The following is a 71,732-nucleotide window of genomic DNA, read 5'->3' as shown; positions in this document are numbered from 1 at the left end:
CTTTTTACAAGTCTGTATTCTGCAGAGTCACAGCATACTTTTCTAATTCAGGGTCTTTTTAGTTTGAAAAGAAAAATCACTTGAAGAATTGACCCTTCTTTGGGATGGAAAATAACCTTGAACATTTGCAGACGTTAAGCAAGAGTATTTTCTCTGATTATACAGAAGTGAAGTAGGTTTCCTTTTAAGTGTTGTACCTTTATTCTTGATTTCTTTTCTCCTCCCTTGAGTCGTTATTTCCTGCATAATGTTTTCTTTGATAATATTTCATGGAACATTGAGTAAGGACAAAGTGGCAATTAGTTAGGATTAGTTAGGAAGGTAATCAAATTAAGGAGAACTGTCCCATAAGAATAATTTTTTTATTTTTTTTTTTTTCAAGGTACTGCATCTTATTTGATCAAACTTGATGTGGTGCTGTTTGGAAAGATCAAATCCTCACAATGTCCTTTTTTTTTTTTATTTTACTTATGATATATAACTATCTTGGTTACCTGCTTTTTTTACTTTACAGTGATGCAAAACAAACTTTTGACTTCAATTTTTTGCTTGTGTTACTTTGTCTTTTAAAATAATCTTTAATAGTAGCCCCCCTCAAAGCACAAGAATTACAATTCTAACATGAATAATTTCATACTAGTGACCATAATTCATACCTGAGACCACATAAGGAAATGGAATTTTGAGATTACCTGTCACTTTGGTCTTCAGTATTTCACAAAGTTCAAAAGGATAAAAATAGTCAAAAACTCACTGAGCAGGGGGTATTTTTTTTTTAAAAGTAGTAAAACTCTTGCTATTTGATTTTTCATATTTTAATTTTCCACTGAAGTTGGAAAGGAATCTTTCCCACAACTTAGGTTGAAGAAGATCAAAATGAAGGTTTAGTAGGTGATTTTAGCAGGGGGAGGGAAAGCAGAATCAAAAAGTAGGGTGCCTCAGTACAATAATATGCATGTTCTTTTTTTTTTTTTTTTTTCTGTTTAAATCCTAAAAATACCCCCTGGAGCCTAGAGACATTACTTGAAGGAGTCAGGTGTCCATATGTTGGCCTGAGAAATGTGATAACTATTAGGAATGTTGCTGTCTCTTTCTAGCTCAGTTGAGATGCTCACTGGACAGTGTCTTCCCTCTTCTCAGCCCTTGAGTCCTTTTGAAGGGAATAAACAGCCAAGTCTTGCCCCTTCTTGCACCAAAGAACGAAGTGCTGGTAGGGCCACAGCATCACCTCTTCCTGAGCTGGTGGTTAGGGGATTCTGCCCCATGGCAAGGAAGTGGGTATGCTTCCCTCACCAGTTTTCCAGCTCCTCTATTCATCTCCTGGGCCTGTGCCTCTTGTGTAGATTCCAGCACCCAAAGCACTCGAACACTGTGACATGTGTGAGTACTTATATTTCTTCATCAAAGCATCAGCTTTTAAATTCCTTCATTCCTTCCTTTGATTGTGAACCTAACTGTGACTCTGCAAGCCATGCAGAAATGTGTGTTTTGATTGCAGTGGACTGTGGGAGCCTCTGCTGGGTGAGGTGCTTCAGGGAACACCTGGCTGTTCCAGATGCAGAAGCAATTAAGAGCCTTCTGCCTTGTGGTAAAAGAAAACCTGTGATTCTGACAGGACTTCTGCACTCTAAAACTTCTCATTGGCAAAATAGGTCTCTTCAATAAGGATAAAATGGGTGAAATTGGACAGCAGTCACACACTCAAGTTTATTACAAAGAGTGACTATTTTTTAATACAGAAGGAAAAATAATTCTGCAGAGACAATCCAATCACAGTGGCTTAGTAGAGGCTGATTTTGGCAGTCAGGTTGTTCAGGAGTGACATGTTACACTTCGAGGGTTAGCTGAAGGACTGCTGAACAGATCTGATTCCAAAGCAAAGAAGGGCCAGTGTGCAGCTCAAGTAGCAACTGGAAAGGGATAACTCCTGTCTGGCACGCGTGGTTAAATCATAGACCAGTTCATGACTGCCTTAATTTTATTTATTTTCCCCCTCCTGCTAATGAAATTAGGAAATCAGTTTCCATTCATCGGGGTATGGGCATAAACAGGCACTCACTTGTCTGTGTTGTTTTATGTCTTTAACTTGGGAGAGAATCCTTCTGAAACTTATATGCAGAACAACTAAGGCTTTATACTGGTGTCACTTTGGGTTTCTTTGTTTCAGCTGAGTTAGTATTTGTGAGATAATGATGTTGCTTACTGGAGAATGACCACACTGAGACTGCACTGGTGCTGTTCAGAGGGATTTGATCAGTAACTGGTGAGTTACTGTAACTTGTACCTAGGCCTTCTTGAGCTAATGGATAGGATGATTTGCATCACTTAGCTTCATCTTTCTGCACATCCCAATGTGCTGGCTAGTCTGAGTTTAAAATGTGTGTTAGTGTTAAAAATAGGTTTGTTTTAGCTGGAGAGTTGTACGTGCTGTGAGGAACAGGGCTAACAATGTGGCTTAGTAATTGTCTAAGCTTGTGTGGCACTGAAGATAAGCCCTGTCAAAACCAGTAAGGGTATCTGTCAGCACCCTCCTGTGTTGACCAGAGCAGTAAGGGGATGAGGGATGGTTTTTTCACAAAAGTATCCTATGAAGACAGCAGTAAAGTAAATCATTAACTAATAACTTTCTTTTTAACTTTCAGCTATTTGGGCAGGAGATACAGTCTACTGGAGAAGATAGAAAAGAGGAACAGAAACTGGAGTCATTCACACTGGTAAAATACCTTTTACATTTCTCTTGGTTAATCATTGTGACTGTCATGTGGCTGGGTAAATTCAGAAACTTGTCACACTTTCAACCTATACTTTACAGCTCAGATTATCAAGTTTCTTGAGCTGTCCTTCTAAAGCTGATCACAGTGCCATGTGCCACGGTGATCACAGGGGGAAAAAAAAACACAAACTGAGGCAACAATTAGTAAAATGATGCTTTCTGAATTCCTTACTATGTAGCTTTGACTTCTTACAAAGACACAGATTCATGGGGCTGTGATGGGTAACAGGTAGGAAGGTACTTTATAGGTGTATCAGTGTAGGGGCAGGGAAGCAGGAGCTCTGGGGGCTTTTTTTGCCAGGGCAGTGCAGCCTATCTGAACATTTAAGAAGCTGCTTTGGTTCCTATTTTGTCTGCAGAGTCTGTCTTTCAGTACTCAAAATTTTTTTTCCTTATTTCTCTGTGTCATTAAGTTGATCAGCTCATACTATATTGTCCTACTACTTCTCATTCTTTTTTTAATTGCTTGGACTGCTGTAAAGTTGCCTTGTGGTTTGCAACTGAAAGTTCTGCTGAGCTGGTATTGTGAAATCATCTAGTGCTAACTATAGACCAAGCTGATGTTCAGAAAATGGTGGGTAAGGGCAGCTTCATAGTAACTGCAAAATGAATTAGATAAACCTATAGACTGTAAACCTAAGAATTAAGATCTCTGCAATTCTCAGTTCAGAGGTGGTCTGAACCCAATATTATTGTCATTTGTTTTGAAGAAAATAGTTTTTTAAACATATTGAGTCATTCCCTTTGCTGTTGTCTGAAAGTAGGCAGCTTCTGTCTGTCCAGCATGTTACAAAAGTGTAAGCTCAGTCTGGTCCAAGCCTGAGTCTGACAAATGGGCCAATGACCTCATCATTCTGAGTCATTCTAATGGGGTGACCATTCTTTTCAAGTGTCTTTAAGATTGTCCAGTTTACTTGCAGCTTAAGACATCTGGATTGTGTTCCCTCTGAATAGCTTCCTGAGAACCCTTATGTGAATCACTTAATGCTTCAATTTCAAATCTGGAGAGTGAGATAACAATACTCCTGCATGTAAGCATGGGTGTCAGGGTGATAAATAAATAGATCATGTGTTGAGTTTTGTGAAATGCTCAGATACTATAAATAAGCAGAAGCAGGACTCATTTGTATGTTATTTACTGAGTGCACCCTTTTTTTCTTTGTGGAGGGCAGTTACACTGTTTCTTAAGGATTTCCTTTTTGCTTGGAACATTTTTTTTACACTGAGTTGCTACATGGCAAAATTCCAAAGCTTTTGGTGGTGGAAAGCTTACAAGGAGGGGGTGAAAAAAATCAATGTGTTAGTTAATAGTGTAGTGCATTAAGGTCAGTGGTGGTGAGCTGTGCAACTTCCTCAAAGGCAACAGGGAAAAAAAATATATGGATGCCTAAAGTGGTTCTTAGACATCTGCTGATCCCAAGTATGGCCAAGTACATGATGAAAGATGACTTGTCTGCTGTGAGCTCTGTTTACTACAACTAAGTGAATCATTGAGTCAGTTCCTGACCAGACCTTTAGCTGTCAGAAACAGATGTCCTGCCTAGAGAGCAAAAGATGCCTTGGAAGCATCTCACCCTTGTCAGTGATGTTACACAGCACAGGGATTCCTCAGAGGGGCAGTGCTGGTGTCTAGTGTTCCAGTGAAAAGGTGGTTGTTTTTCAGCTGTATGTGGTCTTCTACATCAGAATGTTGTCTTGTGGCTCTGAAAATAAGGAAATTGTTTCTGGTTTGTTAGTGGAAGTTCAGACTTGAGAACAAGATTGTGTACTTGGAGGGGCAGTAGTAGGGAGGTCAGAAAAGTGCTCAGACTTATACAGGGCTGGTTTGTGAGCTCTGAGAAAATTTCAGGTTGTTATTAGAAGGTAACTGGTGTATGTAAATATTCTTGCTGGAATTGAGCCCAGTATTTTTAATCCACTCTGAAAATCTTTTCATATAATATCTCTCTACCTATCAGCAAAATAATAATAAAAGCTTCTCCAAACTGTACAGTTGTGCTGAGGATTATACTCTGCTCAGATACTTGGATGTAAAGTGCCATACAAATAACCACAGAAGTAGTAGGATATTGTAGAGACTGGATGTTGGGCCAGGTTCTACACTGGACTCAGAGTGGTGCACCAGTCTGGAGTGGGTTTTCTGTATGACTTGCTGTGGTGGGTTTGACCTGGCCAGCAGCCAAGCACCTACACAGCTGCCTGCTCATTACCCTCACCACGGTAGGACATGGGAAGAAGGAAAATGGAAAGAACAAAATCAAGAAAACTCTTGAGTAAAAAAAAAAAAAAAAGTTAATATGTGAAGAAAAGGCAGGAGAAGAAACCAAGCAAAGCAGAGGTGATCACACACCAGCTCCCACTGGCAGACCGATGCCCAGCCAGACTCTAAACGGCCACCTTGGAAACAAAAATCCATCTTTTTCTTCCTCTGTCCTGCTTTCTATTTCTTCTGAGCCTGAGGGTACATGGTATGGAATCTCCCCTTGGCCAGTCTGTCCCAGCTGTGTCCCCTCCCAGCTCTCACCCCCCCTCGGCCTCCTGGCTGTGGGGGTGTAGTGGGAAGGGGCAAAGGCCTTGGCACTGTGCAGGCACAGCCCGGCCACAGCCAAAACACTGCTGGGTTATCAGCACTGTAGCAGCCACAGCTCCAAAACACAGCACCAGATGGGCTGCTGTGAAGAAAGCTGCCTCCATCCTAATCAGACACAGTACACTCACTTCTTCATGTATCACTAAGAAAAGAATTCTCAGAAGAACAAAATCCTATTGTAAGCTCTCAAGAACAGTTTTCTTGATTTAAAACTGTGGTCTTGAAAAGGCCACATCTGCACATGCATTAGTGTCATGGGCACTTTTGAAACACTTCTGAGAGACACTAAGCATGTGCTGAAGTTCAGTTTTCCCTGAAAAAGGTCTCAAACCACTTGCTTAAGTTTATTGGAATTCAGTAGCACTTAAGTGCTTTTTCTGAATATGGGCTGACTCTGTCCTGCTGTCCTGCAAAAGCAATTCTGAAGAGAGGGCTGATGTTCACATTGGGCAACTCATCTCAGAAATCAGTACTTCTGTAATTGCCTATAGATGTGTCTTGTTCCTGTCTGTATAGATACGTAATTTAGTGCCTGAGAATAATCAAGTCTACAAGTCTTCTGAGGTGGAATTGTCTTCATTTATCAGGAGGTTGAAAAGATAAAATGCTTTTAAAATTAAACCATTAAGAATTAGAATGATTATCCTAGGAAATTGAAAAATCTTTTTTAAAAAAAAAGATCTGCAGTAGAAATTGAATCTTAGTTCACTTTTTAAAAAAGTAGTGAATTACTTTGCTGTCAGTGTGCCTGTTCTTCCCTGCAACACTATTTTTGATCATGTATGCTGCTGTCAGTGAAAAATGACTGGCAGCTGTGTGACGCAAAGAGCTGAAGAAATAATTCAGATTAGATTTCACTGATCACTTTGATCAATATCAAAGTCTGAAACTGAAAGGTTGATCTTTCACAGATTTTTGAGGACATCATCGAGTTTAATTTAATTTCTTGTGACTCTTTGAGTTCTTGAAGAGCTTTTTATTTAAAAAAAAAAGGATGTTTGAGCTGCTTTGTTGTTACTGCTGACCCTTCTTTACTCCACTTCAGTTAATATTAGGACAGATGACATTTGTTCCTTGTTCCTTGTGGTGAAAAGCATCACAAAGGTTTTGGTGAATGTGTAGCAGTGTGACTGGTCCGAATGCAGGAGTTGAGGTGGCCATCTTCATATGTCTTACTGGATTTGTCAGTCAGTGATATCCAGTTCCTGGAGAGGTATGACATGAGATTTGTTTGGTCACATGGTAAGCATAATGAAACTGAAACTTCAGTATCTTCATAAACGGTGTTACACAATTTCTTGTGGCTTTCCAATACTGAAGCAGTGATTTGAATGAAGATTTCCTTGAATGATGGAGAAGGGTGAACATATTCATAAAAAAACCCAGCCTACAGTGAAGGCAGGACACAATTGCCCCCTTCTGTTTTCTTAAATGGTTCACGATCAAAGCAAGTAGTTTTTCTTTAGCTTGCAGTTTTGCTTTCTCTGTGGAGCACACACTCAGAGTAGGCTGGAAGAATTTGGGATATCTTTATCCTCAGCAGCAGCAGAACAAACACGGTCTCTCAGGGCAGTAGGATGGAGTGTGTGTTCTGCTAGAATGCAGGACCAAGGCAGTAATTTGTGCCAATTAGCACAGATCTCTCCAAGGGCAAGGTGTATGTGGGGATAAAGTGGTAAAAGAGTTCTTGTATTTTTCATCCAGCTGCACAGTTCAGGCAGTTTTAAAAGCAAAAAGCCAAGTGTTCCCTGCTTGCTGTGCTCTGTGAGCAGGTGGCTAGACTGTCTGGTCTCAGTTAATGAGCAGAACCCTGGAAAAATAATGATGAATGAAGTTCAGCTCTTGGAACAACTGTACATACCTGTGTCAATATTATTGGGCACTCTGCATGCTTAAGGAAGTCGGCTAGTGGAGCTGAATCTCATCCTGTGTAAACTGCTTCTCATACATGGGTCTTTTTTTGTTTTTCCTCGTTGTTGGAGAGGAGAGTCCAAACGTTGAGCAACCACAGAGCTCTCTCTGCAGCCAAACCCCTTGGTTCTGTGGATGCCAGGGACAGAGCTCCGTTAACCACAGAACCTTGTCACAGCTCCCATCTGCTGCATGCAGAGCTGGCCCTCTGTTTTGGTATGAGGCTAAGCTGGAGACCTGCATTTGTGGCAGTTCTGACTGTGGTTTTGTCTACAGTAAGAACTCTGTACGAGTGACTGCCAGAGCAACGCTCTGTGAATGAAGATGACAACTTTGTGCATGGCTTCCTGAAAATATAAAACCTTGCTCATCCCAAGTTCTGCTGTGATTTGGGATCTCTGGGGAAGGATAGCTTGCTTGTCAGAAATTTGATTCATTTTTTGGAGAAGCCTTGTTCAGCAGATGTTTGAGAAATGTCTCAGTTATGATAAGTTAACTCCAGCCATCCCAACAGAACCCCTGTTTGATTGGGGAGTTCCTGGCCAGCCCAGTTCACTGTCTGCCACTTCTTACTGCATACAGGATGGCCAGAGCAAGCTGAGACACTGAGAATTCAGCTCACTTAGTGCAGCAGCTCTGTTAACTGGCACCACTTCTTTGATAATGCCTTCATTCAGGATGTAGCAGCTTGTAAGTGCTCTTGTAATGTTGCTGATTAACAGTAGTGGAAAGAGATTTTTTGGCAGTCAGGGCAATTTTGAAGTTCCCATATAAAAACCGTGCTTTTCTGTGCATTTATCTGAAACATGCTGATATCCATGTTTGCCCAAGAAAAGTGGGTATAGCACCCTTTACACACTGGCATTGCAACAGGTAGGGTGTTGTAAATAACTGCAAATGAGAGCTTAATTTGGTGCTTTTGAATGCTAGATTCCATGGAGCAAATAGTGTGTTACTTTATTCTACAAAGCTGTGTTAAATATTCCTTTGCAGAAGTTCTGGACAGTTGCAAAGTAAAGGTCTGTCTAATGTGCCTTAGGTTTTATGAATTCCTGGATTGTTGTATGCCAAAGATTACCTCCAGTGAATGGGCAAACATAGATGAGCTGAGAAATGCTTTAGGGTATGTGTCTGTGCTGCACAGTGTAACTTATCTTACCTGTCTTATATACATATATTTTCCTTAAAGTTCCTCAACAGATGAACAAAATACATTCTTTTTATTCTGTTGATAACTTACTCCACTTGCTGTCCACATGCTGTGTTTTTGTCTGTAGCTAATTGAACAACTTTATCAAGATTGTCCTTGCCAGTTGAAGAAATTCTTTTTAAAAAAAAAAAAATAGCCCCTTACATGCTTGACTGAAGAAGGGCCTCAGTTCATGGACATCAGGCAACACTTCGTGTGCTACTGACCTTCAGAAGCAGAAAAGTTTTTTGTTGTTGTCTCCTGACTATTGGGGTGGATGTGGACTGCTTAAGGTGCCTTTGCATGTTTTGTGGTACACAGTCTGTATTGATTGACTGTACTTTTACAATTAATTTTGATGTAGTATGTGTTTCAACTGAAAAGAATAATGGGGGTTTCGTTTGGTTTTTTTCTCTAAGAAAGTGCAGTTCAAAGTCCAGTAGATACTGTAATAGCCACTTACTGTTGATACAGCCCTTCAATCTAATTGCTATTGCACATTAAGTAATTATAGGTCACCTTATTTATATGCTGCTGTTGTTGTTTCCAGGAATACACTGTTAACATAGAAAATTGACATTTTCCTGGGGGGTAGGAAGGCGGGGGAGAAAAGGAAGACAAGCATTTATTGTAAATCTGGGAATACCAAAATGTCAGTGGTTGCTTCCAGTGTGGGGGGTGTGTCTGTGGGTACTGTTAACATGGGAATACTGCTGGGCCTGTGTCTGTTCATCGTGGGGATATATCAGGTCATTTTAACAGAGGAATTTGGAAGCATTTTTTAGAGGTTTTTGTATACATACATTTTTTTGTATGTGTACAAATATATATATAAAAAAAGAATTTAAAATACTGTTCAAGGAAGAACTTGCATCTTCTTCAGAAGATCTGTATGGGGTGACTTGGTCTTAGAAAACAGAAGGCTGCATTTAATTGCAGTGTTCAGTTTTGGCAGGTTCAGACTGCTCTCAACATTTAAATCAAGTACTTACTTTCAAGCATATGTAAAACCTCACTGACTCAAAGTATGCTTACATATACTTTGAACATAGACTAATCACCTGAGGCCTAGCTGCACTAAGGCTTCTTTATGTCTGTCTTGCCTCCAGTTGAGTATCTGGTTTTATCAGTTTTCATTAAAAGCACTTTACTTCAGGGAGCTCTTTCAGAGCTCTGATGAAGTTGTTCCCTGCCCCAAGCTCAGCATGAAGTTGCCAGAACTCGTCATTGTGAGCGTGGCACTTCCCTGTGCACTCAGCCAGGGCAGCCCTGGTGACCACGTCCAGCATGGAACTGCCCACGGGCTCCTTCTCGAGGTCTGCAGCTGGGCAGCTCTGCTGGAGGGCTCTGCTGTCCTGTCCTGTGTGACCAGGATTCAGGTCCACATAGCTCCTGAAATCCAGAGGGTCTGCTCCAACTTGTAAGTGCTGAGAATCAGCCCTGCTCATCTGGGGAGGGTAGACTGGCTCTTCAGAGGTGCCTGAGCAAGAAGGAAAGGCATCCTTGCGGAGTTAGAACTCTTAGTAGAAGGTTGACATGCAAATAGCTGCAGGACTTTGAACTTGAGATTTATTCTAAGATTATGATAATTTATTGTAATGATTACACTGTACCAGTCTGGTAGAAGTCTGATTCCTTGTTAAGAAATAAAATTATCACATCTAAACCAGCGTGGATTTGCACACTTGCTGATACTTCTGCCCCTCTGCTGTTGCTGTTCAGAGGAAGCACCATGGCTGAGGCAGGGTGTACTACTACAGCAGACTCTGCTGTTAGCATTCCCATGCCATGCTCTTTGAGCAGTCCACATTTGGGCAACTGCAGCAGCAAATTAGCTGACACTGTCTCCTGGCATGCAGCTCTGAGCTGAAATAGGAGCCAATGTTAATGACTTTCAATGACTCAAGCCCCTGGCAAGAATGACTTGGAAAACAATACCTAGCTTATGAAAACTGAAAGTTAACTTGTTTGTTTGTTTTGCAGAGGGTTCATGCAAATGTAGAATTTGAGTATATTGTGTCTTACTCTTTCACTTCCCTCCATCAGTAGGCTTGGCAAGGTTCTTTCAGGCACTTCAGAGAGCAAAATGTTAATGTTTATTTTGGCAAGCATTGCTATGGAAAGTGAATTTTCTCAGTCTGAAATTTTCTTTGCAGATCTCCCACCCCTTGCCTCTGCGTATCAGACAGGACCATTTTCCTGGCCGTGTTGCTGAATCCAGCTGTTCTGAACGGGGCTCAGCTCTGCTAGTGAGATATATGTAGTAAATTGGGATTTTGGACATCTTCAGTTTATGCTGAGTCAGTGTGATGCTCTTCAGATACTCCTCCAGGATGCCAGCCAGCAGAACAGAGGCATTAGGCTCTTGGCAGTGATGCTGTTGCAGAGTGGGGAGGGTATGGAGCTCCTGGGTGCAGTTCCCAAAGTGGAGAGCATCTCAGCCAAGCAAGCTATTTCACCCTGAGCCATCCCTGGCAGCTGTGATATTGATGTCGTTCTTGCCTTGGGAACTCTGGAGCTGGGGAAGAGCTGTTGCTGGCACTTAACCAGTTCTATGAAATTAACAGTTGCCTTTCAGGGAAAGATGAAAAATACGTAGAGAAATTCCCCTTCTCTTAGGAACAGCCTAGGGGTTAAAGCACACTTCTAGTGTGGGAGGAGGCTAGTTTGGAACAGGCACTACATTTTCAGTATCTGTAGGTTGGTGGCATTCCCCTGTCATTGGGCTGAGTCTTTTTTTCTGAGCTATTTAATTTTGTTTAAATAAACATTTATTGGATGCATTTTTAGGACAGGACTCTTCTTTTAGAAGTTCTGATTTTAATGAATTGATAACTGTCTGATGTGAAATGAAAAATTATTGAGAGACTTCCTAGCTTGTCATATTTCAGCATTTTAGTGTTTTCTGTAGTTCAGTATAGCTTCTTAATGTGGAGTAGAGTTTCAGTGCCATTGATGAGTGTTTCCCTCTTGGGTAAAAGGATGGTATAAATTGTACAGATCAAAAAGAAGGGCAGTGGGAAGCACTGACACCTCAGTTTTGAGCTAGATGTGCATTCGACCACTCGCAGCCTTTCAGCAATACGCTTGGTAGTAGTTGGGTTGAATCAGGTCACCTACCTCAGCAGGGGCACAAACCCAAATGGGTGGGGAGGTGGAACACATACATACACCAGTCAAGGAGGGGAAGGTTTTGGCTTCACATTGCTGGCACTCTGCTTCAGATGGCAACAGTCATGCAGCTTTCGAGAGGGTCTGGCTTCAAAAGTGTTTGGCTATTGATCAGTATGATAGACTGGGAGGAATTTTCAGAGGTTGTGCATAAGTGACTTGGCTGTTTGCTAGGAAATTATCCTTATATCCTGTAAATACCTTCTATGGAAAGGCCTGGTACTGTGCAACAAGATGTCCTTCCACAAATTTGACATTTTAAAAAATCTGAATTCCTAGATTTCTTTTCTTTTTTTTTTTTTTTTTTTTTTTTTAAGGAACATACTGTTACTTGTATTTTGGGGATTTTGTTTTCAGTGTTTATGGTGCACTTTACTTTTAAAAATAATTGTACTTACTTTAAATTTACTTTACTTATAGTATGATTATTTCATAAAGAATTCTATTATGTTCATAGTTTTCACCCACTGAACTATTGTTGAACTGAGCAAAACGTGTTCTGAGAACACTCCAAGCTAACTAAACTTCTGGTGTTCAGTATTTAGCAAAGACTTGAATAGCTGTTCTGTAGTAGGACATTTCATGACTTCATAAAGTTTGAACACTTCTTCATCCTTACTGTCTCTTCTGAACAAAATTGCAGGGTGGAAGATTGATCTGCCTTGTAGCTTACTCTCATTTTGCCAACTGTGTGACATAATCTTTTGTTTTTAAGTCATATCATCATATAGGTGTCTCATATAGCAGAGTTCTTAGTTGTTTCATTACACATGTAGTAAGAGCAAGGGCCACATTTTACAATGGGAAAATGCAAGGAGGTGGCTTGAGAATTCAGCCTGAAGCATTAGTAAAAAGAAAAGTAATTTCTAATGTTTGGTGTTCTTGAGTGTAGTAGACTAAAATTCCTGAAGGAATTGCTCAGAAGTGCAAGAAAAAAATGAGGAAAATGTTACCACTTCTTACCTTTTTTTATCATTGTTGCAAATGTAGGCATATATTTTGCAACTGTCTGGGTTTGGCTGTTCTGAATTTTCTGCCCTTGTGAGCCAGAGGCTATGAGAATCACTCATTTATTTCACTGCAGTGTATTGCCTCTTATGCTGTATTTAAGCTTGAACAGTATTTGCTGTGTAAAAGCTGATTCTCAAGGTACCAAAATTTGTACTTTCCTCGGGTTATTTTTTTTTTTCCAAATTGATCTGTATTGATCAGATGCAGGTTGTGTTAATGATCTAAATATAAGCAACTGCTTTGTATCCTTCTCAACCCAAGGTATATATTCTACAGAGTTGGCAGATTTTGTGTACTTGGAGGTGTTTGGGATGGTAACTCTGTGGTAATGGTCACGTGGTGCCACTCACTGGGCATGAATGAACAGCAGCTAGTACAGTGATATAAGTGATCTTTTGGGGAAGCCACAATGGAACTTGAGTTAACAAAGAGTGTAGTTTGGATAGGACAGACCCAGCGTTCAAAGTCCATGGAGCAAGGCGGTTTGCAAGCTGCTTTTGCTGTACTAACAAGGGTGTATTGTTGTCTGTGGACCAGGGATAGGAAATACAGCCAGAATCTTTTGTGATGTCTATATTAAAAGATACAGTCATATCACTGAATGCTTGTAACTGTTTGGATGAAATATCAATGGATTTTGTGGCAGATGCCAGTCAAGTAGCTTTCTTCCGACCCTCTTCTCAAACTGACCTGTATAAGGGCTGGGACATTCCTCTGGAGAACTCTTATAGTGGGGGCTGCAGCACCAGGTGATGGGGAACCAGATGATCCACATGGTGTTCATTCCAGCATGAAAGCCCAGCAGGTGCCTGTGGAGCCCACGGGGAGTGGCCTGGCTTTGGTGCACGGGGACTGGGAGAGGGGAGTGAGCTGGCTGAGAGGAGTGGAGAGGCACAGACAGAAGCATCATCTCTGCTAAGGAAGAGGAGAGCACAGCAAGAGCAAGGAGCAATAGGATATATCAGAATAAGGTACAGGGGCTACTGGTGCCTAACTGGTTTGTTGTGTTTCCTCTCATATCCCACTCTCACCTCTGTCTGTTTTCTCTTTAGAGTAGATAGGTCCATGGTCTCTCAAGTCTGGATTTATTTTAGTGGTAAGTAATGTGAGTTCCTGATACACCACTGCCTGTTTTCCAGACTTTTATGCCTTACTGTCTGTTTTCAAGCAAGCAGTCTGCAAGGCTGTAGATCTCCAAGGCATCTGCTCCTTTCTCAGAGTGTCATGTCAGTCATTTCAGAAACCTTCAGGGAGGAGGTGATGAACAGTGGGGGATCATAAGCTTCTTTTCTATAGGAATCCAGACCTACATGTGGAATCAGTGAGACGTTTTATTTCCTGCATCCTGTTTCTGGCTCTGTAGCCAGTAGGTTTTGGGCAGAATGTGGTGACCATCAGGGAACTGGGCTGTGTTACTGAGCAGAGGCAACAGCCGTGTCCTGTGCTTGAGACAAGTGTGGCTGGGGGGACGGCAGTGGGGCTGGGCTCTGCAAACAGGGGAGTACTCTGGAATGTGTGTGCACTCAGGTGGATAGGATTACGTATGCATTTTAAAAAAAAAAAGGGGTACTGAAGGCCTCAGATACCATCAGACTTACCCAGAGGCACTTAACTAGGCTGAAGTGGCTGATCTAAAACTTCTGAAAACGAGGAAATACAAAATCAGGGTGTGTAACATTTCTGGATACAATCTTTAGAAAGGTATAAAACTGTACTGCAAAAACAGCAGTTCTGTGTCAATTGCTCTTTTTGTCATTTTTACTAAGTGTGTTCACTTATAATGACACAGAAGGCTAAAAGGGCAGCTGGGAGGACAATCATTAATATATCCTAGGTGCCTTTGACACTGGTTATATTTATGCTTTTGTTTTTTAATTACTATGTTTATCTTTAGATACTAGACTACAGCAAACAGAACATCATACCTGTTGCTAATCTCAAGATAGTGAAGAAAACTGTCTGAATCTCATGCTGTCTCTTTGCAACCACAGTGGCAGGGCTTTGTGGACAACTAAGCACGCTCAGTTTTGTAACTAATAATCATATGCACACTAATGTTTGCCTTTTGACCTAGTGAGGAAATTTTTTTTCTTCTGCTGTTTAAATACAATCTGAATGAAGACCAAAGAATTCCTTTCTTAAATATTTGAATCTCACTCCTGCAGTTCTGACAGTCTTTCTGATGCAATGGTAACTTCAAACTGTCAGGGAAGTTGTGTGCATCCCAGCCTTCATCTGCAGCTCTCTGGTAGCATCTCTTCATAATGAAAGTCAGGCAAATGTGGAATGGAGGCCATGTGTCTCTGATTCTCCTGGTTTTGTCTTTACCTAGAGCATGTGGGAGTCTGCAGGCAAGAGAGTGTAATATAATACATATGGATAGATAGGAATCCCACTTAAAGATGAGGTGTAATTCTGTAGAGGAAGTAGGAGTGCAGGAGATGAAAGCATAGCTTAGACTACTACAGTCTCATTAGATTATTAGCATTTACATCTTGTTTTTTTGAAACTGACTCTAAAATTGTGATTGCTCTGTTTTGCCTGTACCTTGCATGCTAACTTTTTGGAGCTGGGGGTTTTGACTGAACTATTTGCAAATTAATAAGTGGACCTTAATTAAAACTAAAAAATAAGAAAATCCACATGCTAGCATTGTTGTACTGTATGAACGTAGCTGAGTGACAAAGCTGTAACCAGTTGCTCTGCTAACAGTAGAAGCTTGCTTGGTGACAGTGTACATAGTCCTGCTCAGTGGGGCTGAGAGCAGATTTGTCAGTGGCCATAGATCTGTCTCCTGCCTTGTGCTGCTCTGCTGTCACCCAGAGTGTCTGGAGTCATGGGGTTGCCTGATCTGTAACAGGGAAGAGGAGAGCAGTGGAGAAGAACCTAGTAGGGGCGTTTTGGGGGTGCCATGTGAAACTTTGGGAAGGTTAGTCATGGGGCATGGGAAAGAAATGAGCACAGTGAAAGGAAGAGCTGGGTTAGCACAAAGTGCTGCAGGTGACTGCAGGAGCAGGTGGGGATCAGAGAAGCATTGGTGAGGATCAGGTCAGAGCTGGGATTCCTGTTTTGCTGGGGTGGGGAGGAGCATTATAAAAGGAAAGAGTTGCAGTGGGGACATGAGGAAATACATAATTTGAGGAATGTAGGAGACTATTAATCCATAAACCTACAGAGGGGAGGCCCTTCCAACACTGGATTATTCGATGCTGTTTAGTGGGGAATTTTGTATTCCTTTTCTCCAAAGCGAAGTTGTGTCTTCAGATGTCAGAAATGGCAGAAGAGGTGTCACAGACAATCTTCTCCACTCTGACAGAGCTCACTGCCGGGGGATTTTCACAAACCCTGTCTTTCTGGCAATGTTTACACTTTCATAAACTCTTTTTACCCCTCTGTGTATTTGCGAGGAGATTATTTTGTTGGAGGGCAGCATGTTTCTTCTTTCTGACATTGTTTCTATGTCTGAAATGTAAATGTGGCAGGTGGTGTTTGCCAGGTTTTGCAGTAGAGGCAGGACACAGGCTTGGTCTCATGATTGTGATGCTTGAGATACAGGCAATCCTACTCATGTTGTGTAAAAGGGTTTGTCAGCTTCTCCCAAAGGCCTGTCTAGCTGGAAGGTGTCTGTGGGCCAGATGCCTCCAAAGGTGGCGCTGGTGGAAAGGTGGCAGGTGTTCTTTGGAAGCTGAACACAGCTGCAGTGGTATTTCAGAGCTGCTGGAGGATGGAAAGGAAACTTCCATAAAGGCTGGGCAAAAAGCCACATACTTAGGGCTGCGACAGGTGTCTACATATACACAAGAGCTCTGGCACATTTTGCTGCAGTGGTTAAAGGTTGTTCCTGTCTGCCCTGCTGGATATTGCTGCCATCACCTTGGCTGCCCTGGTTCAGTTTCATGTTAGCTTAAACCTCTGTAGAGTAATATGAATTCCTTCTGTTGGGGGGGAGGGGGAGAAGTAAGGCCCTGGCAAATTTAAGCCAGTCTGCTCTGCAGCATTCCCTTGAATGTTGTTGAAATGCTTCATTTTACAAGGCAAGTGAAATGTCTCTCTTGGATGTGCATAACAGGTATAACAATAACACCCTTCAGTCAGCATTTGAGGTCAGAATGTAACAAGCAACTGAGACTGGTCTCCTGGTCCAGGTGCTGCATTTGGAAATTGGTATCAGAAATGAATAACCAGTTTTTATAAGGGGTTCTGTAGTTTGGGGGTTTTCCCCTTCCTTTTTTGTGGAAATCCTGTTGGTAGAACATGCAGAGACATTTCAGGAACACAAAACCAAGCAAGAGATGTGGAGAGAGACAAACAAAGCACGTCAGGTGACATTCAAGCCAAGACCCTCTCATATAGAGTATGCTTTGTGCATTATGAATTTAGTGCTTGTGTTAACTTTATCTTTGCCACTGCAGAAAATCTTCTGCAGAAGATGTTTCACCAAACACTTTGTGTGTGTATGCTGTTAGTGCCATGCAAAGCACTGTTCTCCCCTGGCTTTAGGGGGCATTAGGGCTCAAGTTGAGGGCCATGTTCTGGTATTCCACAGCTCAGGCAGAAAGAAGCTTCTCTGAAGATGTCAAGATGATAATGTACTAGCTCAAATTTAGATCCAAGCCTGGAGCTAAAGCTTCTAAACATCATTGGGACCATTTAGTTTATAAAATTATTCATGTGCTATTATCTTTTGTCACAGGATAAGAAATGAAGTAGTTGTTCAATACAAGATTAAAATACCATCAGAGGAAAGCTACCAGTTAATTCAATAAATCAGTTTGTGCTACAGTGAGAAAATTGAATTGATTAGCTCTTAAGTATAGTCATGAAGTGTATTTTTAAAAATTAGTGCTGCACTGACACTTTCTTTTTAATGTATCGTTTTTATTTTCTGTAACAAGCAGTGCCTGACTGAGTTATATAAATGAGCAAGTGTTTTGTGCAGGTTATTTCAATTATCTGTCCTTGGAGAAGGTGAATGAAAAGTAGCTCAAACTCAAGTTTTAGCATCTTCATTTTGACAGCTGTAATATGCATATTAATGAAGAGTCTGAAGTGTAGAGGAATGAGTCCATTTGTAAAAGCTGGCATCCTCAGTTCTTGATCTTAAAAGGGGAAAAAAAGGGAAGAAGGAGAAACTGATGGTATGTTTTCTGTGGCTTGCCAAGACTTGAAACAGATTGCAGTTGCAAGTGAGCTGAATCAGCACCACATTCATCAGTGGAAGATACAATCATAGTGATATGCTGGAGTGTACAGCAAAGAAGAGGCAAGTCAGATCTGGCAAGGTGTTGTATGAAGTTTTTATGTCTGATTTTAAACTGAGAGCATTGCTACAAAGAGTAAACTTGGCCAAGTGCTGTAGTAGGATTTAATCGGCAAATTGAATTTAAATTTGAATAATTAGCTAATACCTTTGAAGCAACATAAATTGGGAAGTGTGGGGCTGTCTCAAAGTACTATTATTGGGGTTAGTTGGCTTCATGCATATGCAATTCTAAAACACACGGTTTTGATACAAAACTGGTAAAATACATGCTGAAAAAACAGAACCTGAAGATTTTGGGTGATGAAGGTCTTTTCCTGTTGTTTTTTATAGATCAATAAACTTTAAGGCCAGAATGGTTTGTTAGCTATAATCCTTACTAGGCTTGTTTGTGTGCTGTTTCCTCAGGAAGAGCTATTTCCTATTTTTTTTTTTGTTAATGTTGTTACAAGATGTTGGATCAGATAAAGTGTATTTAAATGGGTAATGCAAGAGAGCCAGCTTCCATCAGTTGTTTGTAACATTGCAAAAGGTGCTGGATAGTAGATGTAAAGGTGAACTAGTCAAATTCCTTAACTACTTCTTAAGTGTAAACAGAGAGTAGTATCAGTCCAGCATGGTTTTGATGTCACTGGGTAGAAGCATGCCTTTCTGAAATGCTGTGAGAGAGATGAAGACTTACAGAGCAATTTTAGAGCTAAGTTTCTCTGATCTCATGGGAAACCTTATGATCTATATCTCATGTTCTGAGCAGCTGACAGCAAAAGAAGTACATTAAAAAGTGTAATATAGAGACTACAGCCTACAGTAGTTTCTCAACACTTCCCTGTAGTTTTTGGAACATACTGAATATTGGAAATGGAGTTGCCTCAAGCTCCTGTTCTGTGTGGTCTTCCTGCTTGCTCTCTCTGGATATCTTGTAACTCTGCTTTTAGCCATTGGGTGAGTTTGACAAAGAAACTCATTTGGGGTCTTGCCATTCATCCTTGTTTTAAGGAGGGACAGAGGGAGGAAGGAGTCTTCTGATCTGAGACACCAGCAGAGAGTAAGTAAGGCATTTAGAGTGGCAGAGTGGCCCAGTTGCCAGGAAGAAGTCTTAGCAGACATAGTGAGACTTCAGCTCAGGGTCTTGGCAAAGTGGTTGAGCCACTACCTAAAGACAAATACAAGGTATGTGAGTTTTAACAGAGTACCTTTTCATGGTGCAGTAAAATAAGGACAGCAGGAGGAACCTTACTCATTTCAAGCATGTGGTGTTTGGGGTTTTTTTTAATAACTGTCTATGAAAAGGGTTACTTTTTTCCTACTGAGACCTTATTTTTGAGGGTTTCCATAATTCAGTGTCTGTTTTTCATCAGACCAAAACTCAAACTTCATGCCTTTTTCTTCTTCTTATCATCTCTTCTCCATTTACCACAAAGCCACGTTATTTTTGAAAATATGCTTCCTTGAGTCTCATCTCTTTAATTAGAAAACAGATGCATACAAAAATTAGTAACAAGATTTAAATGCTATTGGTGGGTACTGTAATAGAAGCACTTATTTTCTGCAGCTTGAACTCCACTGAAGTGCTGCTTCAAAGCAGGAGTTAAGGGAGAATTAAGTGCATTAAAAGAGTTTTAGAGGAATTATGGGAACTCATGTCAGTCCACATAGCAAAGGACTCAAATGAGGAAAAGGAAGAAGTGTTTCAAAGTTTCATGTTGAAAAGAACTAAGATTTCATTCTCATTCATGTACATGTATACCTCCTTATCAGTGTACAGTGGAGCTATATTTGGTGACCAAGCCAAACTTTTATTGCATTTGAATGTCTTTGCTCTAATTCTTTTTGTGTGACTTAATTTTAAAATGTGAAGATTCAAGCCTGTTCCTTACTGACATCTAAGGTCATTGGTTTTGATGGAAGTGGGATTAAGCAACTGGACTCCCTTCTGTGTGTTAACTCTTCATCTTGTAGTACAGTATGTCTCACCCCACCACATAACTGGAAATAGAAAGCATATTACAGGGTTTCTCAGTCACATGCACATTCCATTCATGTGCCCAAGTTTTCAGAGCAGACTTGGACATTTAACTGTACAAACCCTGTTAGTTTCAATAGGACCTGTGTGGCTAAATCCTCTGAATTAGTTTTGGGGAGAAAACAAAAACAACAACAAACCAACCATGCAGCACTTAGTTTAACCTCCTGGCAGATTTAGCTGCTTTTTAAGACAGGACCTTCAAACAAGTCTGGCAAAAAATTGAGGTTGCTGATGAATAAGAAAACAGGAGCTGTTGACTTCCTCTAAGGTTTTCCTCCTCCTCTTTAAAGCTTCAGAGGTACCAAGTAATAATTATTAGGGTCCAAGAGACATGGCTGGGAGAAGCACAATACCCCTTCTATCTACATTCATAATGATGAGGCACTTCTAAAATGTGTTAGCAGAACTAATCTAGAGAAAGTATGAAATTCAGAGTCGCCTCTTTTTGCAAGATTGAGTACCACTGTGCAGGACATTGTGTTCTCATGTTTCTTCAATGCTTATGCATAAGCACCTGCAATTAGTCTTTATAGGTGTAGCTTTGACAGGTTGGGATTAAAACCTCTGAATTAATCTCTTTGGGTTTTTTTCTGCTTTCACAGACAGTATTCTCACCTGAAGAGAGATGGCAGAAATCAATTCTCCTGTAAATATCAAGGAAAAGGTAGGTTCAAGTAACAGCACAGTGCAAACCAAAATGATATTTGTGTACATATTTCATCCCTGGTCCTTCAAACATTATTCACATACTTAACTTTAATATGCATTGAAATATAGGATTGTTATATTAATCTTGGCTGATGAGAAACATTTTTGATTTTCTGCAAAGGAGCAATGATTTGTCAGGTAGACTTTTCTTACTCCTGTGCACACTGGTGCTGTTGAGAACAGCACTTTGTGATGATTGCTGCTGTACAAAATACAACCTTTGAAGAAACACACCCTTTAGAAAATAATTTTTCTGATCAAAACTGTCCACTTAAAGGCAATTCCTAAAATTATAAGGCCTGAAAAGAGTAGTGGTTTGTGGAGTGTTTTTTTTTTTCCCCTTATGTAAGTAGCTTTGCTTTTGACTGTGTTCAGTGTACATGAGTTCGTGTTCAGACTCTTGTGTCCTTCAGCTGCTGCTTACTTACTTTTCTTGCTTTCAAAGAGATGTAGAACTTTTTTGCTTTATATCCCCTGATGGGAAACAATTCCTTACCTGTTGCACTGCTCAAGTGCCTGCTTTTTGAGTAGTTTTCCCTCATATTTCTTGTTAGTTCCTGAATCATTCCTTGTGCTTGAGGATTTACATGTCAACATAAATCTGTTATTTTGGTGGTATCTTCCTTATTCTTTAACAGCACAAGGTTTACATACTGAATGGTATGATGGATTTTGCAATAGAAAGTAACATCATCAAATCCTATCCCCTAGTGCCAAAGTGCTGGAAGGTTAATTACAGTAGCTCTCAAAATGCAGCTCAGTAAATCAATTGAAGTTCTGCCTGTTTACTGTGTAGCTTGAATTTTTTTATTAATTTTGTCAGTTTTACTAGTGCAGGATTTTACAAATCATCTGTCCTTTGCCAGTTTAAGAAAAAATGCAGTGTGACTTTCATTCACGCTAGTTATCTGCCTTTTCATGTCTGATATCTGCTGGGAGTTTCTAAAACTGAATGCTTATAAGCATACGTGTTTTAAGGCAGGAAAATAATCGGATCAATGCACCCTGTTATAAATAGTTCCTCTCTTTATTCCTGTATTTTCCATCAGTATTCAGTGCCACTAAATCCCTATGCTAAAGTGAAAACTTAGTTTGACAGCAATTAACATTTTATTGCAAAATCACTGCTATTTATTTTGGAAAATACAGAGTAAGCTTCAGCTTCTTCAGCTGAGAAGCTAGCATGCTCAGTTTGCCATGTCACCTGGACAAGTCTGTCTTGCTTTGAAATGAGACTGCAGTGGCACAGAACCTCCATTTCACATTTGGTTTACTGTATGGTGTCTCTTTGTCAGCAATAAGCTGAGTAACTAAAGCAACTGTAGCTTTAGAAACCTCTGAGTAATGCACTAGAAAGATGAGGAAAGGGTTGAACAGATATGGCCTGCTGAGTTGGCTCTAGTTATATTTGCACATTGACTGCTAAAACATAAGGACTGACTTAATTTCCGTGTTTGAAAAGGAGACATATTTACAGTGTCTAGTAAGAGTAAAAAAACAAATCCCTTTCTCACTTGGAAAACTTGAAGCAAGATATAATCATGCTACACAACATTGAAGCTGTGAGTTTAATGTTTACTTTTACCCACCTTTTGGAGAGACGTGTTTCACAGAAACAAACCCAAAAATTATTGATTGAGTTACTTTCACTGAGCTCCACAAATCCACTGCCATCAATACAAATATAAGCAGGCCTTGAGCAGAATAAAACACAGCTCCTTCCCAGTCCTTCCTTCCTTCTGCCTCAGTGCTTGCAGATTGTAACGGATCCTGATAGGTCTTGAATGAACTGAAAAGAAGCTGGTTATCCAAATGTAAGTATTTGTTCTTGTAAGTTTCTGCAAAAGTAGAACACAAGTCTCTCCTTAAGTGGAACACTGTTTCTCTCAGACAAGTATGTCCTACAGAGCCTGTGGAGTTTGTAGCATGATGTTTGTTGGTTTATTTTTTCAATGGTGGCCTTTCCCCATGTTCTTTCCATGATCAGCTTCTGGATACTCAAGGAAAGAAGATATCTGCCACTGTTTTAAAGGTGATGTGAGGCTCAGGCAGACAGTTTGGTCTCACACACAGGCTCTGAGAGTCCCTACCCCTGATTTGAGTCATAAGAGAATGCTACTGTAGTGCTGATACTTGTGTAATTCATTCTTGGCATTTCAGCTGAAATAGTTCATAAAGTCAATAGGTTAAACATTCCATTTTATATCTTTTCTTCACCCCCCTCCCCTGAGAGATTTATATAAAAATGTTGGCCTGCAATGTCAGGAAGGCTAATGGAAATTTCCATAGTTGGCAGAAGCTTCTGCAGCTGTGATACTTTTGTGGGGAGCCAGGACTTTTCTGATTACCATATTTTCATGCATATAACTCACAGGTTTTCTGGAATAACACAAGTTCTTCATTTCAGGAGCAGCAAGGGTCATTACATGCCTGCATAGCTAGTACAAGGAGAAGCTCACCATCAGGATCTCTCTCAGAATAATGCCCTCTGCCCTGACTCTTGCTACAAGCTTCCTTCAATACACTACTCTCCCTTTTGCCTCTGATTCTACTCGTCGCTGTGCCTGAAAATACAGTGTTAACTAAGGGCTTGTTTTGTAGTGTAAGGATTTTCAGAGACTGGGAGTTATACATAGTTCAGATCACAGGAACACAAGTTCATGGGATTAAGGGATAAAATGGGCCAAACTCATTGGCTTAAATCCAAAATAATTCTATAAAATTAATGGAGTTATTCAAGCACTAACCTAGTACATCACCAGAAGAGGTGCTGAGATTCTAAATGACAGAGCCTCCAAAGAAGCAGCAATTCAGAGTGAGGAATAAAAGCAATGTGTTTTCTCCTGCAACAACTAGACTCTCTTAGATGAACAAGAGAAGAGTGCGTATTGGGCGCTCCCTAGGATAGCCATTCAGCTCTGCAACATTATTTCACTTATGAACCAAAGAAATATCAGGAATTGTTCAAACTTTAGGACTTGCTGTTAGGCCTCTTTTTGGTTTTCTTTTTTTTAAAATTGTCTGAACAGGTTTGAACAAATAAGATCTGATGTCAGCGGAATTAACAAAATATTAATTCAGATGAAAATCCTCCTCTTAGGATTCTGTTAGGAGTGAAGTTCTGCTGAAGTTCTCCTGAAAGGCTTGCTTTTTCATTTGTCAAGTGTCGCAGCTGTTGGAGCAGATGGACAGGTTTGCTCCATAAACTGCAAGAAAGAAGTTCTAGTCAGATTTGTTCTGGGGATTTTGACAGTTTTGGTTTCATATAAGTGATAGTCGGCATTCAAGGAAAGAGCAGGATTCATAGTGGAAGGAATGGAAGTAGTATATGCATTTTAAAAGCATACATTACAGCTCAGGTAGTTTCCCATCTGTGATTTCACAGAGTCCCCTTAAAGTTGACCTTTGCAGCTGCTCCTTGCCCGTGTGTCAGAGTAGACTGAGTTAGTCCTAAGCCCAGCAAAGTTGATCAAAATGCACTTGTGTCACTTGGTGAGCTGTTTTACTTGGACTAAGGATACTGTGGATTCAGGTCTCTAAATAGTGCTGTCAGTAATCAAGCAGAACTGTTCTTACTGAGCCAAACTTTCTAATGTGCTCTTTCAGGATTCCTGAAATGTTTGGTTTTTCCATTTAAGTAGTTTACAAATTTAGGGGACAGGGACAACATAATAAATCCTCGATAATTGCCTAAAGCAGTTTACTGCAGCAAGTAGAATTTTTGTGCTTATTTGAGATAAATTATTTGAAAGTATCAGTGTAATAAACAGGTCATGTAGTAGAGAGGTACAGACCTAATTAAAGCTGTTGTCTTGCTTAAAGGGATGTTAATACTCATTCAGTGTGTTGTGATGAACTTGGTTATAAAGCTTCTGAAAAAAATGTCTCCTATGTAAGAAGCAGCAAGGTCAAATTGTTTTTATGAAATGTGTGGGAGTTTCCAGAACCTTAAAAAAATTCTGCCATAAAGTGTTTTAAAAATGCATTTTTCTACTTAATGTAGCCAGGACATCTGCTAAGGCTAAATTCCTACATTCTAGAAACCAGCAAGAGCTGTGCAGACAGCCTTCTTTCCCTGCTCCTCTTGCAGGACTGGGCCAGCCCTAATTGGAGGTGTAATCTGGTTGAACATGGCCTACACTACTACTCGTCCTGTGTTACAGAGGGCATATACAGTGCATACATGTACATAAAGATTTGCTACTGACAGACAGTAAAAATAAAGTAGGAAACTATCTGTGTATTCATTGATAACCATAATTCTGCATGAATTTAGCTCCATGGAGAAACTCTGTTGATCGTAGTGTGTAGTGCAAAGTGAAGGTGGATCTGTTGGTGCTCCTAACCAAGATAAGTAGGAACATTCCTGAGTAAGTGACCATAATAGTAACTTACTTCGAGGGGATTAGAGCAGCTGTGTTCAGGGATTTCAGAACAGCCGTAAGCTTTCAGCAAAGAACTCTAATTTGTCACTGTGTCAGAAATATATAAACAAATTCTCTGAACCCCGGATATGTTACTTATTCACCAGAAACATCCTCTTTGAGATGATGCCAAGGGGGAGCAGATGGAGTAGAGCAGCAAGCAGGCAGCAGTTGATTCCATGTTGTTGCGGTTGCCTGGGAACCATTTGAAACTTGACAGAGAACCTGAAGAACTTGGGATTACACAGTAATGTCAGCTTGGTTCTGGGTGTGGAGTAGGTAATCTGCTGTCACTATTTTCAGGCAGGCTTTATTTCTTCTTGAGCCTAATTTATGAGAAAAGTCTCATGAGGCAAGTGTTCTTGAGGACTTAGAGTATGTTACCATGAGAAGTTAGAATTTGCATGTCTTCCTCTCCTGTGTGCCAGGGTAAGAAGTAAGATGCTACTGAATTCGTTTTTTTTTCTTTTTAGGCAAGACAAAAATTTACCCCAAGTGAGATTGCCTATAATTTAGCAGTAATCCTCAGAAAAATAGTCAAGAATATCTGATCAGACCTTGGGGATTTAATTTTGAGTTAGAAACATCTTATCTGAAGGGACTTGGAACCTCTTCCTGTTTTGATATCAATTCTGAGCAGTCTTTTGCATCTTGTGTAAGAGACTGATGAAAGTGACCTCATGACCATGGAACTCTGGTCCTGATGAGATGCAACCTGGCTCAAACTGCAGCAACTTTAACAGGGCTTGAGCAAGAATTTCAAGCTAAGTGTGTGCTTAAGACTTCAGCTCAGAAAAGCAGTTAAGAGTCTTCTACATTTTAAAGTGACTTAATCCTCCTCCCAAAGAGCAGCTAGGTCCACAGGAATTAAATACATGTTTTCAAGGTAAATCTCAGGGTCATGGGTTTAAATGGAAGTAGATGTAGCTTCTGTCTTCCATGGTCTTGACTGTACAGTTTTCAAGATCATAGCTTTATGTTTAAGTTCTGTGATTGCTTTAAAGTAGCTTTAGTAAACTGAAATTCTGAGCACATAGTCTTAGTAGTAAACAAAGAAATATGCTTTCCAGTCAGACTACAGGAGGGAAAGCTCCGGAATTTAACTACTGTCAGTGACAGCTTCTCAGCTAATGTTGACAGTAACCACACAATTATCTGTGGCTCAGAAGGTATGTTACTGGATTCTCTTTGTGTCCCGGAATGCTTGTCTAGCATCCAGATGATGACAGAATTTCACTGGGAATCTACACTGGATAAAGACAGGACGATTCAGAAAATTGTGAAAATAGTTGACTTCCCAGTAGTCTGTCTGGTAATGTTGTTCTTCCTATGATCAGGTTTCAGGGAGTGGGAAAAAAATGTTTTCTCCCACATACATGGAAATAAATCTAATAAAGTGGACTGCTGTGTGTTCTTGCAGACTGTTAGGTATTAATGCAGTATTGCTGCACATTAGGAAATTCTTGTACTTTTATTAATCCTTTAGAACGTTAAGTATTAAAAGGAATTTGTTAATGAGAAGTCATACAGTATTAGATTATTCTAGTCCCATAACCTGTTGCTTAAATGTTGAGAAGATGGATGTTCTTTGTAAGTTTGAGGACCATAAGTTTAGAGAGAGAAAGTTGGGAATTATCTCCTGTCCTGGAATTACCCTATCACATCTTTAATAACAATGAGCTCTGTAGCTTTCTGTATTGGGAAGTGACCAACTTCTCTCAAGGAGCTGGAGGCTTGTGAGCACTTGAGGGGTACAGCTGTACGAGCAGGACTGCTGGTTTGTCACTTGAACTAGCAGATGAACCATTGAGGAGACAGCATACCTGGGCTGCCTAGATCCAGCTCGCATCTAGGCCTTGGATACGTCTCCCACTTGTCATCTTGTATTTGTCAAGCCTTCCTGGAGCTTTGCTGTGCCTCCCTTCATCAGTCTGTGATGTGTCTCTTACCAACTTCAGCTGCAGAAGTCCATTTGTCTTCAGCTTGTGCTGTCAGGAAGATTGCTCACCCCTCCCTTTGGCTTTTTCTTTTGTATTACTGTGTCCTTTTCCAGAAATACATGGGACACGTTTTGCATATGAGGGAAGACCTGAACTTCAAATATAGAAATCTACACATATGTTTGAAACCAGGGTGGAAGGACTAAGAAGTGGAATATCAGCGACCTTGAAATTTGCATTTCTAGACTAAGGCTGTCATAATGATCTAGTCTTCCTCAGCACGCCCTGTATTCCTAACAGATACACTGTCAGGTCACAATTTGAGACTTGTAGCCATTTGTCAGTAATTTCTGGATGTTGAGAAACTGCTAATTTTTTCATTCCCTGTGTACAATAGTTCCAGTTGTATTCTGGATGAAAGCATCTGCCAAACTGTATCTTGGAGACCTGATGTCTGGCACACAGATCTGTTTGTCTTTGAATATAATGGCAACGTTATTCCATTTTGTTCCTAAAAATTTTTAAGACAAAGTATTTTATCTCAGAACAAAACCCTTTGGGATTTCTTCTCTGTTGGAATTCTGGATTTATATCTGCTTTTGTTGTTTCTGAACAGAGCAGGATGGATGTTTTGGGGTTTTTTTCTTAATATTGACATACCCTACTGGTTGCCAATTTTAGTTTTCATCTATCTTATCCCACATAAGTCACTGTGGAAACCTGGAAAGCAGAAACACTCTAACAGCTTGTGGGTATCCTAGAATGCATACACAAGGGAAGCAGATTAAGAAAGTGTAAGCAACTTCTGCTTTGGAATTTCCCAAGTACTGTATGCTTTACTTTGCAACTGGATATTCTTTTCCTGAGGAATTTTCTCATGAAGCTTCTGAACTTTTTGTTTTCTAAATAGAAAGATAAGTAAATGTATATTTTGTACAGCATTCAACGAAGGATATTGCTTGGTTTTGCCACAGATGGATGTTTCTGAATAGCAGTGGAACTGTTGAGCTCTGCAGTACCTTAATGTTCCCTAAAATGAATTTTTTATATAGTCAAACTAAAGCAGAACTGTGTTCACAGTGTTGATCATACGCTTAATTTATTTTCTCTGTACTGGCAAGTGTTAAGATCATCTTGAATTTCTTGGGTTATCTCCATAACTATAATATTTCCATCATGTTTTTGTATTTAATCATGGTGTTAGTCGGATGCAGCACAGTTTAGCTTTTACTTCTGGTTTTCCTATTAATCAAAAAATTTCTTAACAGAGACCATCCAGGGCAAACAAAGTCTTCAATAGATTCCGTAGTGTAAAGCATAGTCTGTCTGGAGATTTTGCATGTCAGTGTTCTCCACCCCACAGATGTTCTTCCTAATGCCTTTAAGAAGTTTCCAAACTGCAGTGTATGGCAAGTTGCCTGATCCATCCTGTGGTCTTGGCCTCACTTCGTTGTTTCCAGATGCTTCTTGAGGCTTCCAGACCTTTCATAGCAAAGAAGGACCTAGAATCCATCTGAAATTCCCATGCTTATATTTAAAAGATGGTTAGAATGCACTAGATATTTCCTTTTACTATTTTTCCTGTAAGCAGTTCCCACAAAGAGATGATGCAATTTTGAGTAGGCAGAGAGATGATCCACATGATTGTGAAAGAAGAGGAGAGGTTTTTGTGAGAATATGAAGATGTAATCCACATGGTGGATATTTGGCAGCTACCAGTTTGAACATAAAACGGACTGCAGCTTGGGGCTTGCTCTACCCCAATCTCTTTGCTGACTTTTATTGTTATGGAGCCAGCTCAGTTCATACTTTTTGCAGCTTTATCAGTAAATAGCATGCCTGTGCCCCCAGTCAGTAGATGAATAACTCATTTTTTCCAGGGCTTTCTCTGCACATCCTGTTGATTTGGGTTAGCTATCAGTTGAATGCCTGCAGTGCATAGAGAGCTACACTCACTACTTCCCACCCAGTGCATACACACCAGCTGAAGAGATAAACTTGAGCTTATTGTCTTATCTGGGTAGTTTCTGGCAACACCAGCCTCTGGTTCAAGTAGTCCAGTTGACATCCTGGGCTGTCTGAACTTCCAACACAAAGTTACCTGTGTTTCCTGGAGACTCCAAAGCAGCCAGCTGTTGGGTTGGGACCTCGCCTGTGGGCAAGCCTCACCCACTCATAGGGTGGCCACGTTAGGCAAATGACTAGATAGGCCTTTGGAAAGGATTCTTGGGAAGTAGAAAAAAAGCAATTTAACTCCACTGCCCTCTAAATTATGGTTTTGGCCTGAGTTGTCCAAGGCTAGAGTTGCTATTTGGAATGTGTTGTGGGCAGATGTGAGGCTGCAGAGAGATGTGTGATAGGATGGTGGACAGGAGCAGAGTACACCCTAATCAAGGATGTATTCCCACAGAAAGAGGGCAAAGAAGGGTGCTGAATAAACATTTGCAGCACAAGAACAACTTCCTAATAGTAAATGCATGCTGAATAGCTTGACACAGGAGCTCAAAAAGCTGATTTAGAACAGCTAGACTGGTTTTGGCACCAATTCTCTTGTTTTTTTCAGAGAACTACCAGAGGCTTTTGTTTTGTGAATTAGGTATTTTTATTATTAAAGCTTGTCCGGCATTAAAACGATATAGTAATTATGTTTCATGTAACTATTTACTTTCAGCTACACTGCATGGTTGTAAGAAAGTAAATCATCAGCATGACTCTTGTAGGAACATTTTATTTAAAACATCATGGGTTGAATTACCGTTTGATATAAATGGATACTGAAGACAATACAGCAATAGAAAAGGCTGTGAAATTGAAGCATGGCATGCCAGAATATCTGTGTGTGTAATGCCTCATCCATCAGCAGAGTTTCCTGAAGGAAGCATTTGGCTTCCCATGTCCTTTGTTCAGGATTTCGTTACGCAAGCTTCCTGGTCACACATATATGGAACAACAAACTGTAATTATGCTGAGCAGCCACTAGAGCTTTTCAAAATGATAGTTTTCTTTTAGCTTGTGACTGTTTTCATGCATATGACTGTCCTCCACATGTCAAAAAAACTACCAATCATAACACCCTTTTAGTAAGGCTGTGCAGCAGCCTTCTGGAAGCAGTTATGTACTCCCTAAGTTTGAGTAGGTGATGGGTCTTGTCAAGTCACGTGGCAGCAAATAGAATGTTTAGGGGAGAAGCGTGAGACTGAACTCTCACTTTAGTTAAACTAAACCCCCACTGTGACTGAGGGCAGGACTTGGTTCCAGCTGTACTGGCTACCTGTTAGTTCTGTGATTTGGTCTATTGATGAAATTCTTTTCATTATTTACATGGGCCAGGTAAGGAGAGGCTGAGAGTTGCTTCATGCAGATACACTGTTGTATGCTTGTAAGGACATCGCGTGTGGCACGTGTGTGCATGAGTATACATTGGCACAGAGGTACCTTGTCTAAAGGAGTATGATGAACCCCTGAGTTATTGCCTTCCTTTTTTTTTTTTTCCTTCCAGATCAATGCAATCCGATCAATTGTTCCAAACAAAAGCAATAATGAGATAGTTCTAGTGTTGCAGCAGTTTGATAACAACGTAGACAAGGCTGTTCAGGCTTTTATGGATGGTGAGTACAGTACAACTCTTTCACTAAGGCATGAGAGATTGTTGCATACTGAAGTATTAGTTGTCTCTAGTGACTCAAAATATGTCCTGTTGTTCTGCTGAAATTCAGATGATTGTGACACTTAAAGTTGTTGGGTTTTTTTAATAACTGATCCTATCATCTTTGTCTTTGCCTCTTCACAGTACGAATTTGCCATGACTGTTTATCTGTGTTCTACCTGATTTTGCCATTTTTTGGTGCCATTCTTGTGGCAGACCTTTATGCTCTGTGAAAGTTAATAATACTCTTCAGAGTAAATATGTCAAAGTGTGATTCACTATTGAAGATACGGTGACTAATAGGAATTTAAAGATAGTTCTGAAACAGATAACAGGGCCCCTAAAGCCCTGAACTTGATGCATACATTGACATTCAGACTTCAGTCTGAATTTTGCAAATAGCATTGACATTTATAGTGGCTGAACCAAGACTCCACTGAAAGTTTGAGCCATTCTAAGTCTGGATCTGAGTCTGTATTTTGTATCATGAGACCATCTCTAATCAAAGGTCACTTGTACTTAAATAACACCTTTCTGATAAATATATAATGGTAAGTATTTTGAACTTTCACCGCAGTCTGTAAGAAATCTTTTGCTGTAATAGCATACCATGAGCAAATCCTCTCATGAGTCTTTGTAACTTGGGGCTGCTTAAAAGGTACAAGAAGTTCAGTGGTCTCAAAAGCTGTGAATATTTTAAAAATACCTCATAGTGTTGATTTGCCGTTAGACAGGTATGAAATAAACAACTTAGTTTCTTCAGAATAGTTTTGGGTTTAGTTTGGATTAATTTACTAAAAGGTATCAACCAAAAAAGCATCATGATGTACTAGAAATTACATACTAATATGCAAAAAGCAGATGCAGATGGACTATAAATGCATGAGAATTTTTCCCTCAGGTCTACGTGGTGCCTCTTGATTCAGGCATCTGCATAGACAGTCAGATTCTGATAGATGTATGGAAATCAGAAATCAGAGTGAGTTTGTGCACACACAGAGAAAGGGAAATGTGATACATCTTATTAAAAATAGTTTTGTTCTCCTATAACACATGTCCCAGGGAAAGTAGTGGAGGGATTATTGAATACATTCCTTTCATTTAATTTATTTTGTCTTGTCACTATTGCTTACTTGTAGTCTGTGATTTGTTTCCCATGGCTCCTCAAAAGGAGAAGTGCTTTCATAGGCTGCGTTGTCATTTGCTCTGAGGAAGAAGCAGGGCAAAAGCAAGCCTTGCAAGACTGCAACAAAGTCTTGAAGGAAAGCAAGCTGTTGGAACCTGAGTTCAAAAGATTGTTTGGATTTCACCAGTTTATGGTCATTGTGCCTCGAGTTCAGATGTCTTTGCAAATGGGCATTTGGAAATGGCCAATATTTGTTACTGTCTGGAAGCAGCCTGAGAAGAGACATGTCCATTCAGCTGCCACTGTGGATAGAATGAATCCAGCACTTTAAGTATCTTTTCACATGGAAGACAAGAATTGCTAAGTTTGAAATACCACAATCCCAGAGAATGTATTGCCATGTGCAGTGAAAAAGGTGGAGACAGCCATGCTGAGTGAAGAGGCTGAGCACCTCCATTCAGTACTTCTCTTGGAGGTGCTGCATGCTGATGGAAGAAACATTCAAATTTAGTTTCCTGAGATCACCTTCTATCTTGCATCACACCTGGAGAGGAATGTGGCTGATGAATTATTATTAATTTACTTCTATATGTGAAATCTGAGTTAAGTAAAACACCAAATGAAACATTTGAACTGTTATGTTAGTGTTTACCTAATTAAGCATAACCAGAAGGTCTGTTCAGCTGCATTGTAGATGAGTTTAAGATGATATACTATTTGGCTCAAATGAGGACTTTGGGATTTGCACAGTTAGTGCATTTCCACCAGGAGGAAACTGGGATGAGTTGGGTGAATCTCTAAAATAACCCTTGCTGTGCATAGTATTCACAGGGAAGCCGAGAGGCGAAGCTGAGACAACAGCAGCCAGCACAAAGGGTGTTGGACAAGACTGTGAACACAGTTAACAAAGCTGTCAAGTGAAATCACATTTTCAGCAGCGTGGAGTGAAATGGGCAGCAAATGTCTGGGTTGATTTCTTCATACTGAAATATGTTGTGTGTCAAAAGATAGCATACATTTAGGAGAGGGGATTGTATTTATATGTTCATAAGTATGTGTATAATTAGTGTAGGTATATGTATAGTTATACACATACAAGTTTTCTTAGCTTTCTGACTGCATTGTTGAGTCATCTAAGAAATGAAATATGGATTTGTTTGGATTTTGTGTTCCATACACATTTTTTCACAGTTTAGCAAATTTGGCTCAGCACTGTGAGCAAGATATGTAATCTCTTCTAATGTGTATGATAGACTCACCAGATGATGTTGGATCTGGTTTATTGTGATAGAAAAAATAATATTGGTACATTTGAAAACCTCACATGGCTTTGGCTGAATACACGTTGATGACTCGTAATGGTCAGAAAACAGCATTCCTTCTCAATGCTCACATTGTCAAGAGCTCACTGAAATGACTGAGAAGATGGCTATGAAACCCATTTGGAAAGGATAATAAATGAATAATTACTAGAATTGTGCAGTGATCAAGTGCTTAAGTTCAAGCAGAAGGCCTTTAACATGGATGTGTGTAAAAGGGTTCTTGTCAGATACTGTCATGCTAGTTTGGATGATGAGTTGGACTGCATGTTTATCATGACCATCTATTTTCAGCTTTAGGGTCCAGGAGAACAAATTAATAATGTTAACAAAACTAGATGCAGAAGAGTTTTCTTGTAACATGGCAGCTGGCTGAGCAAGGCTCTTCTTGCTCTATGCTATAAATTTATCTAACCAGCTTGTTAGGGCTGGCAGACAGAAGTTCATGTATACAAAATTGTAATACTTTTTCAATATAAATGGTAACCTTTTTTTTTTTTTTTTTTCCTGCTAGACAGAGACATTTTAAGACTTTCAGAAGCTCTAGAGTTAGGGTGGACTGTTTAGTTCACCTGCTGGTTTATGTTAGGGTTTTGAGATCCTTCCCTTTTCATGCAAGAGGTTTTAGTATTGATTTTTCTAGGGCTTATGCTAGTGCTTTAAATGAGGCACCCACTTCATCACTTTGTAGAATAAAGGCCATAACAAGAAGTAGTGCTAAGGAGCACATCCACTGTACCTAGTATAGTCAAATAAAACATATAACTAAAAAGGAGAAAGACAGAATTACCTGTTTTGTTCTCCCCACATAAAAGAATTCGCAACAAAAATTGGAAATTCTGCCTAGCTTGGAGATGAGAAACTGTTCTTTAACACACTTGTTCTTTTTCATAGCTGAACTTGTGTTGAAATGTTTTATCTTCCCTTTCTCTAGGCAGTGCAACTCAAGTTCTAAAAGAATGGAATATGACAGGGAAAAAGAAGGTAAGAACTTGCTCTGAAGAATCAAAGTATTCAGACCATTTATCAGCTGTCTGTAGTTGAATGTGGTGCTTTTGTTTTGGCCAGCACTTTGGCTGCCTTTGCTAACATAAGGTGACTTCATTCACACCTGTAGTCAGAATACTTGAAAGCAAATGCATTCTTTTTAATCCTGTTCATCTGTTGCTGTCTCTCTAGTCCAGTGTTCCAAGAGAATCTCTGGGACAGCACATGTGTCCATGTGTGTGGGAGCCAGACCCTGGACAAGTACAGAACAAATCCCAAAGCAGCCCACGTGCAGAAAACACTTAGAATAAGCAATTGTATCCTAGGTAGTCACAGCCACTTACAGTGCTAGAGTTTTTGCTGCCAGGTGTAAAAATAACTTGTGCATAGGAGTCACCCATTAGGAGTCAGGCAGTAGTGACCCCTATCAAGTCAGATACTTCAAGTATATGTCTGGGCTATGATCTTCGTGCTTCTGTATCTGCAAGTGGGGGCTGTACCAGGAGGCTGCCCTGTGAGTCATGGAGGCTCCTGCTATGGTTGGGAGAGCTACAGGAGCCAACCTGTGTTCTCTGTGATGGCTTTCTACCTAATCAGAGTGATGCCTTAAAGGTTTGTGTGTGTTACTGGTTAGGAACTGCTTGTCCTAAGTGCAAGCAACTAGTTTGGGGCTTCAGTTTGTATTTGAAATAGGGTATACGTTCAGCTAAATGGAAGCAATGTGTTGTGTAGCACAGCATGGCCAGTAAAGTGCATGACACTGCTGTCACTTGTGTGGCATTTAAAGAGCATAGACAATTTGCTGATTATATTTTGAGTTTGTGAGTTGCAGTGAGTGATGTCTCTGTTCTTGCAATATTTTTCCATTTAGCACAATAGGAAAAAAAGAAGCAAATCTAAACAGCACCAAGGCAGTAAAGATCCTAAAACCAAGGATGGTGGACCTGAGAAGGCATCTCAAGAGCCACAGGGAATATATGAATGCCATCTTAATGGATGCTCTAAGGACAACTCTTGCAGTGCTTCTGCCAATCAGAAACTGGAAGCTGCTTCTCCTAAGAACAAGGGCTCAGGATTTGCAGAGTCAACACTGGTCTGTCCAAAAATCACAGGTCAGTTCATCTGGCACAAGACACCATTTTAATTGTCAATAGCCAAGCCCCCCCTTTACCTAAAGATGATATTATTTTTATTACCACACAGTAGAACATAATAAAAAGAAGTTGGAGGGCTGTTCGTGCAAAATAATGCTTAACCTATTAAAGTCATGCAAACAGATCTTCTATCTGAGCATGGATTGCCTTGCAGTATGTCTCCTCCCAAAATGTCTTTTTCTAGCAACAAAAGGACAAAACTATAATTAGAGGCCCAGGTGATGCAGAATATTACAGATACAAATACAGAAGAATACAGGGTTAGAAAATGGCTTGGATATAAAATGGTGAAATGTCTTGAAATTAGTTCTCTGCTGCTTCCAAATGGCTTTGGTGGTGCCAGGTTCTGGTCAATTAAATTAAAACTCTGCAACATATAGCATCCAAATAGATGAATTACCTATCAAGAAATTTTGTCCTAAGAAGCTGGTGCCTCACAAAAGATGAGAAGTAGACTTCCCACCCTCAGTGAAGACTCCCCACTTACGTTGGGTACAATATGCCATAAGGCAGAAAATGCTGCATTTCCATAATACTAAAAGTATTCTTGCCAATTACTCTGCAAGAGGTAAACATTGGTGGTATAAATATATGTCAGGCTCCCTTTGCTTCTGTTTTTGACATGATACATGCATGAATGAAGCTACACAGATTGAATTGTCCATGAATGAGGACTGTTTTCTAGGGGGTAGTAGACCTGAATGCAAGAAGAGTACCCATACCCTTAGTGACCTTTTTCTGTGGCATTTGCATTGAGTCCTTTACTTCCTTTTTGATATGATACAGTGTAGAGTTGTATATACCAAGAGCAAAAAGTATCTCAGAATTTTTCTTTGCTTTTACAAATGACAAAAGAGATACTACCATAGCTTTACAACTTTATAAACTTTTACACATATTCCTTGTTGCAAAATGGGGGGAGAGAGGGGTAAAATTTAAAGGCAGAAGAGGAGGGAAAGGGAGCAGAAAGGAAAACCTGAAACTTGAACATTAAAGTTTCCCTTGCATAGTAAAATAAGTCCTGGCAGTTGGTTTAACACAGAGAAGGAAGGAGTTTCTTCTTCACTTTGTTGCATTAGGATCCTTGTCTTTGCAGCCATTATAGGAGCTACTTTCTTAAGATCAGTAGTCACCTATCTATTGTTAAATCTGTGCTGCAGTGCATGGAACTAAACAGATCAGGGTGATCAGGATCCCTCAGGGGCCAGCAGCTGCACCCTTGTGGCTTCTGAGCAAGTCACACAGACTGCTCTAAAGCAGTTTGAAATGCTCAAGCGTGTCCAAAGTGCACCCGTTAGACATTGCTCCCTCTTGTGTTGTAATCTCCTTTGTTTTATCCTTGTTTGACTTGTTTGCTTTGATTCCTTCCCTATCAAATTAATGTTACTGCAGTTATTGCACCGTCACCAGCTCACAGCTTAGAAGGATCCTGTCAGGTGTCTGCTGACAGTCCATTGTGCTGTCCTCCCCAGGAGGAACATGAGATTGAAGCTTTGCTTATACCAACTCACAGTCTGTGAGATTAGGTCTTTCAGAGCCATAAAATCCTGGCTTCCTGGAAAGGGCTTCAGGGACCAGAAAGGAGGGTGCAAGTGTAGCTGGTGTTTCTCCATAATGTGTCCCAGGCTAGAAAATTGTGGGGGAGAGTATGTGGCTATTACCTTTAGTTCAGGTCTGCTTATTTCTTGCCATTATTCCAGCTTTATTTTTCTGAGAAATCCTTGGTTCTTGCTTTATGTGATGTTTTCCCACAGGGAATGGTTTCCCACCTCCTAGAGAAAATGAAGCACAGAATTCAATTTCCCTTGAAAGCTAAATTGCCTCATTATGGAGGGCCTTAGGGAGCGTTTCACTTAATTATGGGTCAGTTCAGGGGCTCTCCCTCTCAATATCTTGAAGGGGAAAAGGCCCCCAATAAACCAGATTACCTCAGTGATGACCAGGACAGACCTGCCAACTGTCCTTCTTAAAGTCCTTGGCAACACAGGATCGAAAGGACTTAGAGCCACCCTTTCTGTGCGTGCCCTTGTAAAGAAGGGGCATGAATTCACTGAAAGGATATTTAATGCTGGCTTGCCATGCTATCACTTTTTTGGGTAAAAGCAGATAGAAATCCAATCTCTTTTCTACTTCTTAAAAATTGTTTTTCATGTAGGATGATTTTTAGCGAGTTCTTTGAAATTCCAGTTTATATCTCAAGGGAGGTTTTTTTATTTCAGACAAAGAATCCATTGAGGTTCTTTTTATTTAAAAGGTTTTGAATGGCAAGCTGTTATAAAAAAAAAAAAAATAAACCACACATTTTGAAGATGGCAGCTCAGCAGATTTCAAAGCAAGTTTATTTGGGCTGCTGCCGTTACTGGTAGGTCTGGTAATACTAATTCTGGTAGGTCTGGTGGTTAATGCAGCAGAGGTCATGATTTAAGCTAGTGCTGAAGTTCCAAGCTACCATGTCCTGAACCCTTGGAACAGTTTACTTATAGCTAGTATTACCCAAACCTTTGACTTCACCTTCAGGTATTGGAGAGAGACTTCGTAATAGATGTTTCTTAGCTGGCCCTAGTCTTCAGAGAGCTGATGCAGACTTTCTCAGTCTATTTTTGTGTTGTTTGTCTTCAATCAAAGTTGAAAGTTCAGTTGCAGTATACTAAGGTATTCTTTGCTAGGCTCTGTTGGTCATCTTGTTACTGGGTTTCAAAGTAGCTCGTGTCATTTCAGAAGAAACAGTATCAAAATATATACAGACAAAAGATGATTAAAAAGTTTTTAGAGTATAACCATTTTTCTAGATTATTTAGACAAAAAGCTGTCAGTTTGTCATTTGTATTGACAAGTATAGCAAAGCTGCTAATTAAATGCAGTTTATTTAATAAAGTAATGCAGATATTAATTATTTTGCACTTGAACAAGAAATTTCAAAAGATCTAATCTTGGGGACAGAACCCGATAGTCCTGGCCTTCCTCTATAGTTAAGTAATGGACTGCTTGTTTCTAACTGTTTGAGTTATTTATCAAGGCCAGCCTCAACTGACAGTAGAAAGAATGTTCTTTATAAGTCAAAGCTATCTGCATTAGTGTGAGATGCACCCAGGCTTGCAGGGATTTCATGGCAGTTATCTCAGAACACAGCTCCTGGCTGTGTGAGACTGGTGTCTGCACTGAACCTTAGCTACGTTCAGAGTGCTGCATACCTGGTGTTTCTTGCTTTTGCAGACACACAGCTTTCTTTAACTTCTTCAACTATTTTCTTACACACGATTTTATGTGAAAACCTTTTTCTGTTTGCAGAGTCACCTTTTAAAGCCCATAAGCAAAAGGTCTTTTAGTAATGTGGGCACTAATGTTCCTTCTTGTTCTTCTGGCATTATGTGATTGCCATGGAAACAAACTAAGATGTCCTTCACACCTATCCTAGTGCACAGCCAGGACTCAGAGGTCACAAGTTGATATCCTGGGGCTGTCCAAGTGGTATCCCTCAATTCCAGCAGTGTTAATCCCACTCCGTGGGCTGTAATTCACTTGTCCATCTGACAAGCCCCTTTTCTCCAGACACCACACAACATCAGCTGAATAAAGTGATGTATAAAGACCATCTTCAGAACAAGCTATCATTCATTCATCAAAGTGAATACAAAGATTAGAAAAATGAGTTAACACAATAAATAATTTTCTGTGCAGGTTTCCTTAACTAAGATTTCCAGTGGCAGTAATTGCTGCCCTTAGCTGTCAGCTTCCATTGGCTGCTTGTCCCTCAGTCATGGTGCTGATATCTTGAATCTCTTTGGAGTCTTGGAAAGAGTAACCATATCCTCCTGTGGCAGCCAGACAGGCTCAGGCATTGTTATCTTATCCCTCTGAAGCTGTTGAACCCAGAGCCTAATCTTTGACATTGTTTCATTTCCTGCTTGGTCCTTCATAACAGCTGCTTTTGATAGAAATCTGTTGTCAGGCAAGGCAAGTATTTCAGGCAGGAATGTTTAGTCAGTGCTTTTAAAATGCTGATTAAATGATGAACATTTTTTGTGTGTTTTTATCTGTCTATATATATGTCAGCATTAAAGTGTCGTGCTCTCCATAGCAGACTTCCTCTGTAGTTCTATTCTCTAACATTTGGGCAAAGATTACAATTGGTAGTGTACTCTGGATGTTAGGAGGTGTGTTTTCATATCAGCATGGAAGAGCTGATTTTTTTAAATGGGTTTAGTTGTTGAAACAAATATGTTCAGATTAGTGTTTAATAACTGAAACTATTTTGTTTCTGTTCTGTCATTGCTTTCTGAGGTCCTGTAGAATATGTACAAGTGGAAAAAAAAAACAAAACTATTTTTCTAGTGGATAAACATAATGTCATTTGAACTCAAAAATAAGGCTTCATGTCTGTCTTAGTCTCATAACTCCTGTTTCCTACCCCAATGTTTTCTTGCAGACAAAGAACAAGAACAGCAGAAGGTGTCTGTGGAACTAAACCCAAAGAATATGAATGGAGTAGACCAGCATGAGTCTCAGTCATCAGTTCAACTCCAGTGTCACCCAGGCAGGCCAAAGTCAAAATCTTCCTCAGTTAAATCACCTAATGCTACAGCCCAGCTTGAAACAAAGACAGATGATTCAGTCAAAAAAAGAGGTAAATTGGATCCCTGGTTGCTGACAGCTGAGGTCATCAGACAGCTGAGACCTTTAGGGAAAAAAAACAAAACACAAAACCAAACCAACATATATGTGAAGAACAGATGTGTTGAAAAGTGAGCAGAATTGTGTTCAGCATAACAAAATTAAGTAGAACGATGTATTATCTATTTAACATATTAGTTTTAAAATACAGAATTTGAATTGATAGTGCTGTTTTAATATTCCTTTGATTTGGGGAATGAGTTTGAGCAAACACATTTAGTAATTGAAGAACACCACAGAAGGACTGTGGGGAAGTTGGATTTATGCATGTCAGTAGGATAATTGCTTCATCCTAATCTGAACAAGTGACACGTTGAATTATTCCTGCTCCCTGATTCAGAAAAGCCAAAAAACAGCTTTCTGACTTTCATGCAATTTTGGTTTTCTGTTTTAGGGCCAAACATTGAAAAATCAGTAAAAGACTTGCAGCGTTGCACTGTTTCTCTAACCAGATACCGTATGATGATCAAAGAGGAGGTGGATAATTCAGTGAAGAAGATCAAAGCTGCTTTTGCAGAATTACACAGCTGGTAGGTGAATCAGCTTGAGAGAACCACTGGCACCCCCCAGGAAAAGAGGGGGGCTAATGAGGCCACTGGCAGTGGTGGGGAGGGATCACTTTCACCCTGCTTGTTTGCAGCGTTTGGTTTCATCAAAAATAATATGGGATGCCATCAAGTAACTCCTCACCAGCTGGGAATTGACATATGTCTGAGTGCATGTTTACATACATGAGGGGGGACAAAACTACAGTCTCACTGTGTTTTTTGTAAGTGATCTGTCCTGACCCAATTCTTCTGTATCAAGTTCAGTGGCAGCATATCTGAGGAAATGAAAGCTTTTCCAAAAATCCTGTCTATGGGGTTTTCTGAAGTCACTTTTACCTTCTTTAAATCTCTTCTTTCTATGCTGCTTTGATCTTATCTTCTTTGGCAGCCAGTCCTTTACTGTCTCTTCATTTCCCATCATCTTTGCTTCGTAACCCACCATTCTTTTTAATTTTTTTCATTTTCCTCATACTTTCTTCTAACTTTCCCATCCATCACTTCATTTCCACCTCTCATCTTAGTTCATTCTTTTTTTTTGTCATGCTTTTATCTCTTCCTTTTTTCTGTTTTGTGGGGTTTTGTTGTTGGTTTTTTTTTTGTCTATTATAATTTTGGTAATTCCTGATCTTTAGCACATGTCTGTTTGAAAACCTGTAGCAGAAGTAATTGCTGTAGCAGCAAGTTGCATATTTTGTCTGTACTCCTCATAGAAAGATATTGTGTTTTACTTAGCCTTTTGGTAAACATAGGTGCCATATAAAACCTGTGCATTATAGAGTGTTGCAGTAAACAGAAGAAATCCTGTTAAAATGTACAAGATTTGGTTACAAATCACAGAAGGGTGCAAAAACCTTTCACCCTTACTTAATTCATCCACAATATTTGTCAGTATTTTTATGAACATATGACAGTGCTGTGGTTTTGGCAGGAGTGTTACTCTGGACTTGAGTGGTGTATTCATTGTCTTCAGAGGCATCTAAAGTGACTTCAGTGCCACTGGGGCTCTGCTTCTGTATGGGCAGAAAGTCCCAGTGCTACTGAGCTGATTTTGTGGAAAATTTTGTTGCACTGAGCCATGGGTGTACCCTACTGTCTAGCAGGGGGAATGTTTCTGTCTCTCTACTCCAGTGAACATGGGCTGTGCTCAGTTGTACTGAGTGGCATCTTGTTGTCAGGAGTGCCCTGGAGCCAGGATAGTGATATTTGCTACAAACTAAGATGCAGTACTTGTATTGTTGGTATAGAAAAATTAAACTAATCACCTTGCACCTTTTTCTGTTAGTTCTCAGAGGTGGTTTTGTATGATTTTAGAAAACTTATGAAATGTTTACAGTTTCTGCGAAGAAGGCTCTGACCTTTACTCTGAGTAAACTCATAGTTGGGTCTCATTTGCTGTGTAGCTCTAACTGAATTTGTTTTTGTAACAGTATTAAAAATGTCACTTGCATCTCTAACCCTCTTTGCAGGCAGTCACAGTGAATTCAGTATTTAAGTGGTGGTTGCTCTGGTCATGGAACAGCCTTAGAACTCTTATTATGATGTAAGAATGCAAGGGGAGGTGCTATATTAGTGAATTCAGAACTGAAATCCTATCCTTAATTTTTCATCTATTCAGGTTTTAACTTCAAAACCACTCTAGTGTACTGTCTAATGCTAAAACGTGTTACTTAACAGAAAAAAAGACAAAATGACCCTGACAGAACATGTAAACCCAAGTAGACTTAAAATGATGAAAAATAGCCTGGAAAACCTCTGTACAGACTTAATTTAATTTTACCTCCTGACGGCTCCAGCACCTGACTTGCAGGAGTGGAGTCTGCCAGAAGCTGCAGGAGGTAATGGGTCTGGGCTCTGAAGATTCAGGCCTCTCAAAGCAATTTCATGCAGGCAGCATAATGTTGCAACAAGGACAGTGTAAAGTCAGGACAAGTTTTTGGAAATCTCAATGCAGGCTACACTGCTTTTGGCAGCTTATAAGCCTCATATTTAGGTTTTTCTTGAATGAAGGGGAAATTTGGTTTAAACAGTAAAATGCATGACTTAACACATTCTTTGCTAAAATTAAAAACCATTCTGGGATCTTTCATATGCCCTTGTAGCTTAAACTCTGAAAAAGATGGGAAGAGCTGTCTTCAGTGCCTCATTTAGAAAAACTTGCTGGCAGCTGTTGTAGATTCACTGGACTTGTGTAGAAATCACCAGAACCAGTGATACATACAGCTTCAAACCACCTCATACAGCAAACACAACATGTGCCTGGACCAAACTGTGTTATGTACATGGTAGTTTCCTTGCTTCAAAGTTGAATCAACCATCACTAGTGGTAGTGGGAAGATTGGGTAATTAAGTGATCACTCAGCTGCTTGCATATTTATCACCTTCCTTGGACATGGGAATTTTGCTGTGGGACAGTCAACTTGTCTGTGAAGGGAAAACAGTTCAGCTAAGATGCTGCTCCCAGAATGCTCTCAAGTAACCAAAATCAAGAGCATGACAATAGCTGGTCTCCTTTGTGATAGGGATTCAAAGCTTTTTTAAGTTTGTCTCCCAGTTGCTGCTGGGGCGTGGACTGGTTGAGATGCACAACAGATAAAGAGATAAGAGCAGCTACGTGCTGTCTGCAGTCAGAACTGCAGGGAATGCTTGAGTGGGCTCAATAACTGTAACCTAAACAGAGCTTAGCTGGTTCCTGTTACACACAGCTGTCACCACCTAAGGGGTTTAGGGAAGGTAAATGAAGTCAGAAGCTTTAATCTTGCGTTGCAGCTGCATGCTGAAACACATACTAATATCTGTTGTCTCTCTTGGGTTTGTTTTTCTCTTTCTCCTTTGGCAGTGGGATTAAGGACCCATTTTGTGTCCTTATTTGCTATCAAGGCCAGCATCAAAACTGCATTTAAAGAATCAGTAATCTTTTGGACTTTGTAGTAGTCATCTTTTTTTAAAAAATTTTTAATGATTTTACTAATCACAGATAGGATAAAGTGCAAAGATACATGATGTTACTTTCCTTCTACCTCCAGATACTGTATGAAACCATTACTATGGAGATGAATAGTACATGTGGCCCAAGACATCCTGAAAGATTCACAAGAACTTTTAGCAGCAGAAGCTGTTGGGTGATAGTTGCCAGTGGAAGTCTGTCTGTCTGGTTCAGTATTTCACAGCTTGAACTAAGGAACCCACTGATGAAGGGAAGTTACTCCTGAATATGCCCAGTCAGTACTCTGCTGCTATGTAAAAAGTCACCTTCCTGGCAAAACAGTGCATACCATCCTCCCACAGTCTCAGAAATGAGTGGAATGGAGCAGGTGTTCTGTGAACATCTGTAAATGCTTGGAAAAGAAAATGCAATGCTTGCTTCCAGTTTTAACTTTTTCATGAAAAGAGGACAAAAAAACAATTCCAGTTTTTAAATAAGCATATTTTTAAAACACTGAAGAGTGCTTACTTTCTTAAAAAGCCTCCCACGAGTTCCTGCCAACTGGAGTAATTGCATGCTTAGAACAAGTGATAACTGCTTGCTTTTATACAGTGCTTTTCATGCCAGAAGACACCAGAGTGTTTTATAGGCCATGGGCTGGAGCAGGCAGGGCACTTTGCCCCACTCTGTGAGAACTCTCTTGTAGTCTCCAGTGGATTGTGCTTCTGCTGTGCTCTAGCACTTTTTTTTTGTCACCTCTGCTCTTGAGGGCCTTCCTATGACGTTGCTTTCCCCAGGGCCAGGAGAGCACTGGGCAGACAAGCTGAAGGGCACTTTCTCAGACTCATGCGCACCTGAAGTTGTGAGGAAGATCCTTTAACAGCCCTCCTTGAGCCAGTATTTCTCCTCATTGCATTCAGCTTTGGTTGTTTCACAGATACTTTAGTGTGAGAACATAAGCTCCTCCACTTATTGCTTGAATGTAAAACATCTCAGAGCATAGCAAAGGAAGAATACCAAATATTGCTTAAGTAGCTGGGGCAGGTCAGAAAAGCTGGGTGAACTCCCCTATCACTAGAGTCCACTTTGAACCATTTGTTGCCAAGGTTAAAACCTGTAGGCTGTAACTGTGTTCTCCCTTTTCCACCAAGAGACTGAATAATGATCTCAGAGATAGAAAGAGAGCCCCAGGAAGTCAGAGTGAAATGTATAGAGCACAAAAGGAGCTACAGTTGCCCATAACACCTCTTGCCAGAAAACCATTTTCACATATTGGGCATCCACAGAGTCATATGGAGAGCTAAAAGGAAACATCTGCTGCTTGCTCACACAGTCTGCTTCCAACCACCAATGGAAAGGACCAGGTTTAATTACACTGCATGCAGAGCTGGACCAAAGACAGACAAGCTTTCTCATTTCTCTGCATCTCTAACATGTTGGTATGTCCAGTGCTTTACAAAGAGAATGAAAACCCACACAGTCGATGATTTTTTAATTTTTTTATTTTTATTTTTGTGAATAAAAAGCACTTGAAAGCTCTATAGGCCAGATAGAAATTGACTAGTTTGACAATACTAACAATTAAAAACATACTAAAATACATTCAGGGAACAACTGGAAAGCATGTACTGTATGTTAGATACTAACATACATGTATGTATGTACTGTATGGGTTAGATAAAACAGTTTTTCTATTGCTTTCCAAGTTAGAATCAAAGCAGAGGAATGGTTAAATGGGGGAAGAAGTAATTTTAAAGGTAATAATTGTCTGTACTAGCTTAGTGCTGGATGATAAGCAGTGCTGCCAGTGCTCACAGTGAGTGACAACAATCCTCCCCTTTTGGGGACCTCTGCTTGGCAAACTGTAAAGACAAGAGTTTTCTGTTGCCCATAGCCCAGGATCAGTGGCACCAGCTGAAGAGGTGTCTGTGTGAGTGTTGTGGTGGTTCAGAGCGTGGGTAGTTGGCTGGAAGGGGCAGGACTGGTACTGCTTTACACTGAAGAGAGTTCCTGGGCGCTCTCTCTGTTTCCAGGCAGTTCTCATTAGCTTTGTGTCTGTGTCTGTCTGCCAGCTGACCTTTGGTAGTCCTCATCCCTCTAAAGTACATTTTTCAAATCCTCTTGCAGCTTGTTCTGGTACTTCTTTGTCCATCAGTCATGATTCAATCCATACCTCTTTTCAGTGCAGAGAAGGAAGAAATGATCTACCAAGCATTTAGGTTTCCTTAGGTTCAGCTGGGTTTTCAGGTACCTTCAAAGACCAGTGCTTTTACTGAAGCCTCTCTGCCCTGTTCCTAGTGCCTGAGGGGTGTAGGAGACCTGATCCAACAGCCTCAGGCTGGCTACTTGCCTGCAGAGCTGCAGCACCAGGAGAGAGGGACTTGGGCTTGCTCTCTCCTTGTAAGTTCCAGCAGTTTGGGATTGCTCTTGCTGTATATTAGTGGAGAGAACAAATGGAGCTCATGAAATTGAGGGGGGGAGGTGTTAGGTTTCTGTGAGCTATGTAATATCCCCCTTCCAACCCCTTGGCCTTTTACAGATACTTGCTTCATCTCTCTATTTTTACTAAGCTTGCAAAGATAGATTACAGAGGTGAAATCCAAAGGTGGATTGATTGCACTTCTTCTTAACCTGCTGTTCCTACTTCATGGCCTCGTGTCTCCCCTCTTCCCTTCCAGTCATCCATGGGTGTGTTTGTCACCTTGGGTACCACACAAGCACGTGGTTTTTGGGGCCATGCAATAGATGGTTACTTTTGTGCCTGTCACTGTGGATGAAAAGTGAATATATCTTTTCTGAACTTATCAGACTAATTTATTAAACGCACATAAGGAATAATAATCCCAAAAAATTTGAACAGGTGTTTGAGGTGACCAAAGAGCTGAATTCTTCTCCTTCCTTTGTGGCCACTTTCCAGGGTGCTGATGGGAAAGTTACCTCTCCTGTGTACCTGGAGGCCAACAACAGGGGCTACAGTCTTCTGCCTTGCCAGGGTGTGCTTAGACTGAAATATATAAAACCAGTAAGATATCTGAATACCTCAGCAGTCAGTTCAGAACTGAGACTAATATAGGAAAGTACAGTTTACAAACTTATGTAGAAATGTGCAGGATGTTAACAAGCCAGGGTACAGCTCATACCCTCAGTTGTTAAAACTACCAAATCCTGAGGTGATGCCTTTATTTCTAAATAAATAATATTTATAAGTGTTCTTTCAAGAAGAGTTTTTTCGTGTCAGTTTTCAGCTTAAGCAAGTTTTTAGAATCGGGCTATAAATTTCTAATTGTTTGTAAAGAGGTCTTAATAGGAAAAAAATGTAAATAGACCTTTAATTATGATGGCTTTACCAGACCCCACTGTGCTAGCTGGCAGCTAAACAGAGCAATATTAGTCAGGTAAAGAATAACAAAAAATACACTTGAATAACTAAAAGCCTTTTGGGCATTTTTACTTCTACCAGATGGTACACTGCAGAGGGAAGGATTTCAGTGAAATTAATTTATTCTGCCTCGTGTTTATTTGCTTATTGTCAGGACTGTATTTGTGGTCAGAATGAAAATTCATGTAATCTGGTTTGCTGTACAAACATTGTGCATGTGCTAATGGAGTGATCAAACAACAACCTTCAAGCACCATAAACATTTAAATACTATTCAGCTAATACTGGAAGAATATAATTTACTGAAATGTTGCAAATTATCTAATGTAACTACAGCTTTTCCTACAGATTTCTTAATATAAAGGAAACTTGAAATACTATTTCTGCAATTGCAAAATAGAATGGCTTTCAGTAATCCTATGAAGTTTTTAATCACACCCTTTACAGATGATCAGGCTTTATATTTACATTCTCATCACATCATTCTAGTTCCTTGTGCTGAAAGTTTGACAGGGACAGTCCTGGTTTTTTGATTGATGTGGGGGATTCTTTTGTAAAATACAGGATTGCCTTAGAGGTTCTTGCCAGTTGTCTTTTCACCTCACCTGTGTAACAAATATGTTGATGCTAGAAGGGGAATATATGTACAGGAAATGAGGCATAACAGTTAAAGACCAACACTGAGCTTATCAGGATGATCCCATGACTTTGCGTGTAATCTCAGCTCAGATACAGCAGAGACAGTGACAGTATGAACATGCCTCAAGCTAACTTGAATTTGTCACCATATTAACTAGTGCAGCTTTCAGGAGCTACTGGGGTCTGTTCCAAGGCCTGTTGACAGAGCAAAATCCCTGGAGAATAGTGTGGTGTGGTTTTTTGAAGACTGAGCTGTCAAACTCCAGCCATGTCCAGCAACTGACTCCCTTCATCATGGAAACAGGACTCAAATTGTACCTTGCTGTTCCAGCATCTCACCAGCTGAACAGACCCCAGAGGATGCACATGAAAAAAGAGCTCTTTCCCCCTCGCAGATGAAGAGCACTGCTGCAGTCATTGAGGATGCCACAGCTGACTGTTTCCGTCAGTCTCCAAACCAACGTTCATTCTCAGACTATGCACAAAGTTGGTTCAGGGGAGAGAGAAGCTTATTAAATGCCTCGAGAAGAAAATTGGTGTTTTAGGGGATTTAACAGAGTTTTGGAGGGGCTCATTAAAATGACACTCAGCAGTAAGCTCTGTGCCATGCAGCTGTGGCTTACCTTTGTGAGTTGTGTTGGCATGTGTGCCTCCATGTCAGCTTGGTCTTTTTATTTCCCCATCTCTTCAGGCACAATAGGTTTATCATAATGCCTAGAAGAGGCAGAAGGAAAGAGAAGATTCTGGTCATCTGGAACCCTTGTGATTTTCACCAGTAAAGCTATAAATCAGCCATCCTGGCAATCTGAAGCAGCTTTTCAGAAGAGGCACTAATAACTTTAATCATTTTAGTGGGATTTTGAGGTATTGCAGCTGACTGAAAATATCTTATATTTTTCACTGTGCAAGCACTTGGTTTCATGTAGTAAACTAGAAGATTAATTTGTTTCCACTAATGTCAGGGCAGATTTTTCATTTGTTCTGAATATGAAACTGTGAAATGAGGCAGCTGTCATCATAATTTACCCCTATCATTGCTGTGCCAGCAGCTTACTGCAGCTCAGTGTTTGCAGCTCTTGTGCCATGATATACTACAGTGAATTCTGCCCACCTGCATAAGTACAAGGCTCCAGTACTGTCCATCTGACCAGGAACAGGACACTTATGGTCTTGCCTTCAGAACTGCTTTGGCAAAATGAATCCTGGAGAGCTGCTCAGTCTCCTGCTTCATCTCTTATCTCTACAGCATGAGCACTGGCTGTGTCCTGCCCCGTTTGCACATCCTCTACATTAAGCATCTGCCGTGTTCTGTTCCTTCTACAAAACTGTCTCCTTCCTGAATCACACCTCAAAATTCTGTTTGGCTGTTAAAGTCAAACAGTGCTGAATCCTGTGCTCCAAACCACAGATTCACCTGCAGTGAACAATGATACGATGCCAGTAGCTGGAGTTTGGTACCCAGGTCCTGATCCTGAAAAAGTGAGGGCTAAGAGAAGAACAGAACTGGTCCTTTCAGAAAAGAGGTGTGGCAAGGGAAGGCAGAAAGTAAAGAGCTAGGAGTGTTAACTTCAGCATCAGTCATAGAGTATGACTCACTTGGTTCAGAGCTGTCCTCGAGCCTGGTCAATGGGAGAGGGGATTTAAGTCCCAGTGTTTGTTTCAGTGAGTATTATAAGTGTATCATTAAGAAATTAACATCTGTAGCAGAACTGACAAATACTACTGCAGCAAGGGATCCTGTGGGCTGATGATCAGGGCATGGATTTGGGTACATTCAGAGAGGGAAGTGGTGGTGCAGAGCTGTATGTTTGTTACAGGTCCCAAATGGTGTATGGAATACACTCAAGTACTGATGCTGGAGGGAAGGAGAAAGGGGGATTACTGAAGCCTGATAAAACATTAGTGCTGGGAGTAATCAGAAAAAATTGATAAGGGCATGGCATCTCTAGGACCTCAACTAAAGAAGCATGTTTGTGATTTTAACCCTGGTTCCTAACATCTATAGAAGACCCAAGGGAAACAGCATAACTGGAGAGGAAGGAATTAGCAGAATGATTTCCCTGGTGTGTCTTTGAATCTCAAATGCATTCTGTTCCTTGCTCTGCTGAAGCCCAAGTCTGTTGGTATGTGTGTGCAGAAGGTTCCTATAGCACCTGGTACCCAGCTCTTCACAGCACAGCAATGGCTGCAGGCTGAGCATTGGAATGTACCAGCTTCACAGGACATTTTGGTATCAAGTGGACACTGAGTAATACTGAAAGAAACTGCGTTCCAAGAGGCATTGCTGAGCTGAGCTTTGAGCAGTTCTCAATAATGGTCACACTTGGGTCTGGTCATGATCATCCTATCAAGGCTGAGTAGGGCATTATTCCAGAAATTCCATTAAAACCAGTTAAACTTCTCAGGCAGTAGGAAGCTGTTCAGCCTCAGTGTCTCTCTGAACCTCATGTGAAAACAGTCAGGTCTTAGCATGAACAACAGACAAGATTTGATGTGTTGATTTTCAATAGGGTTCTTGTCCTTCTCTTTCTATACCTGTTAGCCTTTAGTTCACCTTTTGTATCTGTTTTCGTTTTCCTCTTTTTTCCCCCAGTCTAATTTTCCAGCTCTCTCTCTGCATTTTTGTTTGTTTATAGTAATGCCAAGTTTTTGGTGGTGGGGTTGGTCAGTTTTGCACTGAAGTGGTCTGTGTCACTAGAAAGGAATCAAATTGATTCCTCCTCCATTTCCTTAATAACTGACCCTTAGGAAAACTAAGAACAAACAGCATTTCCTAGCACTGGTTGGCCTATGACATTCCTAAAGACATATTAACTTCCCCCATTATGATGTTAACAATGATAAAAGTGGCTGTACATTTCCAGATGAGAATTACTATGTTCCTGGCCTTTTGGAGACAGGGAGAGACCATGTCCTCAAATGGTATAAGTTAGTACAGCTGCATTGTCTTTAGAGAAGGGCAACTCCATGAAGATCTGCCCATTAAACTAAGGGGTTTTTTATCACATTAACTTATCTTATATTGACAAAGGCACCAAATACTTTTTATCTTGTTCTATTCTTGAGTTTTCCCAATATTAGTTTGTAGGTACAAAGGAAGTATTCAGGTTGTTGTTCTTCATCAAATTCATCAGAGATTACATGAAAACATTAGGAGTGGAAAGCTGTCTGTCTGGTAACAGATGAGATCTGACTATAAAATATAATAAATATAGGAGTGCTTTGGCTTGTTCTCATTCTGATATTAAAAGTGGGGTTTTTTGGCATTAAAAAAAAAAATGCTAGGAGCCAAGCAGTTTAGCAAGGATCTATTGCTGGTGTGGGGAGAGGATGGTCATGGAATGAACTGGGCCAGAACAGTTCTGATGAGCTCTGCTGTTGTGAGCTTGTTCCTAAATATTTTTTTCAGCCAAAAGTTGATGTTTGTATAACCTGTGTAGTACACGAGGGAGGCGCTTTTGTAACAGGCAGCAAAAGCAAAAATGTGCAGGGTTTTTAAATTTAGACGAAAATTCTAAAGACCATTAAAATCTTTTTTTTTGTAGAGGGTAGAAACAAGTAAGAACTTAAAAGAGTAGTTTCAGCCACCTGCTGAGAAAGCCAAAGAAATTCATTATACCATGTAGTTACAAAAGCTAATTAAAACCAGATTAATTCTGGAAAGCTATCACAGTTTAAATTAGCAAGATGAAATCATCACCTGCATATTTGGAGTCCAAGCTTAATGCTTATGCCTGGAGAATATTGAGGGCCAACAGGATCAAGTGTGTCCTTTCATTGTAAGTGTATGCTTCTTAACTGATTTGCTCTACCATTAAAATCCCTGCTGGCTTACTTCCTCCGGTGTGTGGGTCACACTAAATTGATCTGGCAGGCCTAAACAATATTTTTAGTCTTGTTTATATGTATGAAACAGGAAAATGTGTTACACTGCAGTTTTATTGTCTTGCTGCATCCTTTGCCATCAGCCAGCCTGCTTCTGTCCCCCTCTTGCTGGCTGTTGGGAGGCACCGTAAAAGGTAGTGGCCTCTCATCCTCTAGAGGTGTGGCAAGGGTGGGACTCTGCAGAACTTCTGCTCAAACCTCCTGTATAGGCTTGGTCAATTTATGGGAAGATTTCAAGGACAGCTGCGTCATACTTGAACATGATCTAGCTGGTAAACTTCTGGTTGAGTCAGCTGTATGTCTGCCATGTGTTCCCCACATGTAGTAATATTTCCCTGCTCCCTAATTTTTCCCTGCTTTAGTTAACAACTCATCAGTCCTTCTCTCCTCTGTCAGTCTTCTTTGACTGCTGCCCACTGAACTCTGTAGGATCTTACACTTACTACTAAGGGGATCCTAGACAAATGTTCTGTTCCTGAGTTTTCTGTAACGTCTTCCTTCTGGTGGAAGCTAGTTCACCTAAAACTCAGTGTCTTCACTGAGTACAAAAGCTGACGTTTAAGGATGATTTTACTGAAAGCGTGAGAGCTCCATTCTTCCCTTGAGTGTGTGCCTGGATTTACTCCTGGTGTTTGACCTACTTTGTGATTTACCCCCAGCTGCCCGAGTTTACTCACTTGTGCAGACATTAGCATTGGTGGTGTTTTATCCAGTGTGAACATGGCTGAGGATAACCCAGTGAGGGGAAAGCGGAGGGCACAGCAGAGCACTGTGCTCTGAGAGCACGCTGCAGTGGCATTACTTCACCAAACAATGTCACGGGGTGTTGATGTGAGCAGTTCACCAGGCCTGCTGTCTGCTCTCAGAAGACCCACCTGATCAGTTTGCACTTTGACAGTTTAAAAGCACTGTCAGGGACTGTGCACCAGAGATTTGTGAAAGGAGGGGCAGGTATGACCTTTAGGAAGGCCAGGTAAAAGTGGAACCACACCTGCCCAGACCTGGAGAGAACGGGAGGCGAGGAAGCTGATCTTTATTATGGAAATACATGAATGCTTGTTTATATCACAAACCATTTTCTTGGTTACCCTGACACATTTAGCAATAATATCTCCATTTAGAGAAGAGGGAGACCTCTTTCCACAAAGTTTTAATTCTGTTTTATTCTTAATATTGCACTGAGAGTTAAGCTGGGTAACAGCAGTGGTCTGTTTGGTTCAATTAGGAAACAGACTCTTTATTCATTTGAGGGCTTCTGCGCCTATGTAGGCCTGAAGAGGTAAATCAAAATGACTTCCACATATGTGCAAAGACGTGGACAGGTCAGTGAGATGTTTGTGTAAATCAGCATATCCTAATTATCACTCATTTTTTGTAGTCAATTTACCTGTTTCTTCAGCTTCCATTTTTTAAGTCTGACTAATTTCAAAACTGTCCATAACTAAAGTTTTTTTGTAGTTACAGCTTTTTATTTTGATGGCATTCTAGCATGGATTAATTTGTTTTTTTTTCTTTTTTTCCTTTTTTAGCATCGTAGACAAAGAAGTGTCATTAATGGCAGAAATTGATAAAGTTAAAGAAGAAGCCAGTAAGTAAAAAAATACACAGGGAACTTTTGAAATACTCATGGAAACATTTGTTTGGCAGAAAATTACACTGTACTTAAATGTGGTTAGCATCATTCCAGCATCATCCATTGCATATGTATGCAGTCAGATCTTTGATGTTCTGGGATAGCTTCTGTCTGCAAGGATTGCACATCAAAATTCCAGTATTATGGAAGTAAGATAAACCAAAAGTTAATATGAAATCAGATGTAAATTATTTATTCCTTCTGCTTACTTATCAGAGCTTTTGATCCCGCTGATGGGGTTTTTTTGATTCTTATGTCTATGGTATACTGATTACTTGGTTTCCATTTCTTAATCACTGTTTGCTTGCTTATATTACATACAAGCTCAAATCCTGGAAATTACTAGGGGAATAGGTTATTGTGTGGCCTTGCATAGCTTTAAGGGATAGTGATCAAGATTATGAATTAGAACAATAAAAAAATCAAAACCCAGATGTTTACTGGAATCTGTTTTCTTAATAATCTGTGGGAGTTGATCTGATTCCAGGCTTCGCCCATGTTGTCTCTGGTTTTTGCATAGCTAAGGTGTATGTATATTCTGAGGAAAAACCCAAGCAAGATGAGCCATGGTATTAGGATACCACAGTGTGTTTTATAGCCCATCTGAGATATGGTATTCATAGCCCAGTAGTCAAGGGGATGTGTTTCAATAGGGAGTGCTGAGCAAGAAACTGAAGAGTAATTGAAGTATTGTTACAGTGATATTCTGCCTGACAGATGAAAATATCACTGCTGTCTATGCATACAAACCTTTACTGATTTGTGACTTCAAGGGCCTTCCTAGTAGGGTCACAAATGCATGTAGCGTTCTTGATTGCTTCATTTGCATTTAGAACTCTCACTTAGTTCACAAATGTATACTGATTAATTTTTTTCTTAAAAAAAAAAAATAAATCTTCTGTTGCTAGCTGAGTCTCTTGCAGTTGAATATGTGTGGAACTAAAAGCCATGAGTTCTTACAACAAAGATTAGCATTAGTTTGTGTTTGGAATTTTGCATGCTAACTTTTCTAGTACTACCATGAAACAGAAGTGGCATTGGAGCTCTGTGTCATTCTGGGGAGGAGTTCCCTGGTTTCCTGCAGAGGCCAGGGAGCCATAATGATCTCCAGGGCACGTGCTCCCTCCCAGGAAAACCAATGATAAAATTCCTGTTGATAGCAGTAGACATGGATCTAAGCACTAACTGCATAAAAAAACCCACATTTTGGTAAATCCACCATCCAGGGCTGATGGTATCACAGGGCCCCTTCAGTTAATCTTACAGTAGTAATTTTTTGTGGAAAGTAAACCTAATTCTAACCTACAGACACACAAAGTGCTGCATTTGCACATGGCAGGTTCTTCTTCCCTGATTTCATGCCCACTCCACACGTGACACTGGGTGGCCCCTGTGCCCATCCTCACAGTGTAGTTTCTGCTGCCTCTCAAGGCTGCTGCAGGCTTGTAAAGCACCTTCAGAACTTTAGGCAGAAAGTTGTTACAGGACTAACTTGCTAACCAAGATTTACATTATTATTTTTTTCACATCTCTCTTGCTGCACCGAAGGACTATTTTACAGTGGGTAATCTTACTGTCAATACTGGGAAAACTTCCAAATATGGTAATTCCAGAGTTTTTTTAAAAAGGGTAATTGCTTGGCATCTCATGCCGAGATGTGTGCCAGTATGAGATGAGGTCATATGATTTGGGCAGTCATTTCAGCAAAGGGGATGCTGACTTTGGGGAGAAACAATATTAGCATTACCCAGAATAAGCAATAAAGCAGAACTATTGGACAGGGCAGAACAGCTAGTAAACTGTTCATTTAATTTGTTAGAAGTTTCTCATATTCATAGGCTGTATTCCACAAAAATGGAATTAAAACATGAGCTAGAGAGCTAGATACACAGCTGTTCTTAGCATAAGTGATACTGTAGGCACAGGTTTACCAACAGGGCTAAAGGAACTGCAGCCACCCTCTGCCTTCCCTGCCCTGGGAGCCACAGGCTTCTCTGTCATATGGTTTGGTTGCTCCCACACAGCTGTACAGCTGCAGCTCTGTCTGCCTGTGCCTGCTGGACCATGCTCCACTTGGTGAAACACTGAACAGGTTGCCCAGACAGGTGGTAGAAGCCTTAATTTGTGAAACATTCCAGGCCAGGGTGGCCAGGGCTCTGGGCAACCTGATCTCGTTGAAGATGGCCCTGCTCGCTGCAGGGGGGTTGGACTAGGTGACATTTAATGGTCCCTTCCAACTGCTGTTCTATGATACTTTCCAAAGAAGGTGCCATCTGTTTAAATAAATTATAATGGGTTGAGAAACAAGCTCTATGAAGTATCATTAATTCTAACCTAAAAAATGGCATTACAAAGTATGAGCTGGCTGGGTGACTTGCCACGTCTGCCCTAGCGATTTGTGGCAGAAGGTAAAGAAGCCAATGTCCACAGCTGTAATGGAGTCTGTGGCCTTAGGGTGGTTTCCAACAATGACCACTCACTCTGACTGTAGGCATAAGCTCTAGACAAAAGACACTGATTGTTACTATTTTACACTTAGATGCTATTTTTCCTCTCTGCCATAAGTGCTGATCCCACCAGCCAATTAATCAGTTGTTGCTTTTACACTGAACCACCACGTAGGTAATAGAGTTTGCATGTATTTAATCTTTCACCAAAATTATGTCACTCTGTCCTGCATGTAAGTGGACCATTGCTTTGTGGTTCATGATTAATCTTTTCCTGTAAGAGCATAACTATTCACCTCTTCCTTACATAAAATATACAAGACAGGCAGTAGTAAATATTTAGTATCTTTCATTAAGACTATTGGCCTTTTTAATACTACCTTGCTCTAGAAATGGTAACTGTGTCTGGTCTGCATTTGAAAGCAAAATTCTGATGCTGGTGATTTTAACAAACTATATATGAACAGATTTTTTTTTTTTTCAGAGAAACTGAAATGCCCCTGTGTAAATAAAATACAGCATTTCTTCAGAAACAGGCTGTTGACTCAATGTAATACTTATTTCCATGTCTCCATGGAAGGCTCCCTGATTTTGTGCTTAAATAAAGCACTGGAAAACCCAAACCAATATGTCTCTGTCTAAATGTTAAAGGATTGGTTTAACTTCTATTTTTCTGGCAGCTGCCCCATTTACAGATCTTCTTCACTATCAGGCAGCGCAGTTAAAAACACTGATTGACTTAATTTGTGCAAGCAGCATATTGGAATTCATATTTGAAGTCAGTGGTCTGAGATGTGTTTGTCTCACATGATGTGCAGTGTTAATGCCCAAAGAGTACTGAATTCCAGAGCAATTGACTCTCCTTGCATTAATGATTGACTGTTGGCATTTGGCAGTGGAAATCCTGACTGCTCGGCAGAAGAAGGCTGAGGAGCTGAAGCGCCTGACAGACCTGGCCAGTCAGATGGCTGAAGCACAACTCTCTGAACTCAGGGCTGAAATTAAGGTCAGGCATTCACTTCTGCTTGGGTATTTTAGCTGTTTGCAGAAATGCCAAGAAAGGGCTGTCATGTTAACATGCCCAGATTGTTCATCCTTGCTGTGGGCCAAAGGGCAGGTAGCTTTCCATGGGGAAGGCACACCTCCCTGTAGCATCGCAGCCTCTCTGAGCAGCACACAGGCTCTGCTGGAGGAGTGTAAGCTGTTGCCTCATAAGCGTAGCTGTGGGGAGTTTTGCTGTTTGCATATCATTTATCACACTCAGTTATGAAGTAAACCTAATAGCTTCAAGTTCAGTGATCAAACATATACTCCAACCAAGTGACTCGCTCCCCAAGTGCAGGAGTCATCCATCCACCGCTGGGCTGTGGGACGTGGTGTTTGGTAAGGATGGGAAGATACTTGGTCTGCACAGAGATCCTGTGTACAGGAGTCAAGATTTTGCTGAGCCATAAAGTGAGCTTAAGTACTGATTGGCTTTACCATGCATATAGCTTTTTGCTCAGAATGCAAACCACTGTTAACTTGTCTGTATTTTTGCAGCACTTTGTGAGTGAACGGAAATATGATGAAGAGCTGGGCAGGTCTGCTCGATTTTCCTGTGACACAGAACAGCTGAAGACCCAAATCCAGCTCTGTGGAGAAAGTAGGTGCTGGTGATTACTCACACCAAAGTTCTTGTTCCACATATCTGTTCAGGAAATGGTGGCAGAAATAATGGCACGTGTGCTGCCCCCGTGTGTGTGCAGCAAGCCTGATGTGAATGCTGCCTCTGGATGCAGCAGGCCTGCAGAGCATGCACAGCTCAACTTTACAGCATGCTGCACCTTAGACTCACTGTGCTTGTGCTGCACAGGCCAGCTGCATGTGCACAGTGCTGCCCTTGTCAGAGTTTGACAGGTATTGCTCAGATCAGTTGGAATTTTCTATCTAAACAGGATTTCCAAGTGGAAATAAACGTCAGATCTGGGGAATGCTCAGATTCAGTAATTTATGAATATCTAGTAAATTGGAAGCTCCTCTGTGTACACATAACATCATAGGACCAATTCTGATCTCTCCTGCTAGGAAGTAACTCCTTAGCTTTAAAACACTCCTCACTGGGTATTTCCAGAGCTAAAGGTAGTCCAAAATGTTCCTGTTTCTAAATTGTCTGCCACCCTGCTTGAAATTCAGGCTCATATTCTGCTCCAGGTATCATGTCCCTGTTGCAAAATATGACATAGCCTATTCCTCATCTTTGTCATGGCTTTTTTTTTTTTTTAAAAAAAAAAGTATATGCTGTAATGCTTTGCTCTAGATATTACTCTGTCCCATGGTATCCTCAGTACCATTGCTCAGGCGAAAAACTTAATGCAATACTGAACTACTGCATCTTGCTGGAAGAAAAACAATTTCAGGAAGAAAAATAATGTTTTCAAGGAGTTACTAGAAATAGAAAAGGAAGAAAAAAATACCACATAGCCTGCCAACATGACCTCCTGACTGCACAGCTGAAGAGCTGACTCCTGAGGCCTAACCAGTTGAATTCATTAGACCATAAGAATTGCTTTTGCAGAAAACTTTGAAGAGCCATTGAACCCTGTGTCCTGTCTGCCATTGAAGGCAGCCCAGGATGTTTCCATGGAAGGCATAAGCTGCCCGGTAATGCATCTAATTACTCACAGTTACCTCACAGGCCCTACCTCATACCCTGAAGCTTAAGAGACTGAAAATTCTGTAAAGATGATCCTGACTAATATAACCACAGCTGCTGGGATACAACCAGAGACTTTTTTTTTTTTTAAACTCATTGAACTACTTTCCTAAATAACTCCCAGCTGCAGTTAATTCTGCAAGTTAATTATTTCTACATCATTTCAGTAGAGCATTACTCAAGCACAGTTTGGTGCAGACCTGTTGAAATCAGGTCAGTGAAGTCAACAGCAGGGCTATTAGCAGGGAAGGAGTTACTGGGAGCACACTGGCCATCTGAAGAACTCAGGCTCTGATCTGCCCTCAGTGACCTTAGATGAGCAGCTCGTGCGGTTGGTGTGTCTTTGATAGGAGCTCTTCAGTGCAAAAGATGTTTTTGTTGGGAGCATCTCACAATGAGGCCCATTCCCTGCTAGGAACTGAAAATACCCTTCAAACAGAGGCCTGTAGCTAAGAACAGCCACTGCCCAGGGCTTTAACAAAAGCAATAACTGAAACCACAGAGGTTGTGCAAAGGAGGGCATGCTCTAGCATGGGAAGAGGGTAGGCAGCATAATCTCACAATGAAGGACAGGAAGAAACCAAACTAATGGGACTGACATATATCCAGAATGCCCAGTGGTGGCTCGTACCCCTTCCTTGTACTGCTTTTTTATTAAAAATACATTTTTATGACAAGCGTCAGGATTTTTATATGGGCTTCCATGTTTCAGCAGTCTATTTTAGGCAAGAGAGAGCAGTAGAATTCAGTGAGAGCATTTAGGACAGAAAATGCAAGTTCATTGTGCAGGGGATTGCATTGTTTTTCTGAAGAGGACACCTAGTGGGAGAAATAGCTGATATTGGTGTCAGTGAACAGGAGCCTCAAGAAGCTTAACATGATGGTCAGTTGCTAAAATTATTCCACAGATTCTTTCTCTGTATTAAAATGGGAAAAATAAAAATACCTCTTAGATGAAACGACAGGTGTGTCACTGAAGCAAGCCTCTGGTTTCTGTGTACCAGAAGGAAAAAGGAAAACCCCATAATTATAAACATCAGAACAGGCAACAGGTGTGTCACTGAAGCAAGCCTCTGGTTTCTCATGTGTACCAGAAGGAAAAAGGAAAACTCCATAATTATAAACATTAGAACAGCAAATTAAGATAAACCTCACTTCAGTAGCCTCAGAGTCCTCCCTGAGATTGCTTAGGGGCCATTGCACAGAAGCAGGAAGCTTGAAGAGCTTCTGGAAATGCAGAGAGGTAGGAATCAAGTGTCACTGAAGCAAGCCTCTGGTTTCTCATGTGTACCAGAAGGAAAAAGGAAAACTCCATAATTATAAACATTAGAACAGCAAATTAAGATAAACCTCACTTCAGTAGCCTCAGAGTCCTCCCTGAGATTGCTTAGGGGCCATTGCACAGAAGCAGGAAGCTTGAAGAGCTTCTGGAAATGCAGAGAGGTAGGAATCAAGGACCTGTTTGGTGCATTTCACATCCAAACATGGAAATGATTAAGAAATTGGAGAGTTTCAAAATAGTAAGAAGTAGGGAGCGGGAATGTACTGAGATGAGCAGTAGTGCTTCCTGATGGTGCTGACTGCCATGATCTAGATGAAGTGCATTAGTGCATTGCATTCAGTTCCAGTTTTTATAGATAACCATAGTACGGAAGAACCTTTATTAACCATCTCCTTAAAGAGGAATGAGCAACAAGCATTAGGCTTTTCTTTTTCCTTCTAAAAAAATACTTAGAGGAAGCTTTCATGGCTGTTACCTGTGTAGCTAGTGCATATACAGACAGCAGGCATCAGCCTCGTCAGCCTTCTGTGATCAGATTTGGAATCAAATGTAGTCTGTGGTGTCTGCAGGCACAACTTCCTTTGACCTCAAGCAGTCGAGTTACTGCCATACCACTCACTTCCTTCCCATGTGTCTTCCTTTGTTGCCTGCAGGCTCCCAGCAGGAGCATTACTGACAGGACAGCAGTGTGTGGGGCAGTCCTGACAGCACATGTGCTCAGTGTAACCCGTTAAAGGTTCCCAAGCAAACCAACAGGTGCCATGAGTTGTGAAAAGTTTCTGTGGCTGACCAGAGCCATGCCCTCTGCCAGGCTCCTTCCAGTTTTAGCCAGTTCCACTACACTGGCTCTTTTGTCTCCAGAAGTGCTTCATGATAAGGCAGTTTCACAGAAGTAAAACACTACAGCCTAATTCTGGTCTTAGTTAGCTGGCGTGCTTCATTGTTTAAAGTAAGGCTGGAACAATGCTCCCAAACTGTAAGCAGGCTAAGAATACAGCCTTATGTTTACATGTCAGTCATTTATCTGGTAACACAGAATACTTTTTTTATAGTTTCTCACCCAAAGAACAACTATTCCTCAAGAACACCATGTAGTTCAGTGCTGTCTTCAATGAACTCACGTGCAACAACTGGCAAGCAAAACACCCGAAAGTCCTCTAGTAACGCCAGGAACTCTGATAATAAAACAGCCAATGCTAAAATACAAAGTCACCTTTCTTCCAGTCCTACAGAATCTTCTTCCCAAGGAACTGTGACAAATAAGCAGGTAAGCAACCAGTTCTGAACTAAATTATTTTTAAAATCTCAGAAAAATATGCAGCATTGAAAGTTGCTAATACAAAATCAAATATTGGTTTGCAGTCCATATATTTAATTAGTAATGTTTGAAAATATGCATGTGTGTATTTTCCAGCTTCATTTTCACGGTAGTGTGAACATAGAAGGTGGAGGTACCAGAAATGCCATACCAGCAAAGACCACTCTCTGGTGTGCAGAAGTGACTCCTGGCAGTTAATATACTGAAAAAGAGCCTTCCATAATAGCTAAATGTGTTCTGTGCTACGACAGAGAAACATTTATTCCTTGTCCTTGACGAATGATCAGTTCATGTGCTGTTGAAGCATGATTATTAGATAGATTTTGAAAGTGGAATCCTGACAGGTTTAAAAGCATGTTATTTCAGAAGCCATGTCATGGAGCTTAGTGTTGTGCTATATTGGTAGCTACTTAGTTATAAAAACATCTTAGAATGTTCTTGTACTACTGTACTTAGGTAAAGCTGCCACTGAAGTTGGTCTGAATTTTGTCCCAGGAGATTTTAGGCTCAAGTAGGTGCCTGAAGGGAAACACAGGAGCGCTACATAATGCCAGTGCATGTATGGAATCAGCTGCCCTGGCAGTTATGCAAAGCATTCAGCCACTTCCCACTGAGGACCAAAGCTTCCTCTGAGCAAAGTATCCCAATGGGCATCCTTCCCACCATGTGGATTCTTAGCTTGCCTTTAACTCACGTGTGAATTTCTGTTCTTCTGCAGTCTTACTGTAGTATTTTCACAGTACTTTACTAGGAAATAATTTTTCTGAATTTGGAAGAAATCAGTCAGTATCAAGTTCCTGAGCATTTCTTAAATGCTGCTGTTGACACGTCTAATTTAATTTCATCCCCTTTTCTGTATCCACTTAAATCATGGCAGACTTCAATTTGGCATCAGTGGAGAACCTGCCGTGTAGATTTCGAGGCTGTTCAGATGCAGCATGTTACTCAGTTCAGTTTTTAAGAGTTGATTCAGCAACAATCAAAATTCTACAGTGTTTTCTTTCTGAAAATTTTATTCTGCAATTTTTGCTAATTGTGATTGCTGTATTTCTTGTCCTGTTGGAACCATTCAGATAACCTAACAGGTATCCAATGTTCTTTCTGGGTAGAACGGGCCTTCTAGCCAGAGACGAAGATTCAACCCGCAGCACCAGAATGTCCGGCTCAACGGGTCCCTTAAATCACAAGGTGCCAGTAACGAGGCAGATCAAAATAATGCAAAGAGTGGTTCCAGGTCTGAACACAGAAGACAGCAGCATAACAGCTTCAGACCTAAAAATAAAGGCGCTATGAAAAACCAAGAGCAGTCCACAGCTGCCAGGACCGCAGAGAACCTGGGCCAGGCGGAGAAGAGCCGGCGGAGGCAGCCCGCGGCGCACAGCACGGAGCGCAGGCCGCTGCCTGCCGGTGTGGGCAGGGCCTCCCAGTGCAACCTGTGTCCTGCCAGGATGGAGGGCTCTGCTGAGGCCACTGTGCTCTCAGTGCCAGCTGTGACTTTGGTGGCTTGAGCGTCACGGTGACGGCAGGCAGAGAAATTCAATCTCTTCGTTTTATTTTCGTGCTCAAGATGCTTGTTGGTGAAGAAGATAACTCGGAACATAGTCATTTTAAATCTGTTGCTGCTTAAAAGTTGTTGGTATCTTTACTACTTGCTAATTATGAAAATTAATTCATACTTTCAAGGCTCTGCCTAATACGTTCACAGTTAATTTGTCATGACCGTACAGAATCTTACCAAAGCAGCATTTACTTCTTAGAAAAATGAAATCTAGATTGGAAAAATAAATTTATAATTCAATTCATAATAGCAAAAACCTGTTGTAGATATGTGGTTATACGAGTCAACATTAGTGTTTTTTAGAGCAGCCTGTGTTAGAAGGATCCCAGGAAGTCTGTATGCTGTGGTCTGCAATGAAATCAGATAATCTTGTAGAATTTTTCAGCAAATCTCTATACACCTCTTTCTTTCTGTGTGTGTATACACGTACATGCATGCACATTGTATACACAGTATTGCTATATACAAGAACATTTGAAAAAGCAGTACATTTGATTTTAGTTTATTATTCCATAATCTGAGATCTTGTATAAATTGTATTGAATGTATTACATATTGGTATTTTTCATTGACAAACTATTTTTATGAGGCTGAATTAAAATGCTTGTTTCTTAAGTTTGGAATGTGTATAGTCATGGCTATTCAGACACACAGCCTTATTCTCCATCCTGATCAGCCACTTTTTTCTATGATTAGTTGGATTTATTTTTTTTTTTGCATATGAAAAGTTGCAGGTGTTCTAGACTTGAATCCAAATTATTTTTCTATATTTTTTCTGTAGGAACCATCTGTCCATAACAAGAGCTATGACTAAGAAATTTGTTAGAGCAACATGCAGCACAATGTGGAGGTACATATTTGAGCAGATACTACGTCCTTCTGACTTTTTTATTAAAATAAAAATTTTAGTCTTAATGTTCTGATTCTGTATCTCAGAAAACCTGTTTCTTCAAAAAAAAAAAAATTAAAGTCTTCTTTCTACAATATTCTGGTGTTTGCTGCATTGCAGTGCCTATGTGATCTTATTCAAATTTATTGCCGTAATTGAGCAGTTATCAGTGGGAGGCTTTCAGCTGACTTTGGATTGGACTAGGCTTTTGCTTTTAGCTAGATTCTAATGCCACAAGTGCATGGAACAACCTTTCCATGACAGCCACCACCACCTGGGCATACTTTGAACTAGTGGCCTAAGTGTCAGAATCAGAAAAGTGTAAAAGTTCAGTGAGACCTCCCTGCCTCCTGAGGTCAGTAAGAGCAGGACATTTGAGTATCTTTAAAAGTTTCTTCTTAGATTACTGTTTGCTATTGCTTTTTGCCAGTTTCCTCTGCCTGATTTCTATTAGTTGACTGCACACTTCCCGAGTATTGACTGGTTTACTTCTCTGTGGCCTTTTGAAATATAATCTAAAAGTGTAAAGTGAGAAGCATTCCTTATGGGTGATTTTGATTATTCTTATTTCTCTTTATACCTTTCCACATGTGAATATTGGTAAAACCTCAGTCTCAAGAAATAATCACTTATTCATCTGGAAGGGTGGTGAAAGAAAAATAAACATGCATAAGTGAACACTGGCTTTCTTAGTATTGCAAGCACTGCTTCTATCCTAGTTACCTATCACACTTCTAAGCTGAATGTTTTGAGTAATGGAATTTCTGAAATGCCAGAGTCTGTTGTGGACTCTCATCAGATAGGTAGATTTTCAACATTTATCTGCTGCCTTACAGTTTGACCTGTAACCTCGCTGTGAGAGATATAATTGTCATTTCCATGTAGATACTACACAGGCATCTTACTATATTGATATAAGATGATATATATCTCTTCTTGTGACCTCCTAAAAAAAAAAAAAAGTAGTAACTTATCTATAATGACTTTTACTCCTTCCTTATAGCTTCGTTGCTTGACAGGATTATTGCAAGTTGTTCTATTCTGTAAGTCAGCTTCTCGTAAGCAGGCTCCTGCACATGAATAAAATCTGTGAGATAAGTCATAACTTAGCATAATAGGACCACCTTATGGTCTTCAGTTCCAGCTCCCCTTTGATGTGCTGGAGGCTCAGTATTGTGACAGGCCCAGGACTAGCAGGTGAGACAGCATTTCTCTTCAAGCTGTGATGCACACACATTTGGTTTGGCTGGGGAATGGGCTGGCTCAGGAACGCTGCAGTCTTAGCACACTGCCCAGGTGTGGTTCAGCATTGCAGTACAGGGGTTAGCTACATTACATGGCTGTGCTCTGCAGTGTAGCTGTGTCAGAACACTATCTGCATCTCTTGTGTCTCTGTATGCTTGGAATTGCGTCTGCCGATTTCTAGGGGTGTTTTACTGGTCACAATACTTGTTGGTAATCAAAAGCTCTTGGGCCCAGTTTCAACAGAACTTTTGTTTTCTAATTACAGAGCTAGCTATGTATGATACTTGTTTTAATCTAAGGGATTTGTACAGGGGTTAGTGAGGGAATTAAGGGCAGGACACCACCAGACCTCTTTTTTTAAAAAGCGCCCTCAATTTGCAAAGCAAATACAGCTGTTTGGCATCACTCAGACACAAACATGGAATTCCCACTGCACTTTGTATACTCTTTCAAAGTGGAAACACACCTTAAAGGGCAGTATTTTCAAGCAGGCTGGGTCTGTTTATTGTCTGTGTAAGATTAAAGTCAGGGTAAGCGCAGAACTCGGCAAAATAAAGGACCAAATAGCAGCTGGAAAACTAAAGAGGTAATGTAACACAGCCAAGCTATTTGGAAAACATCCATTATTTAGGTGTTTGGGAAAAAAGCTTAAAAAAAAATCAATGTGTTTGAAAAGTTACCCTCAAAGAGAAACTTAATAATTCTGGAAGGGAAACACTGATCTTGAAGCAGCTTCCTGGACCCTTTTGTTGCAGAGGAACATCTGGTCTGAGCTGGAATGGATGGCAGTTACCTGGGAGTCTGTTTCCCCATGTAGTGACTGGGCTGCATCAAGATTTTATTAATCAGCTGCATCCTTCCTGTTCATATACTTGTGACTATGGCAGAGGCACCGTGGGATCCATATATCTCAGGTTCCAGTACCACTGCCTATCACACCCTTGAGGGTGTAACAGAAATTTGAGACAATACAGCTATTTTATTACAGCAAACTAATAAAACAAACTGTGCTAAAATGTTCACATATGGTGTACCAGAGACTAGAATGAGTGAAAAGATAGGAAAGGGGCAACTCTGAAAAGGGCCAAATCCTTAATGTAGACTCTGGGCACACTACACAGTTGATCACGTGACCCCATGAATTGGCAAAGTAATTTTCAGCCGAGCGTGATCAGTTCTGGTATAAACGGCCAGATGCTTTTGGCAAGAAGAAAATTCTTTTATACCCACAAAGCTCAGAAAGAATAAAGGTCTGAACATGCGGCTTTACCTGTTTCTGCTGCTTAACATCTTTTATAAAAGCTGTTGCTCAAAATTAATGCCTATTATTGTGGAGCTTTACTGCCACAGAGTATTTACAGAGTTTTACTTCAAACCGTGCTTTGGTCTGTATCTGCAGCTAAGGGACAGATGGCTTCAATCCCAAGCTTTTGATGGCAAAACTGGCCTCTTGTTTTTATCAAGTGAGAATTTGTCCTTCATGCCTCAGGAAGAACGAAGCAGGTGAGATCTGCTAACTCTCTGAGATAATGTTAGTATTTCTTTTTAGCCATGGTAAGATTTGAACTACGTTATTATCTAACCAGTTCGGTGTAAGCCATTTTAAAAGAGCACTTCTCTGCTCTGGAAGAATTGGTAAGGAAATAACTGAAAAAGTTTGGGGGCAAGAAAAAAAAGCGGTAGCTTGTGTATTTTCATGGCTCTTCAGCTAAAAACAAGCCTGATGACAACTCTCCCTGAGGATCAGTGGTAACATGTGCCTATCACATGAAATAATGTCTGCTTGCTTACATCAAGTACAAATGAGTTCTTCATACCCTGAAGCACGCAGATAGAATTACATCTACTGGAATCACTTCTTGGTAATAATAGACCCTCTGCATCACAAGCACATGTGTAATCACAGAGGAGTCATTTTCTAGAAATTTAACTTGGAATCATATTTTTCTGCGTCCTTAACCCGTATGATGCCATATCATTGGTTTGGGAAGACAGTAGGGTGGAAATGAGAACTAAACAACTAGAAAAATTACAGCATTTTGGAGAAAAATTAATGCATCAAATTACACTGGTGACACATTTGTAAGCTTTTCAACTTCTTGGTAATAATAGACCCTCTGCATCACAAGCACATGTGTAATCACAGAGGAGTCATTTTCTAGAAATTTAACTTGGAATCATATTTTTCTGCGTCCTTAACCCGTATGATGCCATATCATTGGTTTGGGAAGACAGTAGGGTGGAAATGAGAACTAAACTAGAAAAATTACAGCATTTCTGAGAAAAATTAATGCATCAGACTACACTGGTGACACATTTGTCAGCTTTTCAAGTGCAGCCATTAGATACTGGTAATTATTAGATGGCTAAATAGGAGAAACTTTCTGAACATGGTCATTTCTGAACGTGTGCTCTTCTGTAATGAATGATTGGTTTACTTTGAATCTTTGTAAAATTTTCTCACACTACTTGACAGTGCATCTAATCCATCTGTAAAACTGTAGCTCACCTATAGTAGTTTTCCCAGTCAAGCCACCCAATATGCACATACAGTGTACCAGAGTTGATCAGTGCAAATGTACCAGCTGCTGCCTCCTTAGGTAACCTAGAGAAGTGAAATGTTAAGAAAATTGCAGACTTCCAGGAAACTTGGGAACATACAGACTTGAGGAAATTTCAGCCTGCAGGAAATTCAGACTTGCAGATTTTTTTTGGTGGTGCCCAGTAGTAGGACGAGGAATAATGGGTATAAGCTAGAATATAGGAAGTTCCACCTCAGCATGAGGAGAAACTTCTGTACTGTGAGGGTGACAGAGCACTGGAACAGGCTGCCCAGAGAGGTTGTGGAGTCTCCTTCTCTGTATGTGTTCCTCTGTGGCCTGCCCTAGTTTTGGTTTCAACTCAGCTACTGAGTAATAGCTCCAGATATAGTGGATGGTTTTTCCAGCTTCTCTAGAAGTACTGTTTTCCAGGGACCAGTAATGTGGTAAATCTAGTTAAGCCTTTAGAAACGTAACACTGATTAAATGTATCATTCTTTTTACCAAGTAAGGATTTAATAGCAAATGCTTTGTAAAGTAGAAAGGAAAATGTTGCTTTTTTTTTTTTCTTTATTTGTATAAGAGGGTCTAAATAGGTAAAAATGAATATTCATGACAGAATAGACATTCATAAAAGGATAGTTACAGATTTAATGGTGTAAAATCTATTCTTCTAAATCTCAATCATTTATTCAGAGGGAAAACACAGTAGGAGAACAGATATCTGACAGTGTCCAAATACTCTTGGAATAAATATTAATGTTCCCAGCCTAAATTTAGGAAAATAAGCACCTCAGTCATAAAGATGATGAACATCAAAAGCTTTATATTAATCACGGTTTAAAAGGTACATGAAATCAGACACTCTGCTGTGGGACCAAAAGAAAGACAAATTGCTTTTAGGTGCTCAGGAGTACAGCTCTACCACTAACTTTCAAACCCTGTCATACATTAATAGTGTAGTAGGGATGTACACGTCCTTTAAAGAATTAAAACCATTTCCCTTCATCTCCAGTTCTTTTCAGTGTTAAATTTCTTTCAGCTGTCTTAGAGGACTGTGAAATACAATTCCATTAATCATAACCAACTTTATGAATATTTCTGGAACTTTTTCTGGACAGGGATACATTCATCATCCTAAATTAGGAAGTAATTTTAAATTGTTGAGACATTTTAAAAATCTCAAGTAAAATGTAATGAGAACTTACAGTAACTGCATGCCAGCTACCTTCTGTGGACTCTCAAATTCCTGTACTCCATGCTTAGTTTTTATCTTTTGATTGTTTGTTTGTTTAATGTGACCATTGTATGAGCCAGCTGTTTTCAAAGCTGGAAATAATCTGATTCCTTCCAGATTTATTGTACAATAATGCTATATTATGCTACATGTAATAATATTTGTTATTATAGTGCTCATTCTCTCCTCATGGTGCTTTCTTGTGTCTGCCAGCTGTCTTACCTTTGTAAATGCTTTTACTATGAATTTCTGCTCCTAGCTCCTTACTAATTGCATCAGTCCCATCAGCCTTTGTGGCATACATGCCAATAATTTTACTTTCAGAGCTTGCTCCAGAAGTCTTGAGATAGTGCAGGACTCAAACTGTAAGCTTGGTACAAACAAAATCATAAGAATCACAGAAATCTAACAAAGCCTGTGAAAAAAGATAAACCACAAAATTACAGATTATTAATAAGAATACAATATTTTTTTAGTTGAGTAAGCTTTCATGTTTAAGTTTTCTGAGCCGTACTAGTGAGCTCTTTTAAGTAAATCAAGGATGTAGTTTACCTAGAATAACATCTGCAGTATTTCCTATCTGATGTTAACAAAGAATAGTGTAAAACTAGGAGAAATTCATGGAAAGGCAACAGAAATACTGAAAAGCATGGCAAATTCCTAATACAAAGAGCAACTGAGAGGCCTGGAAATGTTTTATGCTTTTCAAAAAAAAATTAATAAGGGAGAATATGAAATACATGAAGTAGCTTACTAAGAGAACATGATGACTGTCAGGACTAACACAGCTATACCTAGTAATATGAGTTAATTTCCAATCAGTTAATCAGAATTAGCTTTTAAGTGACCATACTCTTAAAATCCCAAGGTCTGAATATTTTAATGCTGTGTTCATTTTCTTTTCTCCTTTCTTGTTCTAAAAAAAATGGCAAAGTACATTTTATCTCTCAAGTTTTAGGATTAATTTTTAAAACTAAAAAAAAAACCAAACCCAAGGATCTTGAAGGAATCAAATCTAATCTCTAGTAAAATTTGAAGCCAAATAGGGAACTAAACAATGTGATACCTACCATGCAAGTTTTACAGCAGACTTGCATGTAAAACAGAGTCAAATTTAAACTGTTGCTATACTGAAATGATGGGAAAACCTGATGTCCTTAACTACTATGACTGCATAACCAACTCTAGGATTTCTTAAACTAAAACTCTGAATTTACTAGTGATTTAACATGGTGATTAAAAAGTGCTAACTTGCATATACTGTAATTTTACTATCTGCTGCTAATGAATGGTGTGGATTAGAGTACATTTTTTGAAAAAATAAGAAATGTCAAGACCCTCCTAAGCTCTGTATTTGACCTTAAAGAATATATCTCCATTTTACTAGCCAAGTGGTCAGACGGGCCGTATGGATAAGAGATGCCAAAATAATCTGCTTCCTCCTGCAGTGCAATTCAGATTTGTTCATCTTCAGGAATCTAAACTTTTTCATTAAGATAATCCAAAAGATATTTAAACAGGCTTCCATCTCGATCCATTAGACATGCTCCTGAAAAAAAAAATTTTTCAAATACTTCTTTCAGCAAGCATAAACAGACTTGTCACATTCTACCAAATCACCAAGTAAAGCCTTTATAAAACTTCTGTACTAGTTTTATTTACTTAGGAGGATTAAGTCTATTTTCTCTATTATTTAAAAACTGTTGTTTTGTTTCCCTGGAATATCTGTTATTTGAAGATAAAATTCTTAGTGCAGTAAACATTTCCATGACATTTCAGTGAAATCACTGATCTGCAGAGGACCATGCCAACATACAACCTCAGCTCTGCTGCACTCAAAATGCTAAAATCTAATTCTAACTACAGATACAGCTTTTCTCTTGCTGTTGCAAAGATTTATTTCAATTTTGGATCTAGGCTATTTGAAAGAGTTAAAAATAGCCTGATCTCCAAAATACATCTAGTCTAACCTTTCCTGAATATTGCTGAAGTTTTACAGTATTTTTTTTGTTTCTTTTTCTCTCCTTTGCCTGCTGGGCTTACAGAAAATGACCACGCCATACGCACAGCTGTGTACAACAGGCTCTTCACTGCAGCTGAAAGATGGTAGCAAAGCCCTGCCTGTAAAAATGTTAAACATTTCAGATATTTTAAACAGCCAGAATTGTACAACAAGGAATTACTATTCTCCATCCATCGTATCTTTAAACTAGACAGACTTTGGCAGGATTTCCAAGTCACAAACAAGTGTGAAATTTGACCCATGAATAGTTTTATTCAAGCTTTCATATCAAGCCATGGTGGTGAAAAATGCAATCTTTACTGAGTAATGAAGCATTCTGAAACAAAGGTTAGACCCAAATCTCTTTACGTAATGAACAGAGACAGTGAGCTGCCTCTGGAGAATATAGAGATTCATAAACAGGATGCAAGTTAAATGCCAAACTCTGACAACTTCCATTTTATCTGTTTTCATATTCATGCTGAAAAAGTGCATTCCAACACCACAGTTTGGACTGGAACAAGGCAGGGGTAAGCACTGTCAAACATGTATGTTTGCAAACATAAGGAGTCTTGTGGAATTCAGATTAGTTACTCTTCAGTATAAAGTCATGCACGCATAGTTGTCTTATGTCCTGGAATTAAAGAAGCCAAGTGATGCTCAGCAGATTGGGAAAAGAGATATACTCTAAAATGCATAATTATATATAAAAGCATGTCTTTGCCACAAAGCTCCCTCATCAGAATGTCATGTTCACTGCTTGAACATCTTTGCCTGATTCATCCACTTCTAGAGGAAACCATCCACTAAACACAGAAGCTAGCATTGAATCCTTAAAGCAGCATAAAGGCTCACGCCTGGCTACGTATAAACATCCTCACACATTAAGTTCTAGAATACCCTGGACATCTTCAGTCTTGCCCTCTTCCACTGCGTTCACAAAGATTATGTTAATTACAGGTTATTCAAATCTGGCACAGATATAAACATACATAAATCTAATGTCCATTAAGATTGAACATACTATATGCAAGAACTAAGCATTAGCTCAGCTCTTTTGTTTGTTGCATGCATATACATCAGTTTTGACACAGTTCTGGAGACGTGTTAGTGCCAATAGACAAATATTTTACACCTTTACAATAAAAAACTATGGCATTTTACTTTCCTAGGAGAAGCAACAGAAGTTACTCTCGAGATAAATGTGTAAGCAGCACATGGTCAGTAAGCACAAGGAGAGCACTGGAAGGACATTCTGAGAAATCTTGCTTTGAGTATAGTTTACAGCACTAAAAATGCAGCAATTTTGTACTAGTAACACCTTGGCTTCTCTAAAATCCCATCTTTAATTGGGGCTGCTTTAACTAGTTGTTGAGCTGTCGGGCCGTTAATGCCACATTGCCAATACACTTAGTTGTGCTCACCTTGAGGTCCCTACAGGAGGACGGCCCTGTCTGGACAGGGTTAAAAATGGCAGAAGCGGGAAAAAAATCTTCAAAATGTGTTTTGTTTTTTCTTAGAGGCCGTCCTTTGAAGGGTACTAACTCCCACTGCGCGCCCTTAGCCCGGGCACCTGCTACTCCTTCCCCACGAGGAGCTGCTACAC

At 40.1% G+C, this 71,732-nt stretch overlaps 2 protein-coding genes across 4 annotated transcripts; one reads left to right on the top strand and one right to left on the bottom strand.

Moving 5' to 3' along the window:
- The first annotated feature begins 20,534 nt into the window (after window positions 1–20,534).
- Window positions 20,535–62,163, top strand: SPATS2L (spermatogenesis associated, serine-rich 2-like). Of its 3 annotated transcripts, XM_008946408.1 has the most exons (12): window positions 20,557–20,595; window positions 30,503–30,611; window positions 34,029–34,078; window positions 34,953–35,193; window positions 36,280–36,288; window positions 39,668–39,859; window positions 40,301–40,436; window positions 52,810–52,868; window positions 56,257–56,366; window positions 56,903–57,005; window positions 60,390–60,604; window positions 61,765–62,163. In XM_008946408.1, the coding sequence occupies exons 1-12, from the start codon at window positions 20,557–20,559 to the stop codon at window positions 62,161–62,163; spliced, it is 1,662 nt and encodes a 553-aa protein (XP_008944656.1). The 3 variants fall into 3 exon arrangements, with proteins under 3 accessions (XP_008944657.1, XP_008944656.1, XP_008944658.1); XM_008946409.1 differs by lacking the exon at window positions 36,280–36,288 and having other exon boundaries at window positions 20,535–20,595; window positions 39,662–39,859; XM_008946410.1 differs by lacking the exons at window positions 36,280–36,288; window positions 39,668–39,859.
- A 4,689-nt stretch (window positions 62,164–66,852) lies between these two features.
- KCTD18 (potassium channel tetramerization domain containing 18) lies at window positions 66,853–71,056 on the bottom strand (the record flags this gene model as incomplete). The annotated part of the gene is given in 5 exon segments (XM_008946411.1): window positions 66,853–66,952; window positions 67,231–67,297; window positions 68,347–68,539; window positions 69,462–69,673; window positions 70,901–71,056. Coding segments are annotated over 5 exon segments (728 nt in total), but the record flags the coding sequence as incomplete, so codon positions are not given.
- Window positions 71,057–71,732: the final 676 nt, after the last annotated feature.

This window comes from Merops nubicus, unplaced genomic scaffold (assembly GCF_000691845.1).
Source record: "Merops nubicus isolate BGI_N331 unplaced genomic scaffold, ASM69184v1 scaffold8038, whole genome shotgun sequence".
Taxonomy (NCBI): domain Eukaryota; kingdom Metazoa; phylum Chordata; class Aves; order Coraciiformes; family Meropidae; genus Merops; species Merops nubicus.
Note: the sequence above shows the minus strand (reverse complement) of the source record. Positions and strands in the feature narration are given on the sequence as shown.

Excerpts from the sequence above, each read along its gene's own strand:
- SPATS2L (XM_008946408.1), top strand. The coding sequence starts at position 20,557 with ATGGCAGAAATCAATTCTCCTGTAAATATCAAGGAAAAG. Across the intron at positions 52,869-56,256 it reads TAAAGTTAAAGAAGAAGCCA|TGGAAATCCTGACTGCTCGG; the intron begins GTAAGTAAAAAA and ends GGCATTTGGCAG. Across the intron at positions 57,006-60,389 it reads AATCCAGCTCTGTGGAGAAA|TTTCTCACCCAAAGAACAAC; the intron begins GTAGGTGCTGGT and ends CTTTTTTTATAG.